General features: G+C 34.1%; 3 protein-coding genes and 1 pseudogene across 4 annotated transcripts; 2 read left to right on the forward strand and 2 right to left on the reverse strand.

The window, feature by feature from the left end:
- Positions 1 to 2,886: 2,886 nt before the first annotated feature.
- LOC115954597 lies at positions 2,887 to 4,543 on the forward strand (annotated as a pseudogene).
- A 581-nt stretch (positions 4,544 to 5,124) lies between these two features.
- LOC115958152 (protein IQ-DOMAIN 1) lies at positions 5,125 to 8,291 on the reverse strand. Its single transcript, XM_031076542.1, has 6 exons — positions 7,833 to 8,291; positions 7,293 to 7,574; positions 6,705 to 6,911; positions 6,130 to 6,243; positions 5,684 to 6,058; positions 5,125 to 5,373 (listed from the first exon to the last, which is right to left on the reverse strand). Exons 1-6 carry the CDS (start codon positions 7,902 to 7,904, stop codon positions 5,269 to 5,271), a joined length of 1,155 nt encoding a protein of 384 aa, XP_030932402.1. The 5' UTR covers positions 7,905 to 8,291; the 3' UTR covers positions 5,125 to 5,268.
- Positions 8,292 to 28,265: 19,974 nt separating this feature from the next.
- LOC115955312 (transcription initiation factor TFIID subunit 6) lies at positions 28,266 to 39,357 on the forward strand. Of its 2 annotated transcripts, XM_031073400.1 has the most exons (13): positions 28,266 to 28,389; positions 28,759 to 28,957; positions 29,621 to 29,707; positions 30,318 to 30,419; positions 30,508 to 30,616; positions 30,966 to 31,069; positions 31,155 to 31,292; positions 31,389 to 31,484; positions 34,711 to 34,835; positions 35,500 to 35,632; positions 36,655 to 36,780; positions 36,878 to 36,989; positions 38,783 to 39,357. In XM_031073400.1, the coding sequence occupies exons 2-13, from the start codon at positions 28,832 to 28,834 to the stop codon at positions 39,151 to 39,153; spliced, it is 1,629 nt and encodes a 542-aa protein (XP_030929260.1). In that variant the 5' UTR covers positions 28,266 to 28,389; positions 28,759 to 28,831; the 3' UTR covers positions 39,154 to 39,357. The 2 variants fall into 2 exon arrangements, with proteins under 2 accessions (XP_030929260.1, XP_030929261.1); XM_031073401.1 differs by lacking the exon at positions 28,759 to 28,957.
- A 54-nt stretch (positions 39,358 to 39,411) lies between these two features.
- LOC115955313 lies at positions 39,412 to 40,082 on the reverse strand. Its single transcript, XM_031073402.1, has one exon. The coding sequence runs from the start codon at positions 40,004 to 40,006 to the stop codon at positions 39,584 to 39,586; it is 423 nt and encodes a 140-aa protein (XP_030929262.1). The 5' UTR covers positions 40,007 to 40,082; the 3' UTR covers positions 39,412 to 39,583.
- Positions 40,083 to 63,466: the final 23,384 nt, after the last annotated feature.

A 63,466-nucleotide genomic window follows, 5' to 3' on the forward strand; every position in this document is an offset into this window, starting at 1 on the left:
AATGAATTTTATGTCGAATTTGTTTATATTGTTATTATTAATAAAATTTCAATTCAACATATGTGGATATTTGTTTATATTGTTATTAATGAATTTTATCTTTTATGTTGAATCTTTTATTTGCTTTCATATGTGCTTGAGATTTTCTTTCTATCTTATTATTTTGTTATGTTTAGAATTGATTTTCTTTTGAGTATTTGGGTTAATCTTCATATTTATATTGACATTGTTTTCATGGGTTTGGTTTTTGGGATGAAATTTCTACTAATTATTTTTTTATATTGTACATGGCAGATAAAGCATCTCTATTTTTTTGGAGAAAAATCAAAACTGCAACTTATGTCTTCTAGCCTAGGGAACGATAAATATTTATTTGGTATGTTATATATAAATTTGTTGAATTTGGCTTGATTTTGAAGTAGAATTTGGGGATTCTATAAATTTTGAAGTTTTAAGTCTTGGGGTTTTTGGTATTTGCATCTCAGCAGGTTGATTTTAATTCTTCACCTTAAATGCTTTTTATTTAGGTTCATGTGATTTTTTGTTTTCTTATTAAAAGCTATGATTTTTGGTTGATTAATTATTTGTTTGGATTAATTTCAATTAATTGTTTGTTTGGATTCAACATAAAAGATAATGGAATTAGATATTATAATTTTGATATTGTTCCATATTTTGAATTGTCTATATTGTTATTATTACGAGAAAATCATATTGCTACTCAAATTTGAAACTTGGTGACCACTGCACACCCTTGGTGCAATGGTCACTCCACAAGTATAAGTGTTTGTGGGGTGTGGGGGGTAAGGGTCAGGATTCAAGTCTCTAGGAGGGAGCTTTACATACATATATATACTTAGATTAGGCTAGAGTAGAATTCTATCTTGTATAAAAAAAAGAAAAAAAAAAAAAACTTGGTGTGTCTTCCTCATATCATGGTCTTTGTTTATATATTTGGAGTTTATATTAGTTTTAAGTGTGTATGTATATATAACTATTGAGAGTATTGCTTTATTAATTTAAGAATTGTAAATTACTTTGTAGGTTTTGGTAACTATGCACTTGCAATACAATAACGTTTAATGTTAGACAACACTTCTAAATTATGGAAAAGTGTAGAAGTTAAATATTTCATCATTTTTTTTCAAAGTTAATAGCTTTTCTATGCATTGCACGGCTTAGCAACTAGTTAAATTAATAATGTTTCTCTGGAATTGTACACAGAGTAATAGTATGGTGGAATTTATATTGTTAGCACTAGCATTTACACCTCCCCTAGTTGCTATTTTACATTTAAAACTTGAAAAATGTTGCTCCATCCAGGTATGGGTTCTTAAAAAATTTTAGAACCTGCGAACAGTTGGTTTTTATATATAGAACCAACTATTCACTTGGATGTAAAAAAAATACTATTATTTTAATTGAGAAAGGTGAAGAGAGGAAAAAGAAATGAAAGAGAAGAGAGAGAAACATGAATTTTTTATTATATATTATTTGATGTTGTAGTTTATATTATTTTAATAAGTTGTATATAAAAATAGAAACTGGGATGTTGGGTGAGTTATAAAATGAGATAATAAAATAAATAAAGTAGGTTTTGAGGTTGTAAAATAGAACTTTTTGGAATCCCGGATGGAAATGCATAGAACTTATAAAAGTTATAATTCAATGAAAATATAAGCAAAATTTACCAATAAATTAACTAGTTTTTAAGTTGCATTATTATTATTATTATGTTTTTTTTTAGAGAGTTTCAACTTATGACGTTCGCTCCTGATGATAGCTCTTTATTATTAGACCAAGATATCAATCGGTTAAGCGGGGATTAAAATACTTTACCAGTTGAATTAACGGGAACCCACATTATTGTGTTTTGTTTTGTTATAACATATATAACCATATTTTGTGGTTTAAGCAGCTTATAAATTTAATTAGATTTTATCACTTATGCTATGAACCACAGTAGTTATACTCCAAGTGAAAATATAAGCAAACTTTATACATAGAATTATCTAATATTTTAGCACTAATTTGGTTCGCTCATATCTTAAATTTTGTAAAATTATCTGATTTGGTCCAAACACTAATGTGTTGTGGTTAATCATATTTATAAGTTAAAAAATCTACGTTACCAAAATAATTTTAATATTAAAAATCTAGGTAGATTAAAAGTATCACTGGCCATCATGAAAGGTCACCATAGTCACGGGAAATAAATAAATAAATTTTACTTTCTCAACTTGAAGTTGCTGAATGATTCTCCAAGAGGGCTTGCATTTTATATTAATGTCAAGGTCACGTAATGGATATGTGAGTTTTGTAAATGATGTGATTAACTCTAGGCGTTTGAAATATGTATTTTGTTTTAGAATTAAAAAGAAAGAGAAACACACATTGTATATCAACTTTTATTTTATAATTTTTCTTCACAGTTTTTTTTTTTTTTTTTCTCATTACTTTAATTGAATAATTATAATAAATATATGTATGCAATTTATAACTATTATTTTATTTAATAAACTCGCTACTAATAAAGTTTTATAACAATTATGCTATAATACATATACAATATTCTCAAAAACCATTTTACATAAAATATTACAATATTTTTGGTACATTGCACAAATAACTTACTAGTTAGTATTTAAAAGCACTCACTAGTTTCCAACAAGAACATCCATGATGACTAATTTTAAAACTCTAAAAGCTAAACTGAAAAAATAAACCAAACATTCCCGCTATGGATTTGATTTATTATTATTATAAAAAAGTTACATATTTGGTCTAGAGAAAAATAGCCAGAAGAATCCACAAACACAATTCAAATATAAACGGCGGTAGCTATAGTCTCAACGTAGAGTTGTTGCGATCTCCGCAGCCAGCAGAGAAGTTTTTTTAATCTTTTGTTTCTCAATCTAATTTGTAGAGAAAAACACTTGGGACTAGTTGGAGCCTGAAGCTGAAGGTAACACTCTCTCTCTCTTCTCTATCTTCTTTGTTTGGTGCGAATTTTGTTGTCTCACTTCATCTGATGGGTTTTGTTTTAATGTTTAACTTGTTTTTTGTTTTTAGTATGTTCCAAATTAGTGTTTCTTTAAATTAATCAGATAATGTACTACTAGTTAGACAAGACAAGATTGAAAATTTTCATATGGCAGGTGCTTGCTTAATGCTTATACACTTTGCACTTGTTGTTTGTGGAGAAATTTGAGTTACATACATGTTTCAAATTATTTTTTGCATGACTTGACTTGACTTGAACTGCTTGCTATATGTTATATTATGTTGTCTGTTCAGCCATTTAATTCAACACAACCAATTGCAGACAGTAAAAAATCGCTGCTTTCACATCTGACATCTGTTTTGTTACGTTCTCACAGTCACAAGAATGTATGATGTTCATCTTTAATGTCTTTGTTTTGTTTTAGACTAGATCAAGTCGTAGCCAGACATTTCATAACCCGTTAGGCCATTAATAATCACTATGCTTAGCTTTATTGATATGTTATACTTAAATGGCTTCAATTAGTGTTATGGCTTCATATATATATGTGTGTGTAGAAACCATGTTAGAATTTGAAAATCAAGTTCTTCTAATTGATTGACTGGTGGTGGAGACATTTGAGATAATTGGAATGACATAGAGATCAGATGTATGGAGTAATGAAATTTCTAATTGTCAAGGGTAATTTTACAATCTGAATATGAGCTTACTATTTAAACCCTCCAATAAAGCCATTTTTTTTTTCTTTTACTGGTTTTCTCTCATAGAGTCATAGTACACCAACTTGCACATTCACGCCAACTGATTATGCTCTGAAGTTGGATTAGTAGCGTTTATTTGTGTCTTTATATGATTTTTTTAATAGAAGTTGTAATTAGGGCTTCCCCCTCCTGGATGTTTCCTTGTATCACTAAGCAGAGAGTTCGGTGATAGCTTTTTAATTTTTAAACTGTCTAAAAGACAGAGCCACTCATGAACCTATGTTGTTGGGTTTGTTAGGGAGTTTCAACTAAGTTAATTTTCTCTGATGCAGCAACAGAGTCAGTAGACATGCCAAAGAACAAGGGAAAGGGAGGAAAGAACGAAGCAGATGATGAAAAGCGTGAGCTTGTGTTCAAGGAAGATGGGCAGGAGTATGCCCAAGTGCTTCGCATGCTGGGCAATGGCCGGTGCGAAGCAATGTGCATTGATGGCTCCAAGCGCCTTTGCCATATTCGGGGGAAGATGCATAAGAAAGTATGGCAAGGCTGATGTGATCCTCAAGTACATGCCAGATGAAGCAAGGCTTCTAAAGGCATAGGGAGAGCTTCCTGAGAATACGCGTCTCAATGAAGGCATCATTGATGATGAGGAGGATGGTGGTGGTGATGATTATATTGAGTTTGAGGATGAAGATATTGATAAGATTTAGGGTTTCGGAATCAAATCTGTGTGGATTTTATCTTCAGTTTTTAAGTGTTGCGGTTAATGGCACATATAAGTAAAAACTTCGAAAATCACTTTGTGAGTTTGGATCTCTGGGGTGAATTGGATGTATAATGTATTTCATTAACACCTCTTACTAACTGTTGTCAGTTATGTTTGCCTTTGCTAGACTACTATGGCTATCGTTGCCTTTTGGATTGATTGTTAATGTTTTGTTATACTCACCTGTTCTTGGTTGCTTAATAAAGTATGAATTTTGAAGGGTATAAAATTTTGAAGGTGCTTTATACACTGGTTATAAATTTTACATGGTTAGAGATGTGCAATTCTTTTGTGTTTGTGTCAAAATTTGAGAAACTTTAAGCATGTATGATTATTGAGAAACATAATTTTTAGGCTACATTACAATTTACACCCTCTAAATTTGACATATTTTCAATTTAGTACTTTCAAATTTTATTGTTTTCATTTCAGTTCTTCAACTTCCGTTCGCTTCCAATGTAGTCCTTCCCCCGTCCATTTCACACCGTTAAGTCAAATTAGATGGAAGATTGAACGGAACCAGATGGAAGGATTAAATTGAAAATAGATTAAAGTTAAACGATTAAAATGAAAAAAGAAAAAAAAAAGAAAAGAAAAAAAGAAAAAGAAAAGGAAACATTAAGATATGTGTTCTTGGATGCTTGTTGGTACAGTTTAGCAGATAAGATAATGATTTTGAGTCTTGACATTTACAAGCGAAATAGAATACATTCTAGACTGTAAAAACAAACATGGGTTGTCTTGACAGATTTTAGAACCACTTTGGGCAAGTTACTGATCAGGAAATCAGGAGACTGTTAAGATGAATTACTTTTTAATTTAATTTCTCTTTTGCTGCCCACTTGGTTTTGATTGTTCTTTATTTCCTTTTCAGTCTCCCTTGAACCATCCTTCATACTCACCTGCAGCATCATAAAATATCCCAGTTTGAAGGAAGTGTCAAAGAACTGAAAGAAAGAAGACGACACAATGACTCATAGTCTCATACTTAAATTTGCCATTAGCAGATATCAATCAACTTTGATTGTTGTACTATGTAGTATTAGATTGAGTGTCAAAAGTCATGCAAAAATCCTAGAATTTTATATCATGCTTAACTAAAATTCTTTGACCATTGAAGTCTTCAGATTTATAAGTTGATTTGGATCATCGCTTATGATTCAAAACTGCATATATTTTTATATTACTATAACTCTGGCCGGAACATTCTACCTTGGTGTACTCTTTTGTGCTATGGTAGCTTGGCACAGTTTTCCGCCTAGACACAGTTCTGGGAGCCTTAAGCCTGTTTTTGTTAGGCTTCAATCCATCTTTCACTTTTGGTGCAGCTACTTTAAAGCTGTCAAATTGGACAGACACCTCATTTGAGCCACCGCTTTCTTTTTCTTCTCCTGCTACATCGAAAAATTGTTTGCTGAGCATGAGTCTTTGATTGCTGTCAAATGGTTCAAGCTGCTTGTTTATATGGATTTCAACTGAGGAGCTTTCTGGAAGGCGGGTTGCCATCCACCGATCTAGCCAGCTCCAACCCATGTTTGGTTCTTCGCCATTGGCTTGGTACTGTTTTCTCTTTGAACAGATTCGAAGCTACAAACAAATAGGTTCAAGTAGATTTATATCAGCAATAAACTAACATCAGAAAAATATTTCAGATGTACCTGTTGTGAGAAAGCATAAGCTAGTGCTCTCTCTCGCCTAGTTGTTGCCTCCAGTCTGCTCTGAATTCTCATTTTAGATATGTTGCTACTCACTGTGCTATCATCCCAGTCTTCCTGTACATTTCACGAGGTAAAATATATAAATATTGTACTTGAGCTTTGGCGCAATTGGTCAGGGGTTGGGAGGGGTCAGGTTCAAATCTTAGCACAAAAAGTAGAAATAGTGAAATGAGAACTAGCTGTTTGAAGTTTTGAGTGTTTCTAACCATAAATCCTAACTGAGTGAATCAGCAATTCTGCTCCAAGTTTAGTCATTTCAATAATTATACATCCTTCAGATTTCAAGTGAATTTGTGCAAGGATCTGTTTTGCAAGAACACATCCAATCTTGAAAACACCTCTGGACCAATATTCTTAAGTCATCTTTGTTCATTCCATTTATTCTTGATTAAGTTATTTTTAAAGCTATTTATGATTTCCATATTTTCCTCTGATTAAAATTTGCCACTACTTGTTTTTAGTATATCTGGCTCTAAGAACTAAAGCACAGAAGTTAGAATTGATTTTTGTTCTACCTTCAGCTGTAGAACTTGAGTTCTGGCCTTCTGTTGCATTCGGTGGGGAATTGCCACTCTCTCTTCTTGTACTGAGAAGACTTCAGCCGAATTTCCTGTTTGAACCTCAACTGATGTGCCCACAGACTCCCTACTTGGACTTTCTGTTTCCACAATAAGATCCTGGTTACCATCTTTCAATTTTATTCCTTCAATTTGATGCCTAACCTGAAATTTGAGCACCCCAATGACCGTAAAGTTCAAGAATTGCAAGTGCCATAAAGCAGATTCATTGGTTGTAAAATGCAGGTAATGTAAAGGTACATAGATATTTAATGCACGTTCAGTTCTTGTTTGAAAATTGGTATTTTCTGATTATGTTTTCCATTGGAAGGTAAATTTTTTTTTTTTTTTTGGAGAAAAATTTTCATGTAAAATTGAACCAAGTGCATGCAAGTAAACTTATTTTTCAAAATTAAAGATCCCAGGATACTTTCATGTGTAATTTAATTAATCAAGATAAATTCCATTCAACACGATATCTAAATTTGAAGAGAACTAAAGCTTTTGAATAATAAAATTGATGTATTTTCAACAGTATGAATTAACCAGAAAGCCTCTAAATGCTGACTGAATGATGGTTGCGGCATTTTCTTCACACAAGAAATTATGGGTTGAATCCCGCTCTTCCTCTGGTATATCTTCCTTGGTTTCTTCACTTCGGATATCTACTTTGTCTGTCAAGTCTTCTAGTATGGGCTGTGTAACAGTGGCCTCAGAGCTTTTAACTGAAGCTGAATCCTCCTCTGCAACAACTGAATTGAATTCATCACCACAAAGGTATGCTCTAACAGAGCTCCATCGTTTCTTTTCCACCACATTGCTCCTTACCTAAATAGAATTAAAGTAGAAAACCAGATAGGTATTTTACTCGAATAAAAAAACAATGTGATCAACCAAGTAGACTGTGAAAACCAGACTAGTGTAGACATATGACTAAGCACAACCCATAAAGGTTGTTTGATGCATATATCATACTTGATAACAAGCGACAAGAATGTGAAGAATAGGAATTTTCTATAACTAGAATCTAGACCATGATAGCTTCAAGAAAACTGTAAAACTGCAGTAGTAGAACTAGACACTCACATTGCTTTCATGAGTCCCAACAGACCGGTTTCTAGAGAAGACACTCCGTACCAACTCTCCAGTGATGCCCATCTCAAATGAGCAATTTCAAGAAGAATTCTCGAGAAAATTGTCCTCAATTATAATGAAAACCATTAAAACTGCTGAGTTTCGTCTATATATGATTGCAAATGAAAGTTGGAAAGTGCAAGTGACGTTCTCTTTCAGTAGTAGTCCCTAATATGCTTTACTGGATAATAGTACTTAATGAGATAAAGAAAATAGCTAACACGTTTTAATAAATAGAGTAATGCAACATGTTAAGCTAGAATTAGATCAGAGGATCTTCAGGGATTGCAGAACTTTAGAGCTGGATTTAGACCTTTAATTTACAAAAATAATGCAAGCTGAAAAGTAAAGTTTAGATAGAAAAGCATATATTTGAGAGTACATATTTTTATCACTTTTGCATATACTTTTTGCACATGGCTTGCAGAAGATTGGCCTAATAAAAAGTTTGCTTGCCATTGGGGTTGTCTATTCCTTTCAGCTTACTGCACCTACCCTTAAGTTGATTCTTTTGGGTTTCTGCAGTTTATTAGTTTGTTGATCCTGAAAATGAAAAGAACAAATAATCTTAGGGACTGTTTAGGAAGCCAAAATTTTTGGTCAGGGACTTTTAGCCTGAATTTTTTTTTTTTAATATAAAAAAAATGCTCTAAGCAATAGCAAATGCCAAAATCTTGTTATTGACCTCAGATGGACTTAACTAGCCACCATTTGTTATTGTGCTGAAGTGGTAACATCAAGGCTTCTTTTTTTTTGGGTTGTTGCAAATATTGGTGCAAATTAATAATTTCTTGTGATACTAGGATGGGTGACTATGACTTGATACGCTTGCACATTAGGAATAAACTAATGGTCATATGCCAAATTAGCTACCATTTGTTTAATTATGATGAAATGTTTAATATTTCTTAAGGCTATTTTTGCAATGATTGGTGCGTCTTAATAAACTATTGTGATAATCAGGATGGGTGATGGTGACATACTACTACGCATGCACTTCAGGACCATTGAATTTTCAGTGCCAGGAAACCTCTGTCTGTCTGCTCAATAAGATCATATGGATTATGGACAAACACTGCAAATCTAAAAATTGATATTTTAGGGTGCAAGAAAATCATGAGATATAGGTGGTGCCAGCCATTGGTGCATCAGACATGTGAAGGTCATTATCAGCTCAGTCGTGGTCCTAATCAGCAATTTTTTTATTCGACCCAAAATCTTGGTGTTGCCAACGCTATTGAGTTATGCCTAAGCATAGCGTTGCTCTTGCTTATGTCTAAATTTTCACTTTGTCCTGCAAATATGGATCCAGTTAAATACACAAGGCTGTTAGTTCTATTATTTATTTTTGTTTTGTTCTCTCTTTGGGCTGACATTACACGATAAAATAAAAGGGTGGCATGTGCTATACACTTGCTATAAAATAAAAGGGGGTTTAGTTGTACTATGCATAGATAGAATGAGGGGTTGGTTAGTCTTAAGCTGGAAGGCCTTGTGGCTTGTAGCTGAGGATAAGAATGCTGAGCTTCATTAATTATTCATCATCATTCCAGAAGTGGTCCATCATATTCATATGTATGTATGTATGTATGTACCTGGCTGGATATCTCACGTGGAAATAATTGAGGATGATGGATTTTTCTTCAAGCTTGTCTATGCTTATAATTATGAGAGCTGCTGCCTTTCTTTATCAACAATTTTCCTTCAGGAAGTAAAGGTTTGTGCTATAGTCCTCACTCTTCAACATAAAGACTACTACTGAACATGCATTATTTATTATCATAGTCGTGTATTGTATCGATGATGCACCTGAAAGTGGCCAAGAAGGCAAAAAAAATATATATATATATATATATATATATATTAATTCAACAAATGGTAGTGATCAGCACTCAATGGACCAAATCACCATTTCTATCCTGATGAGCCCTCTCAAAAGCCCGAAACCATATTCTTCAAAGTAGGACTTGGACGCATGTGTGTGCGAGTACAAAGCATACCTCATCAGGTTATCAAAAAAAAAAGCATACCTCATCATTGTATCAAAAAGTGAAATTTCCTTACAAAAAGTTTGTGGTAAACAATCCATGGAGACAGCCTAGTTATAAATGCCAGCGGGCCAGTCCTTATGGTCCATCTCAAAAATGGGGATTTAATACTCTTTGGATTTGAGTTTGATGGGTTTCATTTCCTCAATTTTTTCGAGGACGAGTGGAATATTTTCTCATGCCTGTGACAATGAAGAACACGAATGACTTTTCTGGCATCCCTGACTTTCCTACGGCCACACCTCCATTGGGCCTTCGATACAAGCCCACTGAAGAAGGCCTGTTGATGCAATAATGAAAGGTTCAAAACCGTGCTTTAGGCTAAGCTCGGGGACTCCCTTATGAGCCCATCTCTATGAAACTATATACTTTTTTTTTTTTTTTTATAGGAATGAAACTTATATACTTTAATCCTTAATGGTGTTACTATAGATTTTCTAAACCTTAGTATAATCAAAATACTACAAAAAAATAACTTGCCCCACCCTTCCCTAAAAGTTATCATGACTTTTGAGTGGAGTTGTGTGCTTTTGTGTTAGAACTCATTTCTCTTTCCTTTGTGTGTGTGTTTGTTTCTTAAAAAAAAAAAAAAAAAGGAAAAAAAAAAACCTACAAAAAGACTACCTGCTTGGGAGAACTTTTCAAATTGTAAGATTGAGATTGAGGATTTGGTCCAAGGAATAAAGAAGCTAAAGACTGGATATTGGATCAAAAGCTTGATGCTGAAGCCATGAAGAATTTACTTGTGATACTGTCGGAATGCTAGATGGAGGAAGCCACTCTCAAGAATTGGCCTTGGGAAGGAGATGATTCCTAAGATAATCACCAAGATGCTGTCAAGACCAAGTTCATTGAGTCTGTTAAATACAGAGTGTGTCTCAAACGAGTCTATGAGTCTAATTTTGTTTGTCTCTACTTCTGAGTCCACCTCTGAGTCCAAGTCCAAGTTCGTTGAACCATTTCAAGATTCCAATAAGAGGAAGTTTGATTCCGCTTATATCTTGGCGTTTTTCATTGTTGCATTAATACATAATATAATTGTAACAACAATGAAGAAACACCTCGGTTTGTTTATAAAATGAAAAAAGTATGCCAAACCAATTAAAGTAGAAATTGAATTTGTTAATTTAGAATTTGAAAATGAACCTAAAATGGTACATATTAATCAAACTTTAACCTTGGAAGTAAAGGAAGAATTGATTGCACTTCTAAAAGAGCTCAAGTATTTGAATGGTCCTACGAAGACATGCCTAAGATCGATATAGATAACGTTCAACATCAGATTCCCACTACGTCAATGAAGCCGATATGGACACTCAAGATCATGGAAGAAGTTGACAAATAGTACAGGGCTGGATTTCTAAAGGGAGCCAATTACTTATTAAGTGGTTGGTTACTGTGGTACTCGTGCCAAACAAGGATAAAAAGTCAGAATGTGTGTGGATTGCTAAGATCTCAACAAATTTAGTTTGAAGGATGATTTTTCGTTACCTCACATTGACATGTTAGTAGCCAATACAAAAAGGCATGCACTTCTTTCCTTCTATGGATGAATTCTCTTGTTTTCAATCAGATTAGTATGGCACATGAAGATATGGAAATGACGTCTTTCATCACTCCATAGGACACTTACAGTTATAAGATATGCATTTTGGATTGAAGAATGCTAGAACCACTTATCAACGTGTAGCTACCACGTTGCTACATGAAATAGAAGAAAGAAATAGAAGCCTATATTGATGACATGATAGTGAAGTACAAAGATAACGAGAGGCATGTGAATACTTTGGAAGTTCTTTGAAAGAATTTGTCATTACAAGTAAATGCTAAATCCAAAGAAGTGTACTTTCTAGGAAGCTACTAGGTTTTATTGTCAGTTATAGAGGTATAGAAGTTGACCTGGATAAGATAAGGCTATTCCAAAGTTGAAAGAACCTAGGAATGAGAAGAAGATCCAAGTTTTCTCGGGTTGATTTCAATATATCACTTGTTTCATTGCACAACTAACCATTCAAGTTGCTTAAGAAAAATGTCGGTAAAATAGAATAAATAATGCCAAGTAGCCTTTGACAAGACCAAAGAGTATTTGCTAATCCTTCATTGCTATTGTCACCACATCAAGGAAGCCATTGTGTAGACACCGCATTTTGTACCTCTTACAACTTGGGCTCCTGTTTCCCAATGATGGTAGTACTTTAAAGTCCAAGGTTGGTTTAGGGTCCAATCATATGAAAATTGACTTGAGGAAACTTATTTTTTGAAAAATAAAACTATTTTTGGAAAAGAAGGGCCACAAGAAACCCTAAGTGTGCATATGCATACACATGTATCCGTATGCACACTCAAGCCATGCATACGCATGCTTATTGTATGCGCATGCATTTACGGGCATGCATATGCAACTAGGGTTCCAGAAACTATGTAAGGAAAACTTTTTTATAATAAAACTAGCTTGGAACGAATCTCACATCGTATGGGAACCACCCCAAACCCCTATTTTTCGACTATATAAAGTCATAATAGGCACTTTTTCAAAGGTGGACGAAATATTGGTAAAAACACACAAGATTCACTAGAAAATAGTGAATTAAAGAGGGAGTTTTTTATAAAACATCATCAAGTCAAATTTTGCTTGATTAAGACCCTTTCTAGTCTTGATCTTCAAGTTCTAAGTTTACTAATCCATATTTGATTTGATTGTGAATAGAAGGAACAGTCAAAATCAAGCTCTAAAGAGTTCTAATGTTAAGATAAAGTTTCTAACTTTATCTCCTCACTTTTCTTTACTTTTCTTTGTTTATGGTTGTTTGCATATATGTTTTAATGATTTAACATGTTTGTTTAGTTTAGGTTTATATAGTGTTTATGTTTGAAACATGTTAGGTTGTTAGATTTCTTACTTTCTATGTGTTTCTTTTTTGTGTTTTCTGGTTTAGGGTTTCGGATGTGTATGCGTGCGTATGCTCCTTGCATGCGTACGCATGCTCAAAGTGTACGCATACAGTTGGGATGGGCACGCATACTCTTGCCTAAAAACCCTAATATGTCTCTGTTTGTTTTTCCTTTGTCTTATTTACATGTTTAGCCTCTGTTTTAACTTAGGCTGTTAGATTTCTTACTTTCTGTGTGTATCTTTTTTGTGTTTTCTAGTTTAGGGTTTCTGGTGTGTATGCGTGGGCATGCTCCTTGCATGCGTACGCATGCAGTTGGGATGGGCATGCATACTCTTGCCTAGAAACTCAAATCCGTCCCTGTTTGTTTTTTCTGTCTTACTTACATGTTTAGCCTCTGTTTTAACTTAGTCAATCCATCTTTAAGTCACAACTTCTCTGTTTTATTTTGTTTTGTTTGTTTTGATCTGTTTGATGCTTATTAGGGTTTTGTTTATTTGAATACCATGAACATGCATATACCATGAATGTGCATTGATGTATAGGTGTTGTGATGCAGTAAGATAAGTGAGGTAATTCATGCATAATCACATGAACATGCACTTGATTTGGGTGATAAGTATGATGGTTGATGAACATGAATATGCTTGGTTGAATCTCATGTTGTTGAAGTTTAGATGCCATGATATGCTTATCTAGATTTGCCTTATGATGTTTACGCCCCTGGAAAATGTATGCTTAATGTCATGATAGATGAATGCTAGGTTCTAGATGATTATGCCATGTTTGCTTGCTTTAGATGCATGCTAGCGTGTGTGTGACTTAGAATAACATGTTAAATTTGCCTTTAATGAGATTAAGATTTGGAACAAAATGAGTGGAAACTGACCCATAGGTCGGGTGGGGTTGGGTGTATAACATCCTAACCCAATTAAATTACTAATTTTATGGGTTTATATACTTTGAATTCTTAATCAATTTAAGTGCATAAGGCTTTAATATTTTGATGTTATAAAACATATATGCTCTTTTAATGTTATTGAAAGAATTTTATAAAGATAAGGGTTTATATGCAAAGTTATTTTATAGTTTGGCCTTTATAGAATATAAACTTGTGAGGGGGGGTGGTAAGTAAATTTTAAAAAGTGCAAAGGTGAGTCATCCGCTCACTCTTCCCTTAGCAAACATGTGCCCCGCCTAAGTTAATTTCTCTTGTCTTCCTTGCTACTCTAGAACGATTTCTTGGTTCATCTTTCTTTGCTCTTTTTTGTTCATTTTCCTTTGCTCTTACATGGCAACACCATCTCACACACAACCCTCTCTCTCTAAAGAAGAAACTAAAAGATTAACACTAAAGTTTCATCTTTAAAGTTTGTGGGTAAGTAAATAAAACCTTATCTTATTTTGGGTATTTTGATAGTATAATTGTTTTGTTTATTTTCCCTTCTTTATTCTCTAATCTGATTGTAGAAGCTGAAATTGTGATTCCGTGTTAGTAATTTGAAAGATTGAAGATATTATGGTTAATTGGATGCTTATTAACGTATTTTAATATGTATAGTATATGTATAAAAATACCCAAATGAAATGAAGGCCAATTGTATTTATTTGATGATTTTGTGAGAAAATATGTTAAAGTTGTCATTGTGACAGATTTGGTGTTTACAAGAAGAAAAATCTAGATTGAATCAATTTCTGTGTATTAGAATACTAAGAGTAGTTTTTATCAATTCTAAGACACATATGGTTGTAATGGAAGTAGTCTCACTGCATCTTGATTGATATAAAAATAATGGTTTAATTTCTAAGTTGCATGAAATTTTGTCAGGACAGATTTAATCGTGTTGTCTTTTATGATTTTTAATAAATCATGGCTTTATGCTTTGACTCTGAAATTGATATGGTATTTACTAGACATCCAAAGGAATGACTCTATAAAATTGCATGAAGATTGGATGTGTTTAGATAGCCCATTTGTATTTTACAAATGAGGCATATGCTGCTGAAATGAATAGTAAACAGTAAATGATAACTCTGACTTTGAGAATTTAATTATGTTAGAAACTGAAAAGAATATGGATGGACACCTAAAGTAGGCATGTCCTTCTGTATACCTCAGATTGTAACATCTAGGAGTTATGGAGTAACGGTTTAAACCGTTACTCTACCCCACTAAGTCCACTGTTCCACTCAATATTAATAGAGTGGTGTGTATATAAACACCAAGAGTGGTACCCATTGTACAAAAAAAAAAAAAAAAAAAAATTCCACATTTCTCATAGTGTTTACAGAGTGTTGTGAGGCTCTTAGGTTGTGGGTTATGTTTGCATCACTCTAGTAGTGTGCAACACCATCGGAGAAACGTTTTTGGTTCGTGGGTTGCACAAACTGGAATTCAAAACGTGTTTGGATAGCTGGTCTACGTGGAGGCTGGCCCTAGACAGCGTAGAACAATCTCAAAACTCCTATGTGATCATCGGTTTAGGCCAAGAGAAGTATGCCGAAAAACCGATTACTTATATTCCGTTGCAAGTTTTTATTTCTTACATTGGTATCAGAGTATTTATAGGTTGTTCTCGATGTCATAGGCATATATGATTAGTTTTTAATGCGTTTTATGCTTTTGTGGTAGGCTATGTATTTCTATGCATCTCACATGGCCTTCAATGGCAAGTTTTGATTCTGAGCATTTCGTGCCTTGAAATTAATATATGTTGTTTATATTACATGAATTAATATCTACCTTAAGTTTCGTAGCAAATCTCTAAGTGCGTCATGAGATATAGTTTCACAAAGCTTAGAACACCGAAACTTTAAGGACAAAACTGCTCTTATATGATTTCATATTATGAATCTATATGTTATAAGCTTTAAATCGGTATATGGTACGTTAAAAATGGACTTGAAATGAAAAAGATATAAAACTTTGAAACTCATGTCTGAAACACGTTTTTTTTTTTTTGTTGAAAAAAAAAATTTGAGAGGAGCAGATGAAGGTTGAAGACGACATCACGTGTTTCACTTTTTTTTATGGGACATCACGTGTTTCGCTTGCCAAATAGGCTGGAGAGCAAATAAAATAATAATAATAATAATAATAGTAAAGAAGAAGAGGTCCCACAATGACTTACTTCTTAAACACCTTTTTTTTTTTTTTTCTTTTTACTCTATTAGAGCATCAGCATTGAAGAATACTATTCTATCCTATTTTACCATCCTAAAAAGTTACTTTATTAATTATACCATACTATTTTACAATACACCCTACATCCAAAAACTCTATTATTTTACTTTTTCATTAAAATATTATTTTTTAATCTTTCTTTATTATTTCTTTCACATCATCACTTTTTTTCAGCCAAAGATCTGATTCCAACAGAAAAGGGATGGAATAAAATATATATATATATATATATATATTTTTTTACCATAGTGCTACAGTACAATTCTAAGTTTAGAATTGTACTGTAGAACTATTGCACAAAATTTTGTAATAGTGAGGTATACCATTTTTTGATGCAAATGTTTTTGAGCTATGAAATGCCAAAAAGGCCTTAGATATAGCATTAGCATTCTTCAATGCTAATGCTCTTAGTGTGCACTGCTCTGTGTTCACATGTGCTCTGTCTGTTTCACCATTATTTAAATAAATAAATAAAAAGGGGTTCCACAAACAGTTTATTTCCTAAATGTATTAGCATGACACGTGAATGGTGTTTAAATATCATGACGATTCGTTCTTCTTAGATTTAAAGGGCTGCTGCAATTTATTATTGTTGATGTAGCGCTTTATTGGTGGTGTATATATATTTTTTTGAGATATATTTAATGATATGAAATTGATTGATTTAAATTATTTAATTCCGTTATTATTTCTTAGTGAAATATGGTATTAAAAATATTTACACAGCGTTAAATATTATATTTAACACAATAAAACAATAATTATCAAAGCAACAATTATTTCTTAGTGAAATAATGATATGCCTATATGATTTGTTCTCATGAGTTTAAATTGTGATAGCATGTTTGGCTTAATAGTTAATTGATAAAATTGGTGAATTATTTTTCAATACATATATTTTGTAAATATGTTTAGAATTGAAATATGGAATAATGGGAGTATGGTTGAGTTGCGTTATCTCCTATACATAATTATGCACGAATAGATTAAAATTAAGCTTAGTAATAAACATTAGTGGCGCAATAGATGATTAAGAAGCTTAGCGAATTTTCGATCTTATGACGTGTGTTAATTATCTAAGTTTATTTTAGATCGAACGTCAAAATTTTTGAAATGTGTGTGTAATGTCCCATTTGTGAAATTTTGTAGTGAAATGGCTTCCAAAGGTATAGTTGCTGATCTCAATAAAGGAGAGAAACTGGATGGTGAAAATTACAATATTTGGCACCACAAAATCTAGTATATGATGAATGAGCAAGAAGTCCTAGAGACTCTAACTCATTTGTTGAGTAAACCTGATGAGGGAAGCACTGAGCAACACTGACGTGATCTTGTTGCCTATGAAAGTTGGCACAAGAAGGATTTGTGCGCGCGCTTTACAATGCTAAGAAGCATGCACAATGACTTGATTGGTGAATTTGAGTAGTATACAACTACACAAGACATGTGGAAAGCTCTAAAGCTAAGATATGGAGGGACATCAGCCACTAGACTGTGTGGCTTAACAATGAAATTTGATTCATATAAGATGCGCTCTGAACATACGATGAAGCAGTGTTTTAGGGCGATGTCCTCCATCATTCAAGAGCTCAAATCAACTGGAAACAATCTTACTGACGACCAACAAGTCCAGGCAGTGATTCGTTCACTACCAAGTTCATGGGAAACGATGTGTCAAAACTTAACACATAATGAGAATATCAAAACATTTGATGATGTGGCTCGTCACTTGGAACTTGAAGCTGAGTGCCTTAAAGCAGCCAAGCTGATTAGTTCTATACACATGGCTGAGACTAGCTCGCATAAGGCATCTAGGCCTAAATGCAAGCAACCTGATTATGCTCCTGGACAAGAGAGACCTAATGGGCCACCGCCTAAGAAGGCTAAGTTTGTCAAGCGCAATATTAGAGGAAAGCACGCAAAGAAGGACAAGTCTAAGTTGACTTGTTATAATTGAGAAAGAAAGGACATTTTGCTCGTGAATGTACTGAGCCAAAAAAGGTAACACTTAATCCTATATCTCACCATGTTTTTGTAACTAGTCATATCCTTGTCGCTAATTCTGCTCCTATGTGGACTGTAGACTCAACGACAATAGAACATGTAGCGAGAGATAGAGTGGGATTTGTGGAGTATCGCCGGATTCTTGTTGGGTGTAGAGACATCAAGGTGGGAAACGAAGCTAGCGTAGAGGTACTTAGAATTGGTACCTACAAGCTAGAATTGCAAGGTGGTCGTACTCTGCTGCTCCATGACGTGTTGTATGCTCCAGAGATCCGGAGGAACTTACTTTCTGTAGTTACTTTGTTAAGACTTGGTTTTCGGTTTATTTTTTAGAATAATTATGTTTTATTGCATTTGGGAACAGTTTATTATGGCCATGGTTTTATTTTAAATGGTTTTTTAATTTTGGATATTGAATATTATAATAATGATAGTTCAGTTTTTTTGACTTCATCTAATAATGCTTCTGATAATTCAAATATATGGCATGTTAGGCTTGGCCATATAGGGCAAGAGAGGATGACTAGGTTAGCTAGAGAAGGTCTTATGGGCAATCTCGCTAAGGTCACTTTGTCCACATGTGAACATTGTCTTGTGGGAAAGTCAAAAAGAAAACCATTTGGAAAAGCCACAAGGGCATCTTTTCCATTGCAACTAATCCACTCTGATATATGTGGTCCAATGAATGTGAGGGCAAGGCATGGTGGTTTCTACTTCATCACATTTATAGATGACTATACACGTTATGGTCATGTCTATTTGATTTCTCATAAGTCTGAGACTTTAGATTGCTTTAGACGATACATGAGATTGGTTGAGAATCAATTAGACAAGAGCATTAAGGCTCTTAGAACTGATCGTGGGCGTGAGTATCTATATGAGCAATTTAAGGAGTTCTATGATGAAAAGGGAATTGCAAGGCAGTTAACAATGCCTTATACACTGCAACAAAATGGTGTGGCGGAAAGGAGAAATCGAACACTACTAGAGATGGTTAAGTCAATGATGGCGCAAGAAAACTTACCAATTTCATATTGGGGGGATGCACTTTTAACTGCAGCCTATATACTTAACCGAGTGTCCTTTAAATCAGTATCTTCCACACCTGATGAACTATGGACCGGCAAGAAACCTGATTTGAATGACTTGCAGCCATGGGGTTCAACAGGTTATGTTCACAATACTTCTCATAGATATGAGAAGTTAGGGCCTAGAGGAAAGAAGTGTATCTTTATAAGATATTCTGAGCATTTCAAAGGCTATGTGTTGATTGGTGAACAAGCTGACGGAAGTGTGACTGAATTGGAGTCACATGATGTTGATTTCATTGAAAGTGAATTCCCTAACATAGGTGAGGTTGAAAAGAACTTGACTCTATGAAATGATGGGTCAAGAGGTAGGTGCCCCAAGTAGACTAGTAGAGGACAAGGAAGAAATTCCTGAAACTCCTAGAGACAGTGGGAGCGACTCACAACCTAGTGGGAGCACATCACTAGAAGTTGATCCACAAAAACCTCAGCCACGTAGAAGCAACCATGGAAATATTCCTCGTCATCGTTTTGAGATTGAGGGGGAAGCTTTCATGATTGCTTCACAAGATGATGATGAGCCAAAAACTATGCAAGAGGCTCTCTCATCTTCTGTTAGTGATGAGTGGATGAAAGTAATGAATGATGAAATAGAGTCTATGAGGACTAATCAGGTCTGGGATCTGGTAGACCTATCGTCAGGGCGTAAAGCAATTGGGAATAAATGGGTTCTTAAAATCAAATGCAAGGTGGATGGGTCAATAAAAAGGTATAAAGCTCGATTAGTGTCAAAAGGATACACTCAAAAGGAGGGTGTTGACTACGAGAAAACCTTTTCTCCAGTTGTGAGGTTTGCCTCTGTTCGACTCATTCTAGCCATTGTTGCAAACTTGAATTTGGAATTATACCAAATGGACGTTAAGACAGCTTTTCTCAATGGAGAACTAGATGAAGAAATCTATATGGATCAACCTATTGGCTTTGTGACCAAAGGTTAAGAGCACAAAGTGTGCAAACTTAAGAGATCCATATATGATTTAAAACAGTCATCTAGATAGTGGTATCTAAGATTTCATCGAGCCGTTCTATCGAATGGGTTTACGATGATCGAAGAAGATCACTGTGTCTACGTAAAACGATCCAAGGGAAGTTTCATTATTTTGTCATTGTATGTCGATGACATATTATTGGCCTATAATGACATGGAGATGATTATTGCCACAAAAGGGTGGTTGTCCTCTAACTTTGAGATGAAGGACATGGGTGAGGCAAATTATATTCTAGGGGTTAAAATCTTAAGGATCGCTCAAAGAAACTTTTAGGTTTATCACAACAAACCTACATTAAGAAAGTTCTTGAGCGTTTCCAAATGCATAATTGCAAACCCATAGATACTCCAGTCGCAAAAAATGAAAGCTTAAGCCTTGATATGTGTCCTAAGACTCAAGATGAAAAAGAAAAGATGGCTCGTGTTCTTTATGCTAATGCAATTAGAAGTTTAATGTATGCAATGATGTGTACTCGGCCTGATATATGTTATGCTGTTGGATTGGTCAGCAGATTTCAATCTAATCCAGGACTTGCTCATTGGAAAGCTGTCAAGAGGATATATCTAAAAGGGACAGCAGACTACGTCATTTGTTATCAGGGTTCAGATTTGCGTATGATTGGCTATAGTGATGCTGATTGGGGTAGTGACCTAGATGAACGCAAATCTACATCTGGATATGCTTTTTTGCTAAATAATGGCGCTATCACTTGGAGTAGTAAGAAACAACCTTGTATAGCATTATCAACTATGGAAGTAGAGTATGTAGCATGTTCAGCAGCTGTTCAGGAAGCAGTTTGGTTGAGGAGGTTCTTTCAGAATCTTGAGGTTGTCAAGGATGCCTCGGATCCCGTTACGGTACATTGTGATAGCATGACAGCACTTGCCTATGCTAAAGATTCTAAATATCATGGTAGAACCAAACACATTGATATACGATATCACTACATTCGAGATATGGTTGCTCACAATAAAGTGGTTCTAAAACACATTTCTACAAGCCTCATGATTATTGATCCTCTTACAAAGCCTATAGGAAGGGATGTCTTTCAGACTCATGTTAGGAGTTTAAGGCTACGTAGAATATGATGATATGTTGTTTTTAGTTATCATTTATTGTACTTTTTTGGGATATTTTGTTTTAAATACATATGATGTTATTCAGTTAATAATATGTATGTTTACACTCACATATACCATATGATGAGTTTTGTGGTATGAAAGGTATGTCGGCAGGCTTAGGTTGGCTCACTCACACGAACGATCGCCTCTAGCACTTGCTTAGTGAGCAAAGATGAGACATTGTGTCATTCAATGCTTATATAGCATATATAGATGGTTGACACAAACAAATGTCGCCTTAGTTGGGACTGAGATGAGGTCTATAATATATTTATCTTGATTAAACCGTACATGGATAGCCCATGATCCATGTAGCCTGTGGTTAGCCAGATGCGAGAACTTATTTGATGCCTGAGGTGGCAAGCGAATAAAGGACTCGAGTTAGATGCTTGAGTAGCAACTAGACTAAGATTTGTACGGTGTATTGAGTTAAGACATACGCTCTTGCTTAAGAGAACTCCACCGTAGCATGTATTTCATACTACATGTGCTTGCTTGACCAAAAGCGGAGGTGAGAGAATAAATCCCTACTTCTTCATCGTGTGAGTCCCATGGATCTTTCATTAAGATCCTACTTATACCCTTGTTACTTTTGACTATGTCATGAAGCTGAGGTTTTGATGTCTACTACTTTGGCATGTTACCTATGGCCATGTTGGATTCGGTCTAAAGGGACATTGATGGGAAAGCGATTGGACCAAAGTTAAAGGACATGAGTGCAAAGGGAAGACTATTTTTTTAACACATTCTTATATTTGTACTCATTGTCGACAGGTTATAGCGCTTAAGGTAGCGAAATAATCGTAAGTACATCTAGATAGTTATGATGGATCAAGCATAAGTTTGAGTATTAAACTTAAGAGGGGTTAGAGATGCTTGATTCGATGTGTTAATATATGTCTAGGGCATAACGAGACACTTTAGGGATGTTGCTATGTTGGTCTTGGTATAAGATTTAGTATAGTGCTCCCAAATTTGTTTTTTCAGGTGTGCTCGGCGGTCGCATAACCTATTTGCCAGTATGAACGCACTGAGAAACACATTGAGAGATGGATAATGGGGCCATGCCCACAGTGGATGAGTGGGAGATGTTAGAAACTGAAAAGAATATGGATGGACACCCAAAGTGGGCATATTCTTCTGTATACCTCAGATTGTAACATCTAGGAGTTATAGAGTAACGATTTAGACCGTTACTCTACCCTACTAAGTCCACTATTCTACTCAATATTAATAGAGTGGTGTGTGTATATAAACACCAAGAGTGGTACCCATTGTACAAAAAAAAAAAAAAAAAAAAAAACAAATTCCACATTTCTCATAGTGTTTACAGAGTGTTGTGAGGCTCTTAGGTTGTGGGTTATATTTGCATCACTCTAGTAGTGTGCAACATTGTCGGAGAAACGTTTTTGGTTCGTGGGTTGCACAAACTGGAATTCAAAATGTGTTTGGATAGCTGGTCTACGTGGAGGCTAGCCCTATACAGCGTAGAACAATCTTAAAGCAACTGTGTGATCATCGATTTAGGCCAAGAGAGGTATGCCGAAAAACCGATTACTTATATTCCGCTGCGAGTTTCTATTTCTAACAAATTCTAAAGTTAGGGTGAATGTTTTGAGCCATAATTTTATATGCTTATCTTTTGTTATGTCTAGATCATAGATGAATTTTTATGCCTTGGTTTCTCTATGTTTTGGTATATAATGTGTTTGATGAATGTCTATTATTTTTGGGAAAACTTTGTGTGATGGGAATTAAGATTTTCTTGAGTTTAAGAGTTTGGTTATGATTGAGGTATAAGTTTATATATTTAGGAAAAGTTGTCAGTAATAAGTTTTGATCTTTCATATAGGTGACGAGAACGAGAACGAGAACGTGGACACTTGAGCTCTTCTTATACAAATCTCTCGTATCTTTTGTTTTCAGGTAAGGGATAAGTTATATGGGCATTTGGTAAGTCATGAGGTTATTTTAAAGTATATTATGCATTAAAAAGATTTTGATTAGAGATATGACATATAATCATGTTTCAGATAAAGATATGTTCATGAGCTTTCGAAAACTTATGTATATGATTTGAACATATTGATGCTATTACTATTCCACGAACATGATGTTTAAAGAAAAGAATGAAATTGCTATTGTTATGAAATGTTATGCAAACAATGAATTTTAGTATGATATATAAGCAAGAAATGTTTTCGGGTTATGTCCTCTAGTAATCTGAACTCGATCAAAGTATGTATTGAGGATGGCGGTTCATTCGCGCTCAATCAAAATATGCATTGAGGATGGCTGTGCGTCTGTGCTCGATCAAAGTATGTACTGAGGATGGCGATGCGTTTGCACTCAATCAAAGTATAAGATTATGTTAAAAGTCATAATATTTTATGAGAAGAAGTTTATAAATGAACTAATTATTTTATATGATTTTAAAGAGTCAATATAAAGTTTAGTGACTTTGTAAGAAAAGAAAGGAATTCAGTCTGAAAGATTTTGTAGTATTAATCTAATAAGGAAAATGAGAACAATTATTTCCCTATGAAAAATATGTAAGTTGTTACTATGAATAGTATAAAATACTATGTATGAAAAGATGTTCTCCTATTTGAATATTCATAAAATGAAATGATTTATTTTACATGCATTCTTATTAAATGCTCATGGAGCTTAAACCCTTACTGGGCTTCACAGCTCACTCTATTATATTTCAGTGCATAGGTTCTTTCCTGGAAGCAGCGAGAGTATTAGAGGGTGCAAGGATTCTGTGATTCTTGTTTGTTAGAATGTATAGTTTTTGTTGTATAGTAGCTTAGCTCTTTTGTTGTATAGTAGTTTAGCTCTTTTGTAGTATAGGAGAAATCAAGATGTACTTAATTCTTTTGAGCACATATGTAATTTAGAACCTTAGTTTGTTTTGAACCCCAGCTGTATGTTTTTGGGGTTAGGTTTGTAAATAAGAGTTTTACTAAATGTTTAGTTATGTAATATTTATACGAATATCTTAAGTTCTGCCAAGTTGTAATCTTGCAAAGTTCGAAATGAAATAAAGTTTCAAAATTTTATGAATTTTGTAAATTATGACTTTTATGCAAGGAAACAAAAAGGAATTCAAGAAACGATTTTTGATAAGCACCTTCAGCTTAAGTTGGTTCATGTTAGTATTGAGGTAAACTTGATATTAACATGCCAGTCATGCTCTAAATTCTGAAGTACAGGTTTGGGTTGTGACAGGGTGTCTAACACCTTCATATCTCCATACCTAAACTCCAGACACGTGCTCTGGTAAAAATTAGTCATTCCACGAAGGACGCTATATTTATGGTTCCTAGACCTAAACTAGGTGGCGACTCCATTTACACCCTTCGCCATGGTCTATCATAGATCAAGGCGTATTCACCCAAAAAGTGGGGAGATAACTTGTTGCAAGCGCTTACGCCCTCACTTTTTTATTGTATTTGAGCACTACGAATACAATAGTGGGAGCCCTACTGACATAATATGTCGATGAGTCACAACAAGAGTGTCATATGCTATTTTAGCAAGGAGATGTCAACTTATTATAAATGACGCTTAGAAAAATCCCATATTGCACTTATCTAAGCTACTCAAAAGCTTAGACATTACATGCTTAATTTTCAAGCCCTTCTAATATCTCAAATGGATTGGCTAAACTACCTGTTAAAGAAGCCTATTTAAGATGAGAGAATTGCAAAGAGAAAAAGGAAGTAGAAGAGTTGGGGGGAGGGAAAAGAAGAAAGGGAAGGACCAAGCGAAATAACTCCAAGTGTACCACCCACTAGTTTAATAACTTCAAATATACCACCCATTAGTACAGCAACTCCAACAAGTGTACCATCCACCACCAGTGCACCTACTCCTACATGTAAAGCCCCTAGTTGCAACACCAACAAAGGACCTAAGAATCCAAAACGAAAATTGTAACATCAAAGACATTGAGGACCACTAGGAACGCATTTAGGTACAATACATGGATGCATTTAAGGTTGTTGTAAGCCAATAATTTGTGCATGGTCCAAATTTTGGTGGAATAGGATAGGAGCATTTTTTGGAAAGCTATAAACTTTTGGGTTTTGTTACGTTTTGGATGCAGTTTAGAAAGTTTTATTTTAAAAAAAAAAAAATTGGATGTATTTTGGGAGGTTGTAAACTTTTGATACATTTTGGATGAATTTTTTGTATTGGAACCATCATTTGGTCTTTAATGTTGTGGAATTATAAGTTCAAGATTTTGGATGTATTTTTGAATGTTTAAAGTTAATATTAAATTTTTTTTTCAAAAATCAATAAAAAGAGAAAATTTTAAACTATTATTATACAACTCGCTACAAAATCAAAAACAAAGTACTTTACCCTTTGTTACACAAACAGAGAAAAAAAAAAAAACTCAAAAAAACACTCAAGCCATTTAAAGGATTAAAAAAAACACTAAATTCAAAATGGAGCACTAAATAGAGTTCTTAAACTTTCCCCAAGCATTAATAAATAGTTTTTTGCATCAAGATAGATGAGTATGAAGGAGAAAGATAGGGATTTAGGGATGGTTGTTTCATTATTTGACAGTAAGGGTCGTGGCATAAGAAATTGGAATTGTTCAATTTAAAGAGTAGGGTTTCCTTTTAGGTGTTAGTTGGGAATGAAGGGATTAGGTGGGAATTAATGTGGCAATTAGCTTCAATAGCCATGTTAGCTCTAATAAGCCATTTAAATAACACGTCATGTGTCACATTGGTCAATCTGTTAATCACATTATCTAATTTTGTAAATGAGATGATGATAAGGATGAAAATGAAAATTTCACTAAAAATATAAAACCTATATTGATACATTTTTTTTTATTATTATAAAAAGAACCAAAATTAAAATATCCCATAAAATTATAGGGAGATTATCATGATATCTTATGAGACGGCTCATGACATCACTCTCTCACAACATTTGAGACCTATATGTTGTAAGAGATAAGTCTCATAAAACTGTCTTATAAAAATACTTTTTTTTTTTTTTTCTTTTTAAGAGAGTGAATGTTTTTAGCCTAGCTTTGAAAAAAAAAAAAAAAAAAACCAAAAGAAAGGAAAAAAAGGTCCAAGCATCAGAACTCGGTTCCCATGCCCTTATAACCACATTGCCCATCGACCTAACCGCTTCTTTGGCTTCCTATATGTATGAACTAAACTCCAATTCATATCTAGGTTGGGTTCGAACTCTGACAGTAATATAGGAAAGAAAATTAGTAATAGTAAGCACTTCTCTTCAACTCTTAAACCCTCTTCATCTCTCCTAAAATGCTCAAGTTCTAGTTCCACTTCAATAATTTATTAAACATAATTTGTCAAAAAATTGATTTGTTTAGGATTGCACACATTTGAAATTGTAATTTGAATATAGAGATATGCACGCAGTTACATATACAGTTGTACACTATGGCATGTGAATTAAGCTTGTGAAGTCTTATTTGTCTATAGTTTATGGTTTGAGAAGCACCTACACAGACACAGGTAAGAATATACAGTATGGTAACATGACTATTTTTGAAAAAGTAGGACATGGGTACAATGATGATACGTTTATTAATTATATATATATATATATATATATATATATATATTTTCAAGGCTTATAAAATTTGTTTTATAACATAATGTGCGTGTTGACATAATCACAATGGATAGAAAAAAGATCTGAAAATAGAGCAGTCTGATTGTGTAGTTCGCAACCTTGTCATGACGTGGCTAGTTGCGACTTGCCTAATTAGCACTCTAATCTTCTTTTGCAACATGCCACTTGTGGGCAATTTTCTATTTAAGTTTCATTTTAACTTTACTTTTGGAAAAAAAAAAAAAAAATTCAAAAAGTGTGATACTCTCTGAACAAGTCATAAGACTCATAAAGCGGCAGTCTTGTAAAAAGAGCTGAACCCGAAATGGTAAAGAAGTGTGAAATATTTCGTGAATTGAAAAACCCTCCTTCCAAAACTTCTTTCTCTCTCACAGACAAATTAATATCCGTTGTTAAGCTATATTCAAAAATTCAATCCCAAAACCATATGTTTAGTGTGGGTTTGGATTCACACGTCCACGGCCACGTTTTACACTGTAGCGCGTTTTCAGTTTTTTTTTTTTTTTTTTTTCCTGGATGCGTGTCTGGCACTGTTTATTGTCCATGAACAGTGATTTTAGGCTTATGAACAGTAAAAAACAGAGTGAACAGTAATTTTTCACACATTAAAAAATTATTTTACTACAGTGTTTTCAGTTTTTAGTTTCAACAAAAATAAGTTGTATCCAAACGGACCCTTAGTCCTTAAACTCTTCTTTCCCCAAACTACATTCACTCACTCAAAAGTCAAAAGCAAACTCTCTTTCCTAAATTCTTTAATGGAAGAACCAAGCTCAGCCTATGAAGATCAAGGTACCCTAACTCTCCTCGAATTTTTTTTTTTTTAATTCATCTATTTGGATGCCTATAAAATATATATAACAAAAGAAAAAAAATTGGGTCTAGTTTATTTATTTAGTTAATTAAACCCTTTCCCTCTCTAAATTTGAATAAAGAATGAAAGTCTCACTTATTGTTTAACCAATATATCCATTTATTTGGTTATTAAGGTCAATTGAGTGGAAGGTTAACTAGTTAAGAAGTTCCATATTTTTAAAATTTTCTCTAAGTAAATATAATCAAGTATATTAATTAATTAATTATATAAATATTTTCAAAGTTTATAAAATTTTTTTATAACAAATAATTATTAAAAATTCTTTTAGAAGAATATAAAAGCCTAACTACTAATAATATTTTCATGTGTCTGCTATCTACTTTGATAATTAAAAAAAAAAAACGATGTTATGTATTTATTCTTTTATTAATCAATATTAACATACACACCTTTCTCAAAAAAAAATATTAACATACACTTTTTTTTTTTTTGGGGTGAAATATTAACATACACACAGGTAGGGGTAGACGCTCAAAACCCAAAGTACCCAATTCGGGGCAAAAGGGGAAAACTGTAAAATATGTAAGGGCATATTTGGCAGAAGGAGAAGAAGAAGAAGAGGCAGAGGAGATTGGCGTGAGAGAGTGAGACTGAGACTCGGAGAAGGAGAGAGAGAGAGGAAACTGATTTTCGGTGCAAGGGATGCTCTCAAAACGCAGCGTTTCAGGTTAGGATTTTTACCATTTTTTTCCCTCTCCTCGCCGTGTCTCGTACGCGTACGACACGGGCACGGCAGGCAAATTGCCGTGTCCCTGCTTTCTTGTTTATGGTTAACTGAGTTTTTACCCCTTAAATAATTGGTGGGTTTTTCTTACATGCCTGTGTTCTGTCTTTTTTTGTTGATATTTGAGGTTCTTGAATTATGAGATAAACAATGTGGATACACATATAGATACACACACACAGTTGTATATGGTACTATCAAGTATGTCAATTTAGCTTGCAAGTTCTTTTTTTATTTTTAGTTTTAGTTTATGAGTTATGACAACCTTAAATAATTGTTGGGTTTTGTTTACATGCCTGTGTTCTGTTATAGGAAAGGTTTTTTTTTGTTTGGACTGGATAGTTGAAGTGCTTGAGTAATGAGATAAATATTGAAGACAAGAAAAATGAGTATTGTGCCCAAGGAGACCATTGAGGTCATTGCACAAAGCATTGGGATTAACAACTTGTCTCCAGATGTTGCACTTGCTCTTGCTCCCGATGTGGAATATAGAATGCGTGAGATCATGCAGGTAGATTTCAGCTTTATGCAATATTATTGATATGAGTTTGTTTAGCCACTGCTGTTTTGATACATGTAAGTGTGATTTGCTAGGCTGCATTGCTTAGTTGTTCCTAGGCATTGTTTTTTTTTTTTTTTGATATAGGAATTAGTATGTGTTTCTAATTTTTTGATAAGTAGTATGTGTTTCTAATTGAGTAAGAAATCATCAAGTAATGATTGGCTTTTCCATTTTTGTTGAAAGCATTTTCCATCATAAAGCTAAGTTAGATTCATTATCGATAACAGGTACATTTGAGCCAGTTTGTGAAAATGAATCAGCAATCCCGTTATAACAAAATTGTGTGGCCTCAGATGTTTGTGTTTAGTGAATATATCGTATGAAGTGTTACTGTACAAGAACCCTTGGGTGTTGTCTCTGAAATTCAAGTCAGAATAGCAAACATTTGGAATATGGTATAGATTTCATAGGAGTAAAATTGAAAAGAGAGGCATATTATACTGTCAAAGTGAGGCTAGTAATGTCAATATTGGAATTTAGGTTTCATTGTTTCTCCCCCCTCCATTTTACTTATAATGTGAGGAGTTTTCTTACAGTTGGAGGAGATAACACAGTTATTTAAGGAAATAAAGATACCAAAGACCTAGTAAAATTTCTTCTCACAAATTGCAGGAGGCCGTCAAATGCATGCGTCACTCTAAGAGAACAACATTGACAGCAGAGGATGTTGATGGTGCACTTAACTTGAGAAACGTTGAGGTTAGTCTTGCAGAATGATTAGAATGTATGGCTTTTGGCCCATATTAATATGTTGCTTTCTTATGATATTTTTTAATCTTTAAGATGCTTATTGTTTGCCCACGGATACACTTTCATTTTATAGAATTGCCAGGTGGCAAGATAGCTACAGCATGTTTAGTGCTTTGGTTTATTCTTCATAAGCAGATCCGAAGTTTATATGTTGGTTTTGCACTTTTTTGCAAGTTATTGTAAGGACAATACATTCTTGTCAAATGTCTTAATTTTAGATGTATTTCTTCCAAAATGTTAGTTAAAGTAAGAAGTGTATTTTGTAGGTTTTTTCATTTGGGGTTTTGGAGAGGGGGGGGGGGGGTTGGGGTTGGGTCAGTCCTGTGTATCACCAAAATGTAATACTGCCTTTGTTCACAGGCTTAAAGAACTTTTTAAAGTTGCATGACTAAGGCTACAAGCAAATAAATTGTAAATTCTATCATTACTGTAGCTAGTGCTTGTGATGCTGAATGAAATTATTGATGAATATGATAGCATAACTTTGTTAATTGTTATTTTCATTGTTTTAGAAAACTTCTTTGGTTCAATCTCATTTTGTTTAATCTTCTTGCATCAGCCAATATATGGCTTTGCCTCTGGGGGTCCTCTACGGTTCAAAAGAGCTATTGGACATAGGGATTTGTTTTACATAGATGACAAGGATGTGGATCTTAAAGATGTAAGGATTTTCTGGTAATTTTTATTGCCATTTCAGATTAATTGGGTGCAGCACCTTATAAGGTTTAGTAATTCTGTTTGACTTGTAGGTGATTGAGGCTCCTTTACCAAAAGCACCTCTTGATGCTGCCGTTCTTTGTCACTGGCTAGCCATTGAAGGCATACAACCTGCTATTCCAGAAAATGCTTCTGTGGAAGGTTGGTATATGCATAGTTACAGCTTGCAATCACAACATTGTTGGACTTGTTATTTTGGCTAATTAGGATCTATCTTCGAGAAGTCTTTAGTAGATGATTGGAGTGCAAACTAAGCATTTTACTGGGTTTAAAGAGTCCCCTTCTATGTTTAACTTGTGTCAGGGGCTGACATGCTTTTTACCCATTCATAGCACAAGATTTTCATGAATGGTGTGATATGATGTGGTTTTTGGATGGATTGGGATCTGTGCTTTGTCTTGTGGGATTAGATCTAAAAATTCAAATTAGAGAATCAGTCAGTTCTTCAATAAAAACTTTTTACCTGCACTTTTTTGTTGCTTGTCTGCAGTAATTACAGCTCCTTCTAATGTCAAAGATTATGAACAAAAGGATGATGGACTTCCTGTTGATATTAAATTACCAGTTAAGCACATATTGTCTAGGGAGCTTCAGGTATATGATATGTTATGTGCATTTTCAATTTATTCTTTATCTCATCCTGCAGTTTGTTAGGTGTCCTCTGTTGTTGTCTTTGCAGCTTTACTTTGACAAAATCACTGAGCTAACCATGAGTAGGTCTGATTCGGTCCTTTTTAAACAAGCATTAGTGAGTTTGGCAACAGACTCAGGACTTCATCCATTAGTTCCGTATTTCACATACTTTATAGCTGATGAGGTAAATACTCTGTGATTATAGTATCAACGAAACTTATAGATGTAAATATTAGCCTTTTGTTGCTAATTCCACCTTTAAATTATCCAATATTTTCAGGTATCTCGTGGTTTAAGTGATTATTCCCTTCTGTTTGCTTTGATGCGTGTTGTACGGAGTCTTCTTCAAAATCCTCATATTCACATAGAGCCTTATGTAAGTTTACCTCTGATTTAGTGGGGGAATTTTTTTATTATGTACATAAAGATTAAATTTTGTTTAAATTGATTATCATTATTAATTTCTACCTCGAGATTATTGGGTAGACCATTTGAGGGGGGGAGGGGGGGGGGGTTGTTCAAAAGAACAGTCCCATTAAACATGCTTTTTAATTTGGATGTAGCATCTGTTGACCTGTTAGGCTGGCACTAGGTTATTCAAAGAAGACCATCTTGACTGCAGCCACTGATTCAAATGAAACTGGCTTCTAACCAGTAATATTCCTGAATCTTCTGCCTATTCTGAAAGCATTTGATCTAATAATCTCTGGTGTGGATCAAAATTGGATTGTGAGTTTACAGCGGAAGGATTTTTATTTTTTATTTGAAGAAAAAGTGGAGCAAGAAGCAATGATAGATCCAACAGGAATGAACATTCTGAAAGTTCAACAATGAAATTGAATTGCAGAAGGAGATATCTTTTAAGAGGACAAAAGCAGCATAAACTTCTTTATTTTTTGTGTGGATAAATAATAACTTTATTGAAGAAAGAGGAGAGGCTTTGTATACACAGGGTGTGTACACAAAGCTCTCTTAAAAAATTAGAATGGAAAGAGTTTACACTCTAAAAAAGAAGCATAATAGTCAGAATGGCATTACTATCTGATTCCATATCCAATCTGTTAGATATTCCCAACTACACGGGGTGGCTGCATGATTCCTTTGCCAATCAGCACTATCTAGACTCTAGACCCACAACCTCCTTCGAATGCTTGGCAACTATGTCTTTTCACATTGCCCCTCCCTCATCCTTTTTGGCCTTGTCAAAGTTTTGGCTCTTCAATAATAAAACCGCATTCTGTATATTCACAGACTTTCATTGTCCATGGCTGAGTAATTGTGGATTACCCTTCCTTTCCTTGGAAGAGCTTGTGGAAGCCTAAAGTTCCAACAAAGGTCAGTTTTTTCCTCTGGACAGCAGCATTGGGGAATATTGTAATTACTGATAACCTCTGGAAGTGGAGATGTGATAAATTTGTGTTGCAGATGGACTATTGATGATCTACTTCTCCATTGCACATTTGTTGGAGAGCATTGGACCATGGTATTTTCATTGTTTGGGATTTATTGGGTTATGCCGAAAGGTGTTTGGAGCTTTCAGCCAGTTGGAATTTTGGAAAGGCAAGATCAGGAGGTGTGGTAATGTTGAGATTTGGAGCATGATCCCTCATTGCCTCATGGGTGGGGTATATGGTGGTTGAGGAATGCTCGGGCTTTTGAAGGTTGTCAAAGATCAGTTCATGACCTGAAACTTTATTTAAGTCTTTGTTTGAGTGGATAAATGCTTTGGGTTTTTTTTTTTTTTGTTTTTGTTGCTTCTTTGCTTGACTTGCTTGATTGATGTACTTTTAGTGTTTAATTTTGGTGTACCTGGGTGGTGCCCTTTCAGCTTCTTGAATGAAATTTTACTTAAAAAAAAAAAAAAAAAATTTCAATAATACCAAAGAGATTCCCCCATTCAGATGCAGCAATTCCTCAATGAATTCAAGCAAATGTTGAGTTGAACACATTTTTAATATAACATATATGAATTTATCTTGTAATTTGTGTGAAGGGCCTTTTATTGGTTTATCTAAGAGGGAATTCTTTTTAATTATTACAATAAAGATATGGATGTAGACATCAAAATTTTCATGATGTATTTACAGTCATTTGATTGATCATGATCAAATATTTGTGATCAAGTTGACTTATAATTGATGATGTGTCAATAGTGGACAATTAACAAGTCTCAACCCAATGAAATCAAGCCACATATCAAGCCTTTGAATTGTCCCCGACTCACATAAGAATGATGTGCCACAAGCCACATAAAGCCATGTGGCAGCTTCAAATGAAGAGTCAGAAGAAAAGACTCATATGGAAGGTTCTTATTAAATGTAAGACCGAATTAAATTCAAAATTTGTAATTAATTCTCAAATTTCAATAAATGTTGAGAGAAAATTCCTAATTAAAGACCATTGAGCGGTCTATAAATAGAAGCTTCTCATATGAGAAAGGGGACAAACACTTAGAGAGAAAAATCATATAGACTACCTGATGTAGGACAAGGAGGAACAACAAAATCTGATTTAGAACACCAGGGGCAGATCTGGTATAACTTGGGTTTTGAAGGATTAGGGTTAGGTTTTGGTGGGGAATAGGCTAGAAAATAATAGGGGTTATAGGGTTTTCAAAGGGGACAAGGATTAATAGGGTTTCAGAATGAAAACAAAGGTGAAAATCAAGATTTGGGTTGCTATGAACAGTGATGTGAATAGTAACCGTGAATAGTAAAATTAAAGAAAATAGATAAATTCTAGGCATCACATCTAGACTTCCTAAGCATCACACCTAGGGTTCCTTGGCATCACACTTCGTAGAAGGTTGCATCACACAAATCATAAGAAAGCTTCATAGCTCTTAAATTCTAAGAACATTAATTATTAACCAACTCAATAGAAAGTACTACAACTCTTTAAATAGAAAACTAATACCTAATTCTAGTTGAACTAGGATTTCTTAAGATCCTAATAAGACTTGGACTTGGACTTGGACTTAGGCTTTTACTACTAAGCCCAACTAAATAACCAAACTTAAAATAAAGCCCAAAAGAAGATCTAATGGACTGTTAGCACGGCCCATTCCAGTATATTATGAAATTACAAAACTGCCCTTGATACATAAAATCAAATAAAATATAATAAATCTGTCTTCCTATTGCCTCCTGCATCACTACTGAAATAGAGAGTCATCTCTAAGTAAAAAAAATGCTTTCTTTCTCATTCAAAACCAAGGCCACTTCCTACTTCAAATCAAAGTAGGGATTTTCCTTCAAGTTCTTTCAATTTGGTTCAAGACTAAGCTAATAGCCCTTGGCATCAAATCAAATATGTTCAACAAGGCATTCAACATGGAGACATCAAGGCACAATCCAAGATCAAGCTTCATAGCTCTTTGGATTGTAAATCGTCTTGGAGATCGAATTAGAGGAATTTATTGTATTCTTTCATTGTAAAGAATCATACAGAGAAATGTACTTACTTTCATGTAAATCAATACAAATTGTTCATTTGTTACCCTATTTTGTGACTGTGATTTATCATTATGAAATTTGTGTGTACAATGTTTATGAAGGGTCTTATATTTGTGAATCTGAAAATTTTATTGGTTTTCTTGTCAGCTACACCAATTGATGCCTTCTGTGGTAACATGCCTTGTTGCAAAAAGGTTGGGAAATAGGTTTGCAGATGACCACTGGGAACTTAGAGACTTCACAGCTAATCTGGTTGCTTCAATATGCAAAAGGTGAGATTTTCCGTTGTGTTATGTGTTGAACATGTAATAGAAGAGGCTTCCTTTCTGTGCAGTTGTGATTACCTCTCTCGGGATGATATGGTTGCAACAAGTATGTGATCAATATACTATTATTTCGTGCATAATATTCAAAAGCACGTTATACTGGAAGACCCCGTCGTTTATGCATATTCCACTTTCTGCCAAGTTGGTTGATGTGACTAACATTGCGGTAGTGTTATGTTCTAGTTCAATCTCCTTGTTTAAACTATTGGGCTGATGCCTTGGACATTCCCAGACCAAGATTTGGATCACTGACAAACCTGCTGCAACTTTTTATACATATATATAAAGAAAGCAACCATTGTGACCAGATCAACACAAATTGTTCAAATGGATTATTTTGGGTTTCTGCTGCACATCTAAATAGTTTGAAAAGTAACTTAGCTATAACTTGACTTCACTCTAGGTGACCTGGACTGACCTGCCAATGGAATTGATTTGTCTATTAATCCAATATGCTGATTACAACTGTTCCGGTTATGAAAGTGTTACTCTGCATATTTACAAATAGAGATTTTCAATTTTTTCCCTGTTATTACATGGTCCATGCAGACACTTTATTGTAGATTTAACATCCTTTTTTTTTTTTTTTTGGGGTCAAATTCCATTGCAGATTTGGGCATGTGTATAACAATCTCCAGACACGTCTGACAAAAACTTTGCTCAATGCATTTTTGGACCCAAAACGGTCATTGACTCAACAGTATGGTGCAATTCAAGGCTTAGCAGCCTTAGGACCCAATGTGGTATTCTCAACTCCCATGCTCCTTGAAATTTAGGATGAAAGCAAATCTTATTTTCTATTAAATGCATGTTTGAAAGTAATTCACAGATTGTTGTCCATGCTTTATCTTTTAGAATCCAATTTAACTGATTAAGTTGTTGGCTTAAGATAAGCTGAGGGAGTGAAAAGAGGAATTAGACTTGTGGAGGACACGGGAATAGAAGAAGAGAGATTTAAATTTTGTCTTTGTTTTAATAAGATTTATTGTGAAAAGAAGATTTAGTTCACATTATGTTTCATAACTCTTGTTCCTCTTGTTTAGTTTCTATCTGAATCTCTGTAGACCTGCAAAAGATATTTTTTTTCTATTTTCTCCATTAACCATTTTCTATTTGAAACCAAATGAGAGATTTAAGATTTGTAATATCAGGAAGGAGGTTTCTTGGTCCAGTCTTGAGAAGTTCTCAATTTTCTAAAATTAATTTTTGTCTTTTGTTCAAATAAGATTTATCTTGAAAATAGGATTTGGTTCACACGATTTTCTCTTTGATTTTTCCTTTAACAATTTTCTTTGGAACCCAATGAGAGATTTAAGATTTGGTAATATCAGGCAAGGAAGTTTATTGGTCCAGCCTTAAGAAGTTCTCAATTTTGAACCCTAAAAATGATGTTTGCAAGTAATCTCCCTCAGTCTCTGCATAGGGTTTCTTTTCCACTATGATTCAAATTGTATTTAGTGTTTCTTCCCAAATTCTTATACCAAAATTGGTTTAAGGAAAGTCACACAATACTTAATTCCATTTGCAATGAGGCTTTCGCAGTCTAAACTCTAAAGTAACTTTCTTTGAAAAAAGTAAACATGAAAACCTGAGGCAGTATGTGAACTCTCTCATTTGAGTCATTTTGTACCTATTTTTCCCTCTTTATAGATGTGGGTGATTGTTATATATCTGAATCTATGTTATGTTTGAGTTTCTTCATCATATTTGTACTTATCTACAGGGATTTTGAGTTGTTTTTTATGCTTCTGTGCTTTACAAGTAGGTTCGCATTCTTATACTTCCAAATCTTGAGCCATATATGCGACTTCTTGAACCAGAGATGCTTCTTGAGAAGCAAAAGAATGAGATGAAGAGGAATGAAGCTTGGCGTGTTTATGGAGCCCTGCTGGTGAGATTCTCTTCTTATCCAATCCTTGTAAAATTCTACATTGATGGAAGTTTTAAGTTGGATCTGCATGGGTGTAATAAGACCTTGCTTTTGCCAGCATGCAGCAGGTCAATGTATATATGATCTGCTCAAGATGTTTCCACCTCTGACATCCCTGCCAGCACATGCAGTATGGAGGTCCAATGCAAGAGTTACTACCACAGTGCCAAGTAAGAAATATACTGTTTTTATTTTTTATTTTTATTGGCTTAAATTGAATAATCCATTTGAACTTACCTCAAGTGTTTACACTGGTAAATGTATGTAGGGTTTCGACTTTCAAGTGAATTGCAATTAGGGCAAGATTGTGTAAATGGTGTTTAAGATTTCTTTGTAATACTAGGATTGGACACACATTTATGGTCACAAGTATATTCAAGGGTCAGGTTATTAGCTCTTAGCTACATGCATGTTACGTTCTTCTTACTCGTAATAACATTTTGTCACCTTATGATGCAAAGGAAAGGTGTTCTGTAATGATTCTTCTATTGGGGGTAGAATTGGGGACTATTTCCACTGCAATTGATGAACCTACAATGTCCTGCAATGAGCCCATAACAATGAGTAACATCTATAAAAAATGCTAAGCCATTAATCAATATGCCAACTCAGCTCTTAAAAATCCAACTCAGCAAATCAAACAAAATTACAACCTTTGCCCCTCCCTCAATAACCCCCTCTCCCTCGGACACCCCTACCACATCCAAATCCAGAATGATGAAATCTGGGGACGTGTTTCGGCGTGTAGATGCCTTACTTGTTCCTTGCCATGTCGATTTTGGAGGCCGCAGCAGATATGGTGCCATTTGAGGCCAAGAATGAGGCTTTGGTTTTGATGCAGGAGCATCTTCTAAGCTGTTTTAAAATGTCTTTGTTTGAGTTCTAGTTAGCAGCCTCAGCTGTTGAGAACAGTTAGTTACAACTATCTTTGTGTCCAAACAAGAGCCTTAAGGCAGTTAGCTTATATGGAAGTCATTCTTATCTGAATTAGTTAGTCTTGTTAATGAGTTAGTTAATTGTATTAGATGTAACCAGTGTTAGTTTGACACTTGGCAAGATACTGATGGTTGTTAGTTGTAGAACAGATTGTATAAGTACTCTTGTACTCTCATTTTGTAACCAATTTTTGAGAATTAGTGATTTTAAGCCTTTGTGTTCTTTTCTTTGGAACTTAGTGTTCTTGTAGAGGTGCCTAACCACCTACTAAATGTTCTAAGCAACCCTCATTGCTAAGCAAACCCAAAACAGTTCAGCCTACACACATTCCCTACACTAGGTTTGGAAATGGCTAGGGGTGATAGATTGAGATGCGGATTTTGAAGCATGTCTGTTGTTGAAATTGATTGAGTAATTGAGGAAGGGGAGGCTAAGAGGAATGGAAGGTCCCTGGATTCATTTATGAGCAGATTCATAGTTTGGTGGATTGGGGAAAGGTGGCTTTGTGGAGGAAAAGTGAGGGGAAAAGGTGTCCACTGCATTGATGAGAAGATTCATGGTTCATTTAATGTTTTTGCTGCAGCTTTGAGATGGTGAAGATTGAGGTCGAGATCTCACCTCTCCGGCCTTGGACTTGATGGCACTGTGGCGGCATCTATGGGAGGGGGGGTTATGGACTTATGGTGGGAGGTGCAAAGGTTGTAATTTTGTCAGATTTTCTGAGTTGAATTTTTAAGAGCAGAGTTGGCCTATTGATTACTGACTTAGCATTTTTTTTTTTATTGATGTGGCTTATTGTTATTTGCTCATTTCAAGACATTGTAGGTTCATCAATTGTAGGGGAAATGATCCTGTAGAATTGGCTCGTGTTCAAGGGGAGAACTGCAAAATGCAGTATACCTGAACTGTTTTATTCTATTTCTGAGCAGGATCCACCTCTTTCAACTTTGGACTTAATATTTGATCAATATTCCTATACTTGAGGTCATACTATAACAGCTTTTTAACCCTTATTTAAATCACCAAGATAAGCGCAAGGAGAGCATGGAGCACTTGGAAGAGCAGCCACCCCACAAGAAAACAGCAACTGATGGTCCAATTATTCCAGTTTTTACCAATTCCTCTCCATCTCACATGGAAGGGATATCTGTGGTTCCAGTTCCTGGTGATTCTAACATGGGTCCATCCTCATCCTCTGGACAGACACCTAATGAGATAGTTGATGGCAGGGGTAAGAGAAACAAAGGTGATAAACAAGCTCTGAAGAAGTCAGCTCTCCTCAATCAGATATGGAAAAATGACTTGGATTCTGGGCATCTCCTGGTATCGTTGCTTGAGCTGTTTGGTGAAGGTATTTTATCCTTCATTCCAGCTCCCGAGATGTCTTTGTTCTTGTGACCATTTGTACAAAGATGGAAGCTTCCATTTTTATGGTTATGTATACGGATTTGAAGATTGAATGATAGAGATCTCAAGATCAAATTTTCAGTAAAATTCTGCGAAATTTTTATGGCATTCATTGTTATTGTTGATCTTGATCATGCGTTAGATTATTTGGAATTTGGATGTGTTCGACAATATATGAGTAGTTGTAATTTTTAGAAATCTATGTTATGTAGTCATCTGAAATAGTAACCATTGCACTAAGAATAGTAATAACCTGTAGAACTCTTACCATGTTGACTGAAAAGAAAGTGTATTTATTTCCGTTACTACTATGATCCAAATTTAGGAAATAGGAGAACAAAAACTAAAATAAAACTGTTTCACTTGGTGAAAGTAATACATGGAGGATGCATTAGCATTAGGTATTTAGGTTGCAACAAACTTAAATGGTGGTCACCCTTGTCATTATGGACTCTCGGTCCACGGCTTTCTTGAGGAAGCTGTCCTCTTCAAGGACCATCTGAACTGGCAAGAACCCCAGTCCATTAGCCATAGCAAGCATCATTTGCTTGGTTTCCCCTTTGAACTCCTCCAGATCAACTGTCCCATTAGAGTCATGATCAAACTGCATGAATAGGGAGTCATATACATGAGCAAGCTCACCGGGATCTGGCTTCATATCAATGCCAAAGTGGGTCTCAAAGACCCTCAAACTCTGCAGCTCCTTCAACATCTCTGCATATGAGAGAAGGCCATCATGGTCGGTGTCGAGGTTAGCAAAATGGTCACATATTGAGACATTAAATGCTTCTTCGTCTTCCACAAAGTTGAAGATGGTGGCAGCATCCAAGACTTCTACACTCATTTTTTTTCTTAGCCTTGAAATGAAAAGATAAAAGGTAGCTTTGAACTTAAGAACAAGTATATTTTGATTTTGAAGTTTTGATGAAAAAGGTGGTGTCCTTCTCATATATATATATAACCATGTCTAGTGGCGTTAGATTGTTGAAATAGTGAATTGTGTACACATGTATGCAGTTTCGAACACTCCCAAGTTTTTAGCCTGTGGTTTCTCTTTGCCTTTGTTTTTGTGATTTCTTATGCAAACCGACCAATTTTGATGGTTCCAGGAGGCATCATCGTGCATGGTCGGCTAATGCCTTCTACTTTAATGGTAATATTTTGGTCATGATGCACTGTGTAAAGCTGATTATCATTAGAATTATTTTTATCTAACGGAATATAAATGAAAGGATTTTGATTTTTAAATAATTTAGTTTAATGCAGCTTGTCACATAAATTTTTGAAGGGCAAAATTTATGTACAGTACCTTAGGTACTGTTTCTTAGGTTTCCATATTAAGATTTTGACATGTGGTCATTTAACTAAAAAATACACTTCCAATCTCATAAAAAAAAAGCCACATGACAAAATCTAAAGAAGGAAATCTAAAAAACAGTATCTAAATATCGTAGTTAAGTCTTACCCATTTTTGAAACCTGCATTTTTACACCACATCCTTTTGGTATACATTTTTTAATCCGGTTTTTAGAATGAGTCATACTAACAAGTGTCCTTAGGACATTAGTTAATAATCAATTTTAACAAAGTTTTGACACCATTTTATGGGAAATGAAAAAAAGTTGTCAAAATATTAATTACTTTTTTTTTTTCTTATAAAAACTTTTTTTAAATGGATTATTAACTAATGTCTTAAGGGCATTCGTTAGCATTTCCTTTTTAGAATTACATATAATACTAAATTATGTTAGTTTAAAATAATAATAACTCACTGCCTTTTGGGATAGAACAATCTAACATTAAAAAAATTCTTATAAAATTAGGTTTGGTCTTCATTAAACAAGTTCTAACTAAAATTAGGTTTCTCTTTTGGTATTTATAACTATTTAATAATTAACTTTGTATCACATATGGAACTTCGATCGTATATCATGTAAGAAAGATGTTGCGTACATTTGCTCCATGAAATATCTATCACTGAGGTTTGATGCAAGAGGAACATCTGATCAAACTATTTTTGCACATTTTGAGTCATCGCTCTTTGATCGTACGGTGTGATAAGTCCGATCCGGTCCTATTTTTTGAAATGGGTCTATGCCAGAAAAGGTAGGCTTGTATTTGTATATTAATATTAATATTAATATTATAGTTTCCTCGTGAATCCATGGGCCTGCCGCCTGCGTTAAAAATCCATTGGCTTAGTATGTCTCTGGAAAGTCAAAATAAAAAAAGAACGACTTTAAATGCATCCAAGAGGACCGACTTTAATACTTGGCTCCTTGAGGTAGGTCGGGTCAAAAACAAGGAAATCCACAGATCATGTTTTGTAGTTTCATGTATCCATCCCTAAAATTTATTTTTTTAATTATTGAAAATATTAATTCTTTTGTCATTCTTTCTCTTTTCGTTAATTTTTATCTTATTGAAATTTCTTTTTAAAATTTAGGGATAGGAATGGGATTCCCTTCCTTTTAAAGTCTCTAATTTTACTTAGATATAAGACAAGGTGCATTTAAAAAATCTTAACAATCTTGAAATATCCATGTAAACAATATAAAATCAAATAATGCCACGTATGTCACATATGAGTAAAAATTGAAAAGAGATGAAAGATGAAAAAGGAGGATCTTATCCATTGTGGGAAATGACTTGCATAAGAGCATTAGCATTGCGGGTGTAAACACCCCCTAGTTGCTATTTTGCCCACCAACAAGCTAAAACATAGCTCCATTCAGGTTTGTATTTCTAAAAAAATTTACAACCCATGAATAGTCAGTTCTTAAATATAGAACTTAGAGCAACCACATCAGTCCATGCATTCTATACATCCATTTTTACACTAAAAACCTACTTTTTCTATTTTACACCTTCACTTTTACAAAATACCGACATCAGTTCATCTATTTTAACACCTCTTTTATTAAAATAATCGATATTCTCAATTTTTTTTTATTTCCTCAATAACCTACGCGCGCGTTCTCTCATTTATCTGATAAAGCTCTCTCTCTCTCTCTCTCTGTGAACCCATTTTTCTTTCTCATTTTTTCTGTTAAAGCTCTCTCTCTCTCTCTCTCTCTCTCTGAACCCATTTTCTTTCTCATTTATCTAATAAAGCTCTCTCTCTCTCTCTCTCTCTCTCTCTCTCTCTGTCTCTCTGTGAACCATTTTTCTTTCTCATTTTTTCTGTTAAAGCTCTCTCTCTCTCTCTGAATCAACTCTCCCTCTCGGTCTATACCGATCCACAGTTCCGATCCACAACTCCCTAGCTTCGATCATCTCTATACCAATCTCCAGCTCCGATCCACAGCTCCAATCAGGCAAGCACCGATCTCCCTAGCTCCAATCACAAGCACCGATCAGATCCGACCAGATCAGATTTGACCGAGATCTCCCTAGCTCCGATCCACAAGCACCGATCAGTTATTGTATCTTCCTAGCTCCGATTAGGCAAGACCCATACCCACGAGCTCCGATCAAGCGAGACCCATGAGCTCCGATCGTTCCAGTCAAGTGTATCTCTGTGTTTTTTTTTTTTTTTTTTTTTTTTTTTTTTTTTTTTTTTCACTTTTGAGCAAGTGTATCTCTATGTTGATTTGTCTGTGGATGTGTTTAGGTTAATTTTCAGTTGAGTTTGGTTAATACTTTGTGCTAGATTTCGGTGTTTGTTGGTGGCTCTGGGTTTGGTGGTTATTCTGGCGCGCTAGGTTGTTGCAATGGTTGGGGAAGGGAAGTGGTTTGACAGAGGAGAGAATAATATTAAAAAGTTGTTTACACGGTGAACAGTAACCGTGTATATATGCACGGTTACTGTTCATTTTGCAAAACATCTTGTATATTTAGACATTTTTACATAAACTAATGTGGGAGGATTTTGGGGTAAAATGTGTAAATTGGAGCATTTTTTGTATTTTAGATGAGTATCCACGAGCTGGTGTGGATGCTCTTACAGTAGCAACGGATGTAAAACCGAAAATAATATTTTATTCTTACTCTCTATATATATTTAAAAAAAATACATTCTCTCTGACCTTACTCTCTCTTTCTCCCTCGCTCTCTCAGACCTTGCTCTCTCCCTCAGACAAGTGTAGATTGGTGGTGGTTGAGCGTGAGGTGGGTTCGTGGAGGTGGGTGGTGGTGGGTCCATGGGCTAAGCGAGGTTTGGGTCTGTTGGTTGAGCGTGGTTGGGTCGGTGTAGGTCAGTTTTGTGGGTTTTTGTAGATCGGTGTAGATTGGTTGAGTGTGGTTGGGTTGGTTGTGTGGGTTTTTGTGTATTAGAGGTGGTGGTGGTGGTGGGGACTGTGGAGTTGCTGGATTTTTTTTTTTTTTTTGGTAGTTGCAGTGGTGTGTGGTGGTGGGGTGGTGGTTGTTTGAGTGGGTTTTGGTGATGGTTGGTTTTGGTGGTGGCTGTGTTTGCCAGTGGTGGTGGATTTGGCAACAGTGGTTGCTGACTTCTCTCTCTATCTCGTTTGGGTCTCCCTCTCTTTGATTTTGGTGGTTGTTGATGGTGGTGGTGGTGGTTATATGGGGTTTGATTTTGGGATGGGTATTGATTGTGGTGGTGGTGGCAATTTTTATTTTTTATTTTTTGGGTAATTTTGGTGGTGAAGAATTGGTGTTTGTGGCTGAGTTTTGGTGGGAGGTGGTTGTGTGGCTTTACCAAAGAGAGAGAGAGAGAGGAAAGGGAAGAGAGGGAAGAGATGAGAGTGAATTGCTTATATTATTTAATGTTGTAGTTTATATTATTTTAATGAGTTGTATATAAAAATAGAAACTTGGGATATCGGGTGAGTTATAAAATAAGATGGTAAAATAGATAAAATAGGTTTTAAGGTTGTAAAATAGAACTTTTTTGGAATCCCAGATGGGAATGGTCCAAGTCAAAACCAAAACAGTTAGCTGACTCAGCTGAGTGCCTAAGAGTGATGAGATGTAAGAGGAAAACATGTGTATAATACATTATTGTTTCTCATTTTAAACATCTCATTTCACATGAATAAATATCTACAAAAATGTGTACATCACCCGTGTAATTGTAGAAGTTATGTGTACAAGAGTTTAAAAGACGAGTGTGAAACTATATTTTTTTGGCCTAAATATACTATTACTCCTAGAACTTTACCTATTGGGTGCTTTTAGTCTTATAAGTTTCACGTGAGTATTATTTGGCCTCTAAAATTTAAAAAATGAGTGTTATTGGTCTATATGTCAACATCCGTTTGTTTCCTTGTTTATGTGTCTAAATAAGTAATGATATGTCATTTTCTCTTACGTGACATAGCAACTCTTTTAATAGTAAAAAATTACACAATAGACCATACAAACTTAGAGCAATTCTTTTTTTAAGCTATCCAATTCAATGCTGTTTCGAATGGGTGTCTCTTTTCCTATATCAAACTCAAATCTCTCTTTTCTAAAATCAATCCTAAAATAAACCTAAAGCACATAATCCCCAAATTTGAAGAGGAGGAAATAAGTAAACATGGAAAAATGGGTCAGAAATTTCTGACCTGACTCGAATTTTTTTGACTTGAAGAAAAAACATATTAACCTGTGACCCGACTTGATTTTTTGTAGGTCAACCCAACCCGACCTGGCTACCCGTGACCCGACCAGTTAAAAAAAAAATCACTAAAAAATATTTAGACTACGCCCTTGGGTGCTAGGTGCATAAAACACAAAGCATGGCAAGTTGGTAGCCTACTGCCTAGCCAGTAGCCAATAAGAGTAAATAGTGACATGAGTCACATGACAACCTATTTATTTTATTAAAAAAGAAGAAGTTAAAATGAAAGGAAAACAAATAAACAAAGCAAATAGAAAAACATTAAAATCAGGCTAATAGTGAGAGTTCAAAACATTTGATTTGACTATACACTAACAGTAACACTACTAAGTTACTAACACTACTTGTCTACTTACACAAAGTGACAAAACATAAGTTGAAGTAACTAAACTAAAAGAAAAAGTCTAAACTAGCAAACCTAAGAGCTTTCCATCCTCTCACTTAGTGCTCTATGCCTCCACTGCTCCAGCTCCTCCAAAATAATCTTTCTAAATAATCTAACATTATTAATATTTTAAATGCATCAGGAACATGTGCACTTAAGGAGAATGATAACTTGACATGGTCCATGACATTTATTTATTTATTTGTTACTTTTGTGGAAATGATATTATTAGTGGTGTAAACTTAAAATATATACTTTTTGGTGCTCCTTAAGATCTATCTCTCTTTGAAGTTGTAAATTTGTAATTACAAGCATTTTGACAGTGAGTTATTAACATTGAAGATTTTGTTATCATGATTTCATGACTATAAAGAATTTTAGGCATACTCAAAACTATTAGAATTAGAATGATATTAACAAGTGGCATTAGGTGCAATTAATTTCCTTGATTGATTTTATTAATTTTCTCTAAAAAGGTTGCCATTGATTTGTTTTTGTTTTTGTTTTTTTTTTTTTTTAAAGTTCATTTGAAAAATACGGGTCAACTTGATTCAACCCGACCCAATTAACCCGTTTAAAAATGATCTGTTTGACCAGTAACCCGATTGACCCGACCTAACCCACTTTTGCCACGTCTAGAAAGAAGTGAGTGAGCCAGCCGAGAAGAGGAAGAGAAACACGTGGACATGGTGATATAGAAGGATTAATATTTTTTAGGGGTAATTTTGTAATTTTCTGTCTTTAGGATGTACTTGGATCCATATATGCTCGATTATAACTTAAAAACTCTGTTTTGTTTTCTTACTTTTATTTTAATTTTAATTTTTTATATTCATCTCTTGGGATTTGAGATAGTTGTTTGAGATGATGTATTTTATTCAATTCAATGGACTTTGAGAGATAAATTTAGAGCATAGTTATCAGAATTGAACTGAAGATTGACTTGAGTGAAAGATTGGTTCATTGGATCAACTATTGGTTCAATGGTTGAAATGTAAATATATAAATATATTATATAATTATAAAAATTAACTAAAATAAATTAAAATAGGTCATTCATGTAAATTAAAAATTAACAATCTATACTATATGACATAAATTGAAAATATTTTAAATAAACACACTATTTTTCAGCCAAAAAAAAAAAAAAACACTATTTACATTATTTACGTAAAAATGTCTAATATCCCAAATTTATAATCATAAACTTTACATATCATATAGGGCTATGCAACATACTACTTAATCAGTATAAACAGTTAGACTCACTCCACTCTATACTGCCTCACACAAATATGATATTGATTTTCGAGCGAGGTTGGTAGGTTTAATTATTAAAGCAGCGAGTCAAGTTGGGTGGTAGGTTGAGGTTTTTATTTACACACATATAAAAAAGAATGATACTTTTCCAATAAATTTGTGCACACATAGTGCATGTTATGGTAGTCATAACCTTTTTTATTTTTGAGAAAAAGTTAGAAAGTACTCATAGTTTAAGATGTGTGTACTTTGTTCTTGGGAAAGTGGGTCACTTCCAATGATTTCCTTTATTGGTTTATAAGATTTAGGGAAAATAAAACTACTTAAATTTATCCATAAAGGCTAAAATAAAATTTAAAATTTAGTATACAATACATAACTAAAACTAACATACCCAATTTGCTAAGTCAAAAACCACCCATATTTTTAGCCGACCCACCATTTTTGGGGATTGTAGAGTCAATGGAGGTTTAAAAATTTTCCAACTTGCCAATGGCGGATTGGTTAAAATTTTTCTCTCAACCCACTCGATCCTACCCACACACATTCCTAAATTGTTATATATCTTTGAAAAGTTCATAAGTAAAAAATTTAGCTTAATTGTTAAAATCGATAAATTTTTTTGTTAAATTCAAAACCGTACCATAATAGTAAAAAAGATCATTTATAGGAGAGAATGGTGTGACAATTAATATTTGCGTAAGGGAGGGAGGGAAAAATACACCATATATCGGATGCATGAGTCCTATTCTTGGATTAGGGTAGACCCACACTTGTGGATGATATACCTCCTCATAAAGGAGGGATAGTGTCAGTGTATATGTTTAAAAGGCTATAAGTCTCTACAACCTACTAGGTAAGAGTATTCACATCGGTGAAGCTAAAAATGTTAACACTTAACATTCACAACACACTGCATCAATGGTCTTATTTTTACCTTTAGCCAAATACTATTCATTTTTTTATTCATTTTTTTTCACTTCCTCTTTGCCACGAAACCCAATTAAGTGATAAAATACTTTTTTTTATACCTTCTTGCTACAATGAATTGCTAGTGTTAGAAACTGAAAAGAATATGGACAAACAACCAAAGTGAGCATGTCCCTCTGTTTGCCTCAGAATGATTGTAACATCCAAGAGTTATGGAGTAATGGTTTGGACCGTTACTCTACCCCACTAAGTCCACTATTCCACTCAATATTAATGGAGTGGTGTGTATATAAACATCAAGAATGGTACCCATTGTATTGTGAACGAATTCTGCATTTCTCGTAGTGTTTACAGAGTGTTATGAGGCTCTTAGGTTATGGGTTATGTTTGCATCACTCTAGTAGTGTGCAACACCGTCGGAGAAACATTTTTGGTTCGTGGGTTACACAAACTGGAATTCAAAATGTGTTTGGATAGCTGGTCTGCGTGGAGGCTGGCTCTAGACAGCGTAGAAAAATCTCAAAGCTCCTGTGTGATCATCATTTTAGGCTAAGAGAGGTATGCCGAAAAACTGATTACTTATATTCCGCTGCAAGTTTCTATTTCTTACAACTAGTCTTGGCAATTCATTGTAGCAAGAAGGCAAAAAAAAAAAAAAAAACCTTTAGCTCCATCGATATTGGGCACTAAATTGGAGTTTAGGGTGGTAAAATATCTAAAACCAATGGTAATGCTCTTAGAGCATCAGCAATGGGCCTGCCATATGCCAAATGTAAGGTACATTTGGCATTCAGGTCCAAAACATGCTTAGCAACTAGAAGGCCAAAATTGGGAAAGACTAAATTTTTTGGGCATAGTGCTACAGTACCATCTTAAATGTAAGATAGTACTGTTTAAGATGGTACTGTAGTTGAATGGGATAAATTTTTTTTTTAATACTCTCTCCCCTTTTTAACCTGGGAATTTCTCTCTCCTCTCTCATTATTTCTCTTCTTTTCTCTCTCTTCCTTCTCTCTTTCTCATCTGCTTTCTGCTCTCTTCAGACCCAAGACCTTGTGGGTTTTGACAATGGTGGAATCGGATGGCTCCGATGGTTCGGCGTGAGGGCTCCGATGGCTCCAATGGGTTTGAATTAGAGCTTCGATAGCTCCGATAGTGATTTCAACAAGGCATCGGTGGTGGGTTTCTTTGGAGGTGTGGTGGGTTTCTTTTGCATGTTTGATTAGTATTTTTTTTTTTTTTGAAACTCTTGGATTGTGTAATGTTTTTGTTTGGTGTGAAGATGAAAGAAAATAAGAGAAGGTTTTGGGTTTTGTTGTTGTTTTAGTTTGCCTTTTTGATGGATGAGAGCGTAGTTCAGCTCAGTTTTGTGTGTTTTCTATATGAATTTTCTTCTGGGTATTGTTTGTCTGGTTAGAAAATTGGGATGGAAAAGAAAGTTTTGATGAACTATGCATTCTGTTTTGTGTGGTCAGTGATGGATGGCAAGCTCAAGATAACTTTTTAAAAAATAAAAATAAAAATTTATCAAAGTTTTCTTTGTGAACTGTTTGGTTTCCTAGAAAGTTGAGGAAGAACAGAGAGAAAATGAAACTTATAAATCTTGATTCTTAATCATTTTTGTCGTGGTTTTTCAAGAATGAAAAAGTTTGTTTCAAAAGAGTGATTACCTGTGTTTGTGTGTGTGTGTGTGTGTGTTGATGGGTTTGGATAGGTGGATCGATGTATCATAGTGATAGGCCACAAACTGAATGACCCCTTGTGATAGAAATTAATTAATTAATTAGTCAAGTTATTAATTAATCAATTTATCATGCAAACGCGTGGTAGCAAAAACAAATCACCAATTAGCTAATTATGCAGCGGAAAATAACTAACACGGTGATTTGTTTACGAATGGGGAAAACCTAACGGCAAAAACCCCACCGGGTGATTTTCAGGTCACCACTCCCGAAACTCCACTATTATCACAACAAGCGGTTATAAGTAAAGGAATTCCAAGTACCTTACCAACCTACAGTTGAACCCTTACCCCAATACCCAATTGGACTTGTTTTGTAGTGACAGTTTCCTTTTTTGATGCACGACTCCCAAGTACATGACTAACCAATTGCGCGGATCTCAGTACGCGACTTCAATCACCAACTAAGAAGATTGTTGGTTGCAAAGCTCTTCAGTTCATTCACACGATGAAGATCAAGAAGGTGCTTGGTCACAAAACCCTACGGTGCACATACACAACAACTTCTTCAAGAGAAAGAGATGAACTAGGGCAAGAACTTCGTCTACGGTCACAATTTGCTTGAATAGAGTTTGCTCAATGCTTGTGCAACTTGTGAACTGTTTGACAGCCCTTAAAACAATCCTTTTATATGTCTAGGGTTAGAAGAAAAGAAAACCCAAAGACATATTCACGGATCCCAAGAAAATTAGATCAGAATTCTGAAATTCTTAAACCTCGACAGATAGGAGGTGTCGAGCAGCTATCGAGCAGGTGTCGAGCACACCAGTCTTTGAACGGCTTTCTTAAGCTCGATAGATGCAGTTGTCGAGCCAGCTGTCGAGCTTTGATGAATCTGCACTATTAGCTTGTTTTCTTGGACAAACTTGAAGGCTTTAACATTTGATCTTGAAACATGGTTTCTTGAAGTATTTAAACATGTCCTAAATCTACCCAAATACAAGTAAAGTGCGTTTTGGCAAAGAATAAGCCAATTACATAAAGTAGTGACATATGTTCCTAAGAAGTGAAACACATATGTCCTAACACATAGGTCTGTGTGTGTGGCTTTGTGTGTTGAAACCGGTGCTAGAGGTTGAGGGAGAAAGAGAGAAAAAGGAATAGAAAGAGAGAAATGGTAAAAAAAGAATAAAATAGAATATTTAAATAAAAAGGGAAAAAAATAGAATTTTGGAATGTTGAGTGTGTTATAAAATGGTAAAATAAGATGGGATGACATTTCTAGTTGGAGATGCTCTTAGACACCCATAAAAAAAGTCATAAAGGTATCTTTGTATTTGTCATAAATATGGTAACTTTTGTTTACTTTATCCAAGCAATGTCTTTTAATTGCGGGGCAAGGCGATTTTTAATTGGCTTTTCGCAAAAAACCGTGGGTTAATAGAAAAATGCTAGAGATACAAACTATTTTACAAAATGTTTTTACAAACTATTGATGTGGTGAGTAATTATGAGTAAATGAAAAAGTGATATTAATTATGGGTTTAGATGAAAACCAATAAGAGGTGCCACATCAACATTTTGTAAAAATGTTGTAAAATAGTTTGTGACTCTAGCATTACTCGGGTTAATACAGTATGATTGGTCAAATGGTATTGCGCTTCATATAATTTCGGCAAGTGTCACAAAGCACGAATATTACAATTTAACCAGAGGTATGATTCGAAATTAATAAAAATGATTCAGAGTTGATGTTTTCATGTTCATTCTCCGGTGACTTCGTGAGCACAATTTAGCACTTTCAAGTTTCGACTTCCCAAAAATTTAAAGCAAAATGAAATTAGCTCAGTAGACCAGATTTTTGTGGATTATGTGATTAGTGTTTAGCACGGTTTTAAAAATTGGTATGGTCAAAGAACAGCAATGGCAGCTCCAGGAATTTTTCTTAAGGTGTTTGTGCGTGGGCTTGCTCTGTTACAATTTTTTTTTTTCTTCAGATTCTCTATTACAATTTTATCTTTTTTAGATTTTAGTTCAATTTTTTATTTATTTTTTTTTTAGCTTTTTCTTTTTGCTTGAAAGCAATGTTATGAATACCGTTTTGGACTATGTTTAGGTTTGTTTAATGGAACGGAATATTTCGGTACCGATTTATTTCGACATACCATTTCAGGATGTTTAAGAGTTTCTTAAAAAAATTAAAAATAATATATATTTATATTTTCTTATACAACATAAAATTATTGATCCAAATAAGTAAACCTCAAATAAAAAAAATCATTTAGTTTTTCTTTTTTGACACTCAAATCATTTAGTTATTACATAAAAATTACTGTTTTAGAATATTAAAACACAAATATGTAATTAAATAATGAAAAACAACAACCAAAAATAGTACAATAAGAGTGTATATATGTATATCAACCCATTGCAAAACTAATTAAAAATAGTACTCTTTTTTTTTTTTTTTTTTTTTTTTTTTCTTTTATAATGTGTATTCACTTAGTTTTAAGGGACCACAGACCACTACCTCAATTCAATGCCACGGCCCCATCCACCCCACACTAAGAGACAAGAGCTGATCAGCAATTTCAACACAATTACATATTTTTATATTTACATATACTTATACAAAAAGACAAAAGTTAAGCAATTTATATTGTCAAAAGATAAGTCTAAAAGTCACAAGACTCACAACACAAGTCAGACTATGAGTATTGAAAATGAGAGAGAGAGAGAGAGAGAGAGAGAGAGAGAGAGGGAAAAGGAGAGAGAACTGAAATACCTTAATGTTGCCTGAGGTTAGGGGCAGTGTTGCCGTGGCACGTTGGAGGCCGAGGTTCTTATTTCCTAATCTCGCTTTTGCCGTCATCGATCTCACAATCTCCGATCTGGGCCAAGTCAATCTCCGATCTTGCCATTGCAGAGCTGCTCTGGGTGTTCAGTGTTGCTGTTGTTGCCTTGCTGAGTCTTTTTTTTTTTTTTTTTGGGTGGAGAATCGCTGCCTTGCCGAGTCGCTGCTGCTGCTGAGAAGTGACTTAAGTGAGGACATGGGGTTCTTATTAGGTTAGGAATTGTTTTAGTTTAAAATATGATTAGGTATTATTATTATATTTGTTGAGAATCTGTGGGTTTGCTCTTTGCTGGGCTTGCACCGATCAGTCTTGTACTGATCATATATATATATATATATATATATTTTTTTTTTTTTCAAATTTTAGTTCAATTTTTTTTTGGGCTTAGTTTGACTGGGGTCGAATCGATGGTCCGACCGATGATATCATAAATAATATAATTAAAATAATTATAAAATATACATAATTTTTTTTTTCTTCAGAAACCAACCAAGATGGCCACTTTATTTAAAAGAGAAAAAATCCAACAAATAACAATTATAAAGATCCAGTGGAACAAACTTCATCTAAACCAACAACGGAAAAGAAAACTTTACTCTCTTGCAAAGACATCAGCTAAAGCATTACCTTGTTTACAAATATGCTCTTTAGCAAACAGAATGTCTTTAATAATATGACCACAAAATGAATGTAATAATAATCCATTACTAATAGCATTAATGGATATATATATATATATATATATCTCATAATAGTTTGTTAAAGAGCATATAATACATACTTAGAAGTTACTTCACTTTTTTTTTTTTTCGTTCTTTTTAAATTGCACTTAAAAAAAAAAACAAAAACAAAAACAGCAAAACAAAACACTAAACAAACCAGTGGCGGCTCCAGGAATTTTTTTCAGGGTATTCCTGGATGGGCTTACTTTGTTACAATTTTTTTTTTTTCATCAGATTCTCTGTTACAATTTTTTCTTTTTTAGATTTTAGTTCATTTTTTTTTTTAGCTTTTTCTTTTTGCATGAAAGCAATGTTATGAATATCGTTTTGGATCTTGTTTCAGTTTGTTTAGTGGAACGAAATATTTCGGTACTGATCTATTTTGACGTACCGTTTTAGGGTGTTTCAGAGTTTCTAAAAAAATTAAAAATAATATATATTTATATTTTCTTATACAACATAAAATTATTGATCCAAATAAGTAAACCTCAAATAAAACAAATCATTTAGTTTTTCTTTTTTGACACTCAAATCATTTAGTTATTACATAACAATTACTATTTTAGAATATTAAAACATAAATATGTAATTAAATAATGAAAAAAAAAACAACCAAAAATAGTACAATTAGAGTGTATATATGTATATCAACCCACTGCAAAACTGCTTAACATAGTTTTTTTTTTTTTAAATTTTTTTATAAAGTGTAATCACTTACTTTTAAGGGACCACAGACTACTACCACAATTCAATGCCACGGTCCCATCCACCCCACACTAAAAGACAAGAGCCGATCAGCAATTTCAACACAATTACATATTTTTATATTTACATACACTTACACAAAAAGACAAAAGCTAAGCAATTTATATTGTCAAAAGATAAGTCTAAAAGTCACAAGACTCACAACACAAGTCAGAGAGAGAGAGAGAGAGAGAGAGAGAGAGAGAGAGAGAGAGAGAGAGAGAAAAGGGAAGAGAATTGAAATACCTTGATGTTGCCTAAGGTTAGGGGCGACGGTGCCGCGACACGTTGGAGGTTGAGGTTCTTATTTCCTGATCTCGCAATCTCCGATCTGGGCCAAGTCAATCTTCGATCTCACCATCGCAAAGCTACTTTGGGTGTTCAGTGTTGCTATTGCTGCCTTGTTGAGTCTTCTTTTGTTTTTTTTGTTTTGTTTTTTTGTTTTTTTGCTTTTTTTTTTTTAGAATCGCTGCCTTGTTGAGTCGCTGCTGTTGCTAAGAAGTGACTCAAGTGAGGATGTGAGGTTCTTATTAGGTTAGGAATTGTTTTAGTTTAAAATAGGATTGGGTATTATTATTATATTTGTTGAGAATCTGTGGGTTTGCTCTTTGCTAGGCTTGCATTGATCAGTCTTGTACCGATCAATTTTTATTTATTTATTTATTTGAGGGTGTTCCTAATTTTTTTAGAGGGTAAAAAAATAAAAAAAAAATTTAATTATAATATATATATATATATATATATATATTTTCTTCAGGTCAGGGTGTTCTTGGGAACACCCTAACATGAACGTGGCACCGCCACTGAAACAAACTAGTCAAAGAAGACCCCACTCTCCCACTCTCCCATTCCCAATTCCCGCATCCCACACACGGCCACACGTTATTCCCCTTTAAAAAAGAAAAACAAAAATTTCTTACCACATATTACTTAGCGTACTTTGCACGCTTTTTTTAACTCTTTTAATTTTCTATTTTTTCAACTTCTTACTTCTACTTCGTAGTTTTAGTCTTTCACATACACAGGAGACTGAGAGAGCATCTACTTTGTACAGCCTAGTAGCTTATCACTTTGCTGATCGACCACCACACAAGCATTGGAGCTAGTTTGGGACAAGTGTGTTTTTTTTTTTTTTTTTTTTGGTTTTTGTGTAATTTCTAGTTTTGTAAGTGTATCGGATTGGATTGATGTTTGGTTCTCGGTTGAACTGGTTGAACCGGCCGATCTGGTCAAATTTTTAAAACCTTGATGTTTAGAATCTCATTCCCTCTCTCTAATGTGTGTGCATACTTTTCAAAAAAGATGGGTAGTTGTCCCATGTTGCTTAAGAGATTTTGTTGTGTGTAGTATAACTTGCCTCTCTCTCCTTTAAAAGTTACCTTGACTTTTGAGTAGAGTTTGCGGTGTGCTTTTGTATTAGCACCTCATTCTCTCTCATTTGTGTATGTGTATGTGTGTTTTTTTCTCTAAAAAAAAAAAAAAAGAGTTTGATTTAGGGAAAGAGAGACTCATTAGAAACATATTTGATTTGAGTGGGTTTAAAAACAAGTTAATTGGGGTTTATTTGGGGCCTAATGCTTATTTTTTAATAGCAAAAAATTGTCATGTCACTTAAAAAATTACATATCATTACTCTGTTAGGCACATAGACAAAGGAACTAACAGAAGTTCCACTCATGTTTTTAAACTTTAGGGACTAATAGCAATCACTTGAAACTTTTGGGACCAAAAGTTATCAGTAGGTAAACTTTAGAAAACCAATTGTGTATTTTGGCTACCTTTAAGTAAAATACTAATTTTTAAGCTTACTGAATAAATGAGTGTTACTTGGGTACAATACCCTATGTTATAGACTATGCTATATTTGTAATGATTTAGTGCTAAGTGCTAACTATCTTAGGGTCAAAAGGGTAATTGTGCAATATTTTAGGGTACAATAATATCGTACGATATTATGCTAACTATCTTAGATTCATGATAGGACTCACAATTTATGTAAGAGGAGAGAATATGATATTATTGTATTTCTAAAATATTGTATAATATTCTAGGATCAAAAACCTGAGGGGTGTGATAGAGGATTACATCAATGAGAAAAATAATGTCTTGGGGCCACGATTTCAATACATAGCCAGGGATAGAGCTACTCATAAACGAGGAGGGGCAACTCGTGGAAAGTATGCCTCGACCTGGAGTGGATCGGGCGAAGGGTGAAAATAGAGTTGCCACTTGATTTAGGTCCAAGAACCAAATTAGGCTTTTTGGGCTACTTACTTACACGCATAGGTCTGCATACTAGATATGGGTCCGAGTTGGGGTACGACTTGGGAAGGTGTTAGACAACTAAGACTACCTGACTTGTGGGTCGTCTCTATTATGTATTGCTAGGCCATATTTAATTAAAGAGTTTATTAAGAGGGCCATAATACTTAACCTAAACACGCATCATGCACTTAGATAAAATAACACACAATAACTGAAAAGGAAACACATTAAAACACAAATCAAACATATTATGATAAAAAGGAAAAGATAACAATTAATTAAACACAAAAGGAAAAATATCACAAATAAAACAAACATGGCAAAAATACTAAAACAAACATGGAAAACAAATAAAAACGATTATTAACCTAAAATTGAGTCAAATAGAATCAAAGAACAAATGAAAAATAACTAAATTAAATAAAAACAAGATTTTGCCCTAATTTGGGTTTAGGATGTGTACGCATACTTAACCATGCGTTATGCATCCTTAGCACAAAAATGGTAAAATCACATTTTTTATTGAATCAAATATATGCTTGAGTTTAAATCAAAGAGATTAACAGGATAAACACTAGAACAAATAAATAATTACATCATGGTTAGATTAACATACATCAAAGAAATATAACAACAATCAAACAAAGAAGATGTGAATATTTCTATTTGTTAGAACACATTAACTTGAAATCTAGAGGCATGATCAAAAGAAAATACTAAACACAAAAAAAATTAAATCATAAGGTTAGATTTGACAACATCAAGAAAAAATCATAATCATTAAACTTAAACAAGAACAAAGTAGTTTCTGCCTTAGTTTTGTGCTAGAAAGAGGTTTTGAGTACTTAGAAAAAATGTGCAAATGTGATGTGGTGAGATTAGAAAAGATGAACTAAGGTTTAGAAAAGATGGAGGCATTCTTTCTAGCTTGGGTTTTGATTAGAGACAAAAGGTGAGTATTTATACATTAAAATTAGGAATTCAAAGTTTTTTAGAGGCCTTTGAATGTTCCTAAGGATCTAGGGGCTGGCCCACATCAAAGAATGATGTTTTGGGGGCCAAAAACTCAAGTTCTATGCACCTAGTAACGAGCCTGCATATGGAGGTTTCGAGCATGCGTACGCATGCTTAACTCATGCGTATGCATGCTTCCCAAAAATCCTAATTTCGACTGCACTTTTGGTCCAACTTCAAATGGCCATTACTTACTCAATATAAATCCAAATCATGCAAAAGTTATGTTGAAATTTAAGACCATGATATCTAATTTCCAAACAAACAAACCCCACTTAAAAATTCTTTGTGTATCAAAAGTTATAGTAAAAAATGTCATTTTTAGCATTGTTTTAAAAGTGATTTAAGTACTTTTGAGTTGTGATTACTTCCAAACTATTGTGAACTCTTTAATTACTCTTGGTTGACATATGTTAAGCTCATCATTGGGGCCGGGGACCAAAGGTTATTAATGGGTACAAAATAAGGTGTCTATAATATTTATATCTTTTTAATCTTTGTATCATATGAATTTTTTTTTTTACACACTTGTTTTGAGTACTCGTTCCACGTGAGCACACAGATTTTTGCTAGTGCACAATACATGATTTTTTGTTAAATAAAAAGGCCACCAATCAATGCGATTCTATGTTATGCTATGTTATTTATATCTAATTAATTTTAGGCCAAAATGAAAAACCCACGCTCTAAGTTTCACCGTAGTCCTCTAAGTTTGCATTTTGTCATTTCAGTCCTCTAAGTTTCAATCATCCCCAATTTAATCATTCGTTAACAATCCATCCAATGCTGTCGTTAACTTACCCAAACGATGCCATTTTGCACTTTATTTAATATTTATTTTTTATTATTTTATTATTTCTTAATTAAAAAATAATAAAACCCAAAAATTAAATTAGAGGGTGGATGTTGCTCCCTTCCCCACATTTGAAGAACACGAATTGAAACTCCACCCACCCGATAATTCAGAGACTGAGAGGGTGAAAGAGGGGGAAAGAGAGAGAAAAAGAGATCGGGAGGGAGAAAGGGAGAGAAAAGCTAGTGTCTTTGTTTTCCTATTCACGCAAAATCTTCTCTAGTTCAGCCACACCAGGTCCTCTTTTTGGAACTTTTTTGCACTTGAACATTTTTTATTATTATTTAATTTCTGTCAAAATATTGAAAAAATCCATGAATCTTTGTTTAATATACCACAAAAGGAAGCAAACCCAGAAGAGAGAATTTAGAAAGCAACAAGATTTCCTCATTTTCAAGATCACCATATCTAATTTAAACCAATCAACAAAGAATAATATATATTCAAATGTTATCGTGATATATGGAATGGAAATCTCAGAGGATGTTGGAGTAGAACACGACCACTTATGAGAAATGAACAAGTGGAACCAAAATATAAGAAGTTTAGCCTCGTTTTCTGCTCAGAAAGATCTCTTTCTCTCTCTTTTTCCCTCTCGATCTCTCTTTCCCCCTCTCTCTCTCGAAATTATAATATCTTCATGGTGAACCGTGTCATTTATCCACTATTCCACTAAAAGACTCCTACTTGTTTAAAATTGCTAAGTTAGTAGTTAGTTTCTGTTAAATTTTTTTTTTTTGACTCAGTAATTTTAAATAGGCCTTAGTTATCGGGAGGGTTTTGTGTTCTTTAGATGTGTGGAGAGAGCGATGTCCACCCTTGAATTTAATTTCTAGATTTTTTTAATTAAAGTTTATTTCTAAATTAAGAATTAAAAAAAAAAATTAAATAAAGTGCAAAACGGCGTCATTTGGGTAAATTAATGACAGCATTGGACGAATTGTTAACAGATGACTGAATTGAGGATGATTGAAACTTAAAGGACTGAAATGACAAAATGCAAACTTAGAGGACTGAAATGAAAAACGGTGAAACTTAAAGGGTGAATTTTGCATTTTGGTCTTGGTTTTATTACCAATCCAAGGTTAAGAGGTCCTAGAATTTCCTAGCCAAACAACATCATCTTAATTATGTTATCAGAAAAAATAAAGGTGCTATTTACTGTTGTGGTTAGCGGTGGAGCTTCAACCCTTTTTGATTTGAGAGGTCAATTTTTATTATAATAATTAGACATTTGATTTTTGGAGAGCAACTCTTCACATGTTAATATGGATAACCCTTAGATAAGTCTTCATTCTCAAAAGAAAAGTTTAGATAACTTTGGCTAAAAGTTATCTACTAATTACATAATAACTAGCAAACGCATGGATACATTTAAAATTAAATACAATTTATATTATAAAAATATAAATAATTAGTCAAAATTTTTTTTAAAAAAAAATTTCATGTAACACATGTATACGTATAGATACATTTAAAATTAAACACAATTTTTATCATAAAAATATAAATAACTAGTCAATTTTTTAAAATTAAATGTAATTAGTCACATATTAAAATTTTTACCTAAATTTAATACTACATATGATTTTTTTTTCTTCTAATTTTTTATAAGATAGAACGTGTGGTGATCTTTGTTGTGTGGTGATTTTTATTGAATATATGTGATTGGTTTTTGTTTTTGTTTTGTTTTTGTTTTTTTTTTTAATTTTATAGTTTATTAATATTAAATTGTTAGTATTTTGCACTCACTAACTCACTTTGTACAAAGATTAAAAACTTAAGTGGATAATTATAGTGTACTCCCCACATAAATTTAGATACATAGCGCAAAATTGGATTCTAATTGAATTTTCTCTAAGTTTTACATATATATATATATATATATATATATATATTACAGTGACTCTGGGACATAATTTTAAGAAACAAGGTTATCGATTTATCTAAGTCGCCACTTTTAAATAGCTCTTTATTTAAGTAAACTTTGTTTAGGGAAATGCGGTATTTTGCCTTATGCATTGTATCAATAAATTACTTCCCTCCCAAGTCATATATTTTAATAAGTTTGTTTATTCTATTTTTTTCAATTAAATATTCGGTGATATTTGGACCAATCCATTTTGTTTCCAATAACTTTTCTTCTCTTTAAACACATATTACTTTTACCATATATATTTTATATTTAATTATAATCAGATGATATAATTTGTTTATCATAATTGTTAAATCAACACCTTTTTTCAAAAACTTTTAAAATGGGTTCCTTAATGCAGATTATTTTGAGTATTGGATCATCCCTTCTCACATGTTTGTTTGAATCTAATTGCGATTTTACAAGTATACTTGAATTTTGTAAAAAATTACATGCTAACATAAAACCTATTATGATACCTTGTGTCATGGCTACATTTGAAAACTAGGAACCACTTAACTTTGAGATTCTCATTGTTCCAAGAGTCACAATTCTTGAGCAAGACTTATTTTATAAAGAAATATTATATGAATAAGTACATTTATAAATTAAATTATGATTCAATTGTGTTTGATCATTCTATTATATATAAGACATAAGGGTTTAAGCCCTCATTATTATTTTGAATTTATCTTCAAAACAAGAAGATTTCCGAACTAGAAGAAGAAAATCGATGGCAAATGAATTTATGAGAAAAATTTTGGTGGCAATGATGAATTCAATTATCCTTATTCTTATTATTGTAGTACACGCTAAAGACGTTCTTACCTTTTTCAATCCATCTTCACTTTCAACCTCACTTCGATTTCCCTCGAAACTTGATAATATTGAAGAACCATAAAAGACTAAAGAAAAAGATTGACTGAATTTATTAGCCCAACAAACAATTCAAACAAAGCACACACATGCACACACAATCGGGTAACCCTACATGATTGGGTTTTTAGCTCATCAACATGTGGGTAAGCTCCTTAAAGCTAAAGGGACAAATCAGTAAGTCACTCACAACTAGGTAGGCCATTGTTCCAATCTTGGGCCTAAATGGATCCAAACTGTTAACGTACTTAAAGCCCACCACAGGCAATGGCACAGATTGTGAGTTGATGGGATGAACTTCAAAAAGTCTTAGCCCGAATGGAGCCTCCAAGGTTACATGGGTACAAAGTGCATGTGTGCAAGAAAAAAAAAACATGTTGGAGTTGCAACTGTGGGCGCAAGGGAGTATGCCTTGGCCGAGTAGACCGTGGCAGAGAAAAAATGGAGTCACCACCAAGATTAGGTTTAGGAATCATATTGGGCATTTTGGGCCAATCACTTACATGCATAGGTCTGCATACCAGATTATAGGTTCGGAGTTTAGATACAGTTTGGGAAGGTGGTAGGCACCTAAGACTGCCCAGCTTGTGGGCCGGCCTCCATTATGTGCTGCTAGGCCATATTTAATTAAAGAGTTTATTAAGAGAGCCCTAATCCTTAACTTAAATATACGTCATGCACTTAAGGAAATAACACATGCAACATATTAAAGATCACATCACAGTATAAAAGGAAACAAATAAAACACAATCAAACATATACTAAAAAGGAAAAGATAACAATTAAATCACACACATAAGGAAAGATTACAAAATAAACCAAACATGACAAAAAGATTCAAACAAACATGAAAAATAATTAAACACAATTAATTAACCTAAACATAGTCAAATAGAATCAAATATCATGTGAAAAACAACTAAACAAAAAAAAGAAGAAGAAATTTTCCCTTATCTGGGTTCGATGTGCACACGCATACTCAACTAAGCGTATGCATGGTTGAACCATGCACACACATATTCGATGGATGCGTACGCATCATTTAGCACAAATCCAAAAAATTACATTTTTAGAGATTAATCAAACAAAGATATAATATGTGAGGTCAAACTAGCATGTTAGAACCCTAAACACTAAACTAACATAAAGCAAATAAAACAAACATCCATATAAAAAAATAATCATGAAACAAAATCAAGTAAATATACTAAACTAACATAACATAAATAAACATGTTAAACTTAAGAGGAATTATGTAAGATTGAATTAAAGAAACAAAAGGGAACAAAAAACAAAATATAACTAAGCCATGGTCAGATTAATAAACATAAAAGATCATAAAGTCAACTAAAACAAGTCAGTACACTTAATATAATATTAAACAAAGAAACATGTGAATCCTATGTAGCAAAGTGAGAAATCATGGGAAAGAGACCCACCTTGCTTTAGAATCATAGATTTAAGATTGTTGCCTACAACATAAAGATTAGATTGAGGGAACAAGAATAATTAAAGAACACAACAACAGTTAGTAATCACAATTCAAGAATAAAAGGTTTTGAGAAATCCAATGAAAAACAAGTTTTTGCCTTTGTTTTATGCTAGAAAAAGGCTTTGAATCTTTGTAAAAAAAATGTGCTAGCTACTGCCCTATGGTTTTTAAAAGAGAAAACAGGGTTTTAGAGAAGATGGAAGCCAAAAAATAATTCTATCTCACAAGGGTTTTGATTGGAGACATAAGATGAGTATTTATAAGTTAAAACTAGGGTTTTCAAAGCTTTTAAATAGTCTTTGGACGTTTCCAAGGATCTAGGAGCTGTTCCACATCAAAGAATGATATTATAGGCCCTTAAAAATGAAGTTTCATTGCCCATAAAATTGGCCTGCGTATGCATCTTTCGAGAGTGCGCACGCACCCTTGATTCATGCGCACGCATGCCTTAATTCCTGACAGTTTTGATGGCCCAACTTCAAATAATCATAACTTACTTAATATAAATCCAAGTAGGCAATATTTGTGTTCAAATTGAAGCCTAGGATGTCTACTTTCCAATGAAATAAACCTCACTCAAATATTATTTCTAGAGCAAAATTTAGGGTCAAAATAAGGAGCAAATGTCATTTTTCAAAATCGTTTTCAACGCGATTTGATCACTTTTGAGTTGTGATTACTTCCAAACTATTGTGAACTCTTTAAATACTCTTGGTTGACATATGTAAAGCTCATCATTGGGGCCGAAGACCAAAATTTATTAACAGGTACAAAATAAGGTGTCTACAGTTACTATTGAAAATTCATTCGTAAGTATGGAAGGATTGCGTCACCACTCACCAACATGTTAAAAAAAGATTCTTTCACATGGAATCCTGTATCCAAAAAGGCCTTCTAAGATCTCAAGGAGGCAGACTCAAGCACCGGTGTTGGTCCTTGCCAACATATTTGTGATGGACGACCCATTGCTTTTTTCAGTCAAGCATTGCATGAAAGGAACTTATTGCTCTCTAAGTATGCAAAAGAAATGCTAGCCTTGGTATTGGCTATTCAAAAGTGGCGGTCTTATCTCCTTGGTCAAACCTTTGTAGTGAGAACCGACCACCAAAGCCTTAAACTTCTATAGGAGTAGCGAATCACAACATATGCACAACATAAATGGTTGTCCAAGTTAATGGGGTATGATTTCCAAGTGGAATACAGGAAGGGAATTGAGAATCAAGTGGCAAATGAACTCTCTAGAAAGGAAGAAAATGCTACAATCTCTACTCCAGTTCCTAGATGGCTTGATACCATTAAGGAGGAGGTGCAAACTAATCCAAAACTACAACACATTGTCAAGCTTTTTTCAAGAAGGGGAGGTTGTTGGACCATAGGACTTCAAGGAGGGAGTATTATTTTTTAAGAATCAGATTTATCTTGATTCTGATTCTCCATTGCTTCAAGATATAATCCTGGAGTTTCATTCTAGAGACACAAGACTATATTCGACATTGTGATGTGTGCCAGAGACATAAGATGGAATGCACTAGCCTAGCCAGTCTTCTCCAACCTCTACCTATTCCAACTAAGGTATGGTTTGATATATCTATGGATTTTGTAGAAGGTTTGCCAACTTCTATGGGTAAATAAACCATTTTTGTGGTTGTGGATTGGCTTTCCAAATACGAACATTTTATACCTCTTTCTCACCTATACACAGCTCAGAGTGTGGCCAAGGAGTTCTTTGATCATGTTTTTTGGTTGCAT

Source organism: Quercus lobata, chromosome 8, assembly GCF_001633185.2.
Source record: "Quercus lobata isolate SW786 chromosome 8, ValleyOak3.0 Primary Assembly, whole genome shotgun sequence".
NCBI lineage: Eukaryota > Viridiplantae > Streptophyta > Magnoliopsida > Fagales > Fagaceae > Quercus > Quercus lobata.

Bases quoted from the DNA above. Each gene is read 5' to 3' on its own strand.
- LOC115958152 (XM_031076542.1), bottom strand. From the start codon at position 7,904: ATGGGCATCACTGGAGAGTTGGTACGGAGTGTCTTCTCTAGAAACCGG. The intron at 7,575-7,832 runs GTGAGTGTCTAG...AATTCTATTTAG, and splicing joins TTGGGACTCATGAAAGCAAT to GTAAGGAGCAATGTGGTGGA. The intron at 6,059-6,129 runs GTACATCTGAAA...ATTTGTTTGTAG, and splicing joins CTTATGCTTTCTCACAACAG to CTTCGAATCTGTTCAAAGAG.
- LOC115955312 (XM_031073400.1), top strand. From the start codon at position 28,832: ATGAGTATTGTGCCCAAGGAGACCATTGAGGTCATTGCACAAAGCATT. The intron at 28,958-29,620 runs GTAGATTTCAGC...CACAAATTGCAG, and splicing joins GAATGCGTGAGATCATGCAG to GAGGCCGTCAAATGCATGCG. The intron at 31,070-31,154 runs GTATATGATATG...TTGTCTTTGCAG, and splicing joins TATTGTCTAGGGAGCTTCAG to CTTTACTTTGACAAAATCAC.
- LOC115955313 (XM_031073402.1), bottom strand. From the start codon at position 40,006: ATGAGTGTAGAAGTCTTGGATGCTGCCACCATCTTCAACTTTGTGGAA.